We start from the raw sequence: 70929 nt of genomic DNA on the forward strand, positions 1-70929 counted from the left end.
CTGCCTGCCACCACCCTGAGCTAGCAAGCGACCCGCCCTGCCAACAGCCTGTTAATTACGCTATAAACAATTTGCTAATAAGTCTCCTCACAGACGTAAATTTGGCTGTCACCACCGACTAGTTAGCCTACAGTCTGAAGTAGCCTACCATCATCCTGCTTGGGCTACCAACAGGCTCTTAATTAGCAGACCAGCAGTCAGATTATTAGGCCATCCACTGTCAGGAGTATCCTGCAAACGGTTAGGAAATTAACCAACCGTAAAACAAGTGAAATGGCCCTCAAACAGGCTTCTCTATTAGTCTACATGCAGTATACGTAGCCTACCGACAGTCAGATAATTAGGCAGTCAAGTAAGGCCTCAGGTCTGCCAAATAAGCCTGTTAATCAGCCTATAAACAACTTGCAAGTTTGTCTCAAAATTCATCTTTAACTCGCCTACCACTGTCTAGTTTACCAGGTTAGCAGTCTTGTTAGCAAAACACAGATCCACCTGTTAACTGTTAAATTTTAGCCAACCAGCAGTCAGGATTATCCAACAAACGGTCAGGGAAGTAACCTAAAAAGTGTCGCTAATTAGCCCATGAGCTATTTTTACTAAACTTTTAAAGTAGCCGGCCATCAATCCACGTGGGTTACAAACAGCCTGCCAATCAGCCCAACAGCAGGCTGCTAACAATTCAGCAAATAACGTAAGTAACTTAACAGCGATAGTGACCATCTTAACCTACTAACAGCCGACTTATTAGTCTTCCAGGAGTCTGTAAATTAGCATGCTAGCGTCCTAAAGCAACCCGCGACTTGTCAATTAGCCGCAGCAGTCAGGTGCTAATATTGCAAGAAGTGAAACCAGAACACTCCAGATGACATGAACTTTTTCTGTCCTTTCTTCTCATGATGTTGCTGTGTTTTTGTTACAGATGTGAGCTGATGTTCATCTCTCGAAGGAGTGTCCTCAATGTTTTTAATGTGTGTTATTGTCCTGATGGCTGCAGGGAAGGTCAGAGGTCAGTAGACGGTCAAATACCTTCTATATTTTCTTGCGGTCCACACTTTGTGACTTGGATTCAGTTACTTGTGATGTTCTGTGTAGGTGAAATAGTTAAAGGTGGTTGGTGTCAGGTGTTTGTCACCTGGCCTTGAAGTCGCAAATGGATCTTGTCAGACCGGTTCTCGCTCCGTCGTCCAGTCATTTTCCGTCAAAACTGTCGAGTCAGCGTGGCGGCAGCAGCAGATGAGCTTCTGACACCAACAGCCTCTCTACCCACTCCTCCTCCTCCTCCTCCTATTTGTTTATGAAACGCTCTCTGAGCATTTTGAGATTTGGTGAACAGAACAGACTTCCAACACTTTGAAGATACAAGAAGGTTGTTGTAGATTTCAGTCCAGACAGACACGACAGCAGGTCATTTCACTGCGTAGCTCCTCCGGTCCTATTGAAGTGTGTTTTTCCAGATATAAAACCTGCCTCTTTTGATGAGGTTGGCAGCATCTGAGGGAGCTTTTCAACCAACATTTCAGGTCCAGAGTAATGTTTAATAAGGAAAATTCTTGTACTTCAAGGTTTTTGTCTGTTTTCTTTACCTCCAGGATCCTACTGGATCAGTTTCATATCAACATGTGGGATGAAGTTCACAGTAAAGCCACTGTTGGGCAGATTAAGGAGGGGAGATGTATTAAAAGACTTCATTTCGTCAGGAATATGAGCTAAAACCCAATGAAACATAATAATCATAATCCTGGCTAAATAAAGGCTCTTAATACAGCTCCTCTTCTTCCTCTGCCCAAGAGTGTCTGAAGAGTGTTTTCTTTACTGTGATCGGTTTTTCATCTTCGAGAGCGACTGGAAGCCTCCCGGTTTAACTGCAGGTGTAGTGAGCACTAGGCCACTCTGCAGAAAGACGAGTTCAGATGAGTCAATTTTAATCATGCGGTACAAAGGGAAAAAGAGAGGCCCACTGCACACACTGCGTATTCCAAGCTCACAAAAATGTAACGAGGCAACATATCTACCTTCAGCGTCCTCGCCAGGTAAAAATGTTGTCGGCCTGTTGTTTGCCTGACAGTCAGAGCACTGCAGACAGTGTCTCTTTACCTTTTGTTTGATGCTCTTGTCCTGCTTCTTACTGGATTTGGATGAGGACACTGTGGCCTTCTTGGATTTTCATGCAAAACAAATCCAGAGAAAAATGTAAAAAAAAAAAAGAACAACAGACAAATTACAGACCCAGTGTTAAACTCTTCCCCTTCAGTCAGTAAAATCAGCTGCTGTCATGTTTGTGTGGACTGAAAACTTGTGTCGGCAGATGGACAGACACCCGGTCCCTCCATTGACCCCATATGAAAAGAAAACGGCACTAAAGGGGCACTTAACCTCACAGCTGTCCACCTTCTGCACCACCACACCTCCGCCGGTCACTCCCGCATGAGTCCTGATTCCATGTCTGGAGTTTAGCCCCATGTTTAAAAAAGACAGCACTTGAGCGTGAAGTTCATTCTAAACCTTGGAAATTTAGGAAGAAAATATCCAAACACGAGGTCCATTCACTTTCAGCTTTCGGCCATTTCTCATGGTCTCTCTCAGCGGGATTGACGTTTGCCCTGTTGTAATCACATGACCTAAGGGTCAAAAGATCAACCGTACATGACCAGAGTTGCATACTTGGGTCACGTGATGACAACTGAGCAAACTTCATCTGCCGATGAAAACCGAGATGAGGTTGGAAGTCTGTAAAAAGCTAGTAAGTGGACCTTGAGTTAAGACGAAACAGAAACTCACAGTTAAAAGACACTTTAAAGTTGAATCATGAGGATTTTCATCACATCAGATCATTTTCTGATGCTGTTTATGGCTGACGTTTGCTCTGCTCTACTCATTGACACTCGAGTGATGTTTTTTATATTTATGCACATACACACACTTCGAATGCAAAAAAATTTGCATTTGAAGTTGAATGTAATTTTCTACGTGTGTGTCACATAATCAGAGTATAACAGCTGGTCCAGGGCATTTTTTGACAAAGCTTTAACGTTTCATATAATCAAATTGGAAAAAATAACGGGCAAATATATCAATAACGAAGACGCTTGAGTTCGAGCCCTTGTCAGTACCGAATTCCTGCGTCTCCACCAGCGACCACAGGAGTCGTCAGAATCAACCACAACTTAAATCTTTAAGGTTACAGCTTGGACTGGTATTTCTGTCGTCATCTGCTGCCGCTGCCTGATGAATTGCTGCTGACGCGACCTCGTCGTCGGGCTGAGGAATGGCTTCCAGTCCCGCCTAAAAACTCCCGTTTAGTCAGGGGAGGCCGGAAAGCCAAAGAGGGTGAGGATTTGTTGTTTTCCTGTTGCAGCAGAATCTGAGACTTTGCTCCGTTTGTCCGTCCGTCCGACATTTTGTCTTCAGCGAGACATCTCAACAACTACTGGTAACATTTCAAGTCCCCGTATCTGGCCTTCATAATCGGTGTATGAACGTGTAATAAATGGTTTATAACAAAGCTAATTAATGTATTCAAAGACTCCTCCTGGGGACACAGAAGTGCTCCAATGATTAGACGGTCGACAGGAAGTTAATGTGAAACTACTTTGCTATTCGATCGATTATTCACTGAGGTGATTTTTTTTTTTTTTTAAATTAAAATCATCTTCTCATTCCAACTTCTTTCTTTTACTCAAATGATTAATCTTTTTGGATTTTTAACTTTTTAATGGACAAATCAAACTATTTGGAGACACCGGCTTTGGCTTTTATAGACCAAACAATAAATCAATTTACTTGATAAAGTAATTGACAGGTTAATCAATAATGTCAGTATTTTGTAAGTTACAGTCCTGGTATAAACAGATAATGAATGACAATAGTAAAACACAGCTGTAAAGATATAAAATGTCTTAAAAGGAGAGTTCAAATAATTTACAAATACTGTTCATTTTCAAAAACCACCTGAGAGCTGCTTACAACTACATTATATTCTGTTCTAAACCATTCATTGCACGTTTGTGAGCTGCTTATAAACGCTAAATTGAGATGGTGACTTTGTTGACCTCCTGACCTTTCCTCTAGCTCCACCATCAGGACAAAATTCCCACTCTTCAGTTTTTGTATAAACACATGAGAAACTATTCCATGAACTTTGCCTGAAAAGGTGTCAACTTGGGTTCAAAATCCTAAACTGTGTTTTGTTTGTTCATTGTGAAAACTTCTAAGGATCATAATGATGAAGACAACTAGATGATCACATGCTGTCAGAGTTTTACTCCTGTGTGACTGAGAGAGGATGTTCTGGCGTCGTTCGAGAGACTTCAGACCTCAAAAAATCTGAAATAAAACTGGTTTGTGTGTGGAGAAGAAAAGTAACTGCATTAGTCTGGTCTTGTATCCATGAAATGACTGTTGATGTGTCCGTTTTTGTCATTTCTGTATCAGACTTTGGTTTTTCATTCACTAAACGCCTGCTGTCAAAGGTGGTCTTTCTACTTTCTGTCGATACAAGTCAGGTCGTGATTGGCAGGTTGACTAGTAAAAGGTGGGCGCGGAGAAAGCCGGAGCTGATGAGTTTTAAGAGTTTGTACTTCGGGCTGTCGGTTCGGTGAGTTCAGATTTGGGGCCTCGAGTTGAACCGGAGGTCCCCGCTTCCATGTCAAGGTGACCTTTATTTAACCCCCCTCCCCCCCAAGAGTAAACAAACGCTTCACTAGTTAAGTTTTGGCTGTAAACTCTGTTGCTTTTTAGTGTCTTTTTTTTAATTTTGTCCTCTGCTGTAAATCCAGTGTTTTGGGTTTTAGGATGAACCACCTGCATCAGCGGTGGCAGCACCATTACATTCCCATGGAGAACTTATGTGTCAGCCGTACCCTTCATCTTCTGCCCCTCTTCCCTTAGTCTCTGATTCTTTGTTTTCTCTGGTTGTGTCCGGCTCAAGCTGCCTATAGCTCACAGACTGTAGACTGAACACTGTATCCGCTGGTGAGATTTTACATGACTCTGTAACTATTAACTTTTTATTTTGTTGACTTCGTGTTAAACTAATTGGTCGGCGCAGCCCGTTTCTGATGTACACACTATGTAGAGAGATGGACCTGCTGACGCACCACAGGAAGGTCCAGCTTTGAATAGAAATACTGTGACGATGGAGCCTGATGTGTGAGTGTGGACATGCGGCCAACATTTGTTTTGATGAATAAAAAGGCCAAATGGAACCTGAACAAGAAATGCAGTGTTTTTATTATCAATGTGTCTTTGCAGGTAAGGCTTATACAGACTGACGTGCTTTCATCTTGAGTTGATGTGTTTTGTTAGTGGACTGTCCTACTGTTTTGCACCGATTACAGAACAACCTGATCATTTTTGGGAGGTCACAAACTTACACAAGTGTTGTTCAGTGGTGGGAAAGTGAGATGGGAACCTCCAAACGTCAGAAATAAATGTGAGATGATTTGGCTTCGGAACAGACGTCTGAACAGCAGCTCCCTGCAAAGATCTTTAACTAGGACGTTTTAACACGGGCACTCCTGGATTAGAGAGGTGAAATCTTTATTTTGTACGGTTGGTTCATTTTTCAAAACAGACTACAGTGTAATATTCACGATGCTCAGCACAAACGGCTCCTGATGCACAAAGAGAGGTGCTCTGTGGATGTCTGGTACAAGCCTGAGTCGAGAACATATCGTCCGATGAACAACGGCTCCAGCGTAGAGCCTGATGGGAAGCAGAAGCGACCACAAGTCAAAGATGTCTGTTTTCAGTTACATTCAGATACATTACTGTTAGCTGTGGAAACAGGCGAGTGACCTGACGCCCTGAAGACAAAAGACTTGGTTACGTGATTCAGCTGAGACTGAAGATGAAGTCCATTTCATGTTTCATTGCCCAGTATATGAAGATTAAAGGGCAACATTATTTAGTAAAATGTCCCTAATTCCTGATGAATTCTTCAGGAAGAATGATGATTTAAAAAAAAAAAAAAAAAAAGTGTGTGTGTGTCTTTTACAAGCATGGCTGGATTAACCTCCTGAGGGGCCGTGGGGCATAAATATGTTCTTGGGCCCCGACTGACCCCCACTGTAACTGTCAGTTTCATTTTTTCCTCAGATGCACAGAAAATAACCGGGACTCTAGAGCCGGAGTGAATAGTTGATTAAATGATTAGTTCATCGACAGGAAATTCATTAGCAACAATTTTATGAATTGTTTCTCATTTTTTAAGCAAAAGGCCAAAAATTCTCCGGCACCAGTTTCTCAGATGTATTTTTTCCAGTCTCTTAGTTTCCTGTGGCAGTAAACTCAACATTTTTTGAGATTTGGACTGTTCCGGGATCAATGACGGACCCTTTTCACTATTATCTGACATTTTACACACTGAACAATCAATCAATTGTTAAAGAAAATAGTTTTTCTGATGCATTGAAAGTGAGGCCACAAGATGCAGGATGAAGGGGCCTGACAAATGAGTGATTAGCCAAGATTATGCAGACCAAAATGGTATTTAGTAAACCTGGGGCTCTTGAGGATCCTGGGGAAGTTACCTGCTTCGGCCAGTTGGAAATCCACCCTGGGCAAACCCGCTCTGAAAACAGATGCCCCTTACAACTGCCCAACCCGCCTGAGAATCATCAGGTTTTAAGATTTCTTCAGTGTCAGAGTATTGGATTGATAGTTGTCAGTACATCTACAGGCGCAGAGCAAACGTGAACCGCCGATAGTGAACTCGAGATACTTCATTTTCCGAAATGTAAACAAATGTCGGCTTAAAAGAACAGGGCTCAAGTTGTCGCCCACAGCGTAACCCACTGAATCCATGGCAACCTTATACTTTGTTCCCTGTGAATGTTTACATCTGTTCATACACGTGAAGACTTTTAATGTTTAATGTAACATCATCCGAAAGACTTTGTAGGAAAAAAAAACTTAATTATGCTGATATTTAATTGAAAATTATAAATCGGGCTACTTTTATGACGTTAGGGCGGGTTCTAGGCTCTGATTGGGCTGCCTACTGTCTGTCAACGCTGCGGCTGCTCTCTCATTGGCTGTCTCCGCTGTGAATCATCGGTGAGGCGGGCGCAGGGACATTCCTCCTGTCGCTGATGGAAAAAAAGAGAAAGTTCCCAAGATGGCGGCATGGACCTGCTTGTCCGCTGGAAAACAATAGAAGCAGCACAGAGGGACCGAGTTCGCCCCTTTTAACTGACGACCCTCCGCTTCACAGTCGTACACATCCCGTCTCAGGCGCGGCCACGGGGAGGGTTATCCACGACGGCATCTCGGGAGGAATAAGTTTAAAGTATGATGCTTTATTTAAATGTTTCATGATAGCCCCCTAGCTAGCTAGCCAGCCAGCTAGTCGAGCTATCTTTACCCAAAACATAGCGCTAGCAGCTAGCGGCTAACGGTTACACGGAGGCGGAGGATCAGCTGTTAGACAGATGCTGTAGGAAGAGCGGACAGGAACACTTTCACAGTAAGTGAATTTAAAACCTAACTAAGCTCTAATTGTCTGGAAACCCCTGTCGTTTATTTTGTCGTGTGTGAAAGTGTGGTCTTAGATAAAATACTGTGTTTATTAGCGGAGCGATCGCTGGCAAGTTTGTGAAGAAGCCCAGAAGCGCTAGCCAGCTAGCTCCTGTTGGCTACCTACCCAAGCTAACTCTGAATACTTGAGCAAAATAAAGTTTCGGGCAAGTTGTGGAGGAAACGATGCTCCCACGTATTGTAACATCATCATTGATAAGTACATGGGGGTAAAGCCAGAGGCTGGTGCCAGCTAGCTCCAAAACGACCAGATCTTCACGGCAGTTCAGGCAGTTTTTGAGGAATTTTCGACGCTCCAACTTTGATTTGTGAGTGGAGGAATGTGCTAACTTAACTTAGCCCGACGTTAGTTAGTTTGATGGCGAGACAGCAACGACACTATTTCGTTTATGGAGATTTAAATGCGGTGTAAATGATTTGTAGGGTTTGTACAAGAAGTAGCGGGCTGTGATTTGTTTTCGTACCTCGGGGATAAATACATGAGAGGTGTGTGTTTTTGATTTGGGGTTAAACTCAGGCGGAATGTGGCTCTGTAGCAGGACTCCAGTAGCTCTGTTCTACACAGCAAGTTAAATGAGCTGTTCTCTGTGTATATAACGAGGTTCGTAGTGTACACTGGGGTTTAAGCGAGTAAACCAGGAGGCTGAATGGTATTGCACCCAAAAACCTTAATTTTCCTCTCCGGCAGTGAGTGCCGCTGTGACTGAAGGCCATTAGCAAGACAAAGGTCGCCTCCATGGAGCCAGCACAGGAGTCTTTGTAAAGGGCGAGGGGGGGTGTATAGACGCCCAGAGTGAAAAAGAGCCAAATTCAGCATTTTATGGACGAAACCTGAGCCGGGAGTTTACTACAAGTCTGTATTGATGATGGCGGATTTTGTTACACCGCGACACAGCGCGGTGATGGAGAGGCTCCGACGGAGGATCGAGCTCTTCCGGCAGCATCACAACAGCTGCGAGAGCCGCTACGAGAACGCGACGCTGGAGCGGCTGGAGCTGGAGAGGCAGCAGACCTTCGCCCTGCACCAGCGCTGCCTGCAGGCCAAAGCCAAGCGCTCCAACAAGCACCGGCAGCCCCAACCCAGCGGCGACCAGACCGGCCAGAGAGCGCCGGGCGGCGGCGGCAGCTCGGAGCTCGGGGAGAGCGGAGGGACGACTGCGGAGCAGAGCCGGAACAGCACCCTGATAGCGGTGAGTGAGCACTGAACACAGCTCGTACAGAGACTGACTGGATGTTAGAGCACAAGCAGACTGCGGGCTGGTGTAGCAGGAATAAACCACCCAGAGTGACAGCCGTATGTGCTTCTGTAAATCAGATGCCTGGCACGTTGGCGGCAGGCTGCTTTAACAAGTACCGGAGTAGTGGTGGAAATCACGAGGTGACTCGCAGTACTATGCTGTCACTACATGTGTCTTATGATAACGTTGGTGTGGTCGAGTGTGTAAATGTGGCGGGACATTAGTGGTGGTCCATGCTGGAGCTGAAGCAAACCGGACGTTTTACTCTGTTAGCGATCAAGTCACACTGACATCTGCCATGACAGAAAAAAACAAAATTGTAGCAGTTGCACGGCCACGCTGCTACTTACCGAGGGTTGTGATTTTCCTCTGTCGTGTCTGGCACTCGACTTTTTGGGTGGTTATCTTCGAATCTTTGGACGCTGTTCCACACGCATGACCTTTCCATCATCTTGCTGAGCTAGTTGTAACCTGTAGGCATGTCACGTGGTCGCGTGTCACTGTCCCAGTGTCTGTGCTGGTAAAGTTGGATGAGAGCCGTGAGGCACAAAACTACCACTGAGATTAAGTGTCCCCGTCTGAGAATAACTACTAGGAATTCATGTGGAAGTGTCATGAATGATGTGGGATTACTGTTAATTATTTCATGGGCAATTTGGAATTTTTATGGTAATTCGTAAATAGTAACACTTTTGCTCTTTTATAAAAACACAACACGGGTTGTTGTTTTTCAGAGTAACTCAAGAAAAGCCAAACAAATATGCTCACTGATGAAGCGATCGCTCTGTCCGGAAGTCATCCTCCACATTGTTGTGAATGGTCGCACTGTGCGCCAAACAACATAACCCTGCTAAAACGAGGCTTATGGTGAATGCATCCGGACTGCGATTTTCTCATCCTCCCGTAGCCATCTGACAACGTAACAGTGTTTAGCTGCTCACCAACATGTTTGTTTGGTTGGACGTCTGTAGACAGCTCGCTTTCCCAGTGGCCACTAGTCTGCTTACAGAGTTACTGTAGTGACTCGATTCGTTTCTCACTCTCATTCCTCTCGCATTATCACTTTCTGACAGTTTACATTTTTCAGATTTCGGTCTTTTTTGAGCTCATCATCTCTGACAGATGTGATTCTTGGCTGTTTGACAGATTTTCTCCCTGGGTCATTTCTGCAGTGAAGATGTCAGGAGATGCTAAGAACTCGTTTTCACCCGTCATGAATTTATTTCCTCTGTGGCAGCAGAGCATGTTACACCAGCCTTCAGCAACCCCTGCAGGTTAAACTGGCCTAACCAAACACTTTTAAGGCTGATCAACTCTGAGAGACCCACTATAGATGGACTCGAAAACGCTCACTAGCCTGGCAACACAATAATGCAACACTCTGTGAAAGACGGTAGTTACACTGGTACTCTCTCCATTCAAAAAGAATATCTGTTGTAATGAATGAACACAAAGGCTGTCTAGTCCTGAAACATAAGACAACCTCCACTTTTTTTAGACCTAAGTTTCACAAATAAATATTGTCTTACATTAGGGCCAGCACGGTGTCCTTTCTCTCAAGAGCGGTAGAGAAATCTCAGCATAGTTTTTTTTTTTCTGGAGAATCAACAGCAATTGTTATTGGATAAAATAGCAAGACAACAATGTCCGTATTTGGTAAATATTGCAGATGACCAAAAATACCTGACAAAATAAGTACGTCTTCACATCAGTTTGAGGCTGTCAGGTTGTGCGACGAATGCCTGGTGAGGCGTAGCGCTATGATGGAATTGGAAAAGAATACATGAGAGCAGAGACACGTCATCAGCTTGTGTCATCCATTGTATCATCCGTCTCTGCTGCTTTTATTTTCTATAAATGCAGCTCGGCAAGATTTTTCTTCTTTGCCAGATTCACAAAAGCTTTTTTTTTCCTTTCGCTTCCACCGTTGTGGCTTGTGTGTGTGTGTGTGTGTGTGCGAGCAAACGTAATTCAAAAATAACTTGTCGTGCTGGCCAGTGTATTCTGCATCATTCCACGTGATTGGGTTGTTTGTAGGTGTGTTATAGCAGCAGTCAAACTGAGAATTTGGTCCCGGGTCACCAAAGCTCCAAATCATCTGTCAGTGCGATCTAGGAGCAACGTTTTGGACAGACAAAGACAGATTTCACAACGTTTTTCTCACAACTGTCACTTTCCATCTCAGACAGAATTAAGTTGCAGTCTGAATGTCTCACGAATCTCAAACAGCCTGTGGGTTTGCTTATCAGAGCTCATCATACTGATTGCTCCATGCCTCTGTACTGAAGCTGAAGATCAGTGAAATCATGCAGGCTGTGTAGTCTGAATGACACGTGACTGAAAGATGTCAACTCAGGTGAGACCACTGCTCTGTCTGTGTGTGTGTGTGTGTGTGTGTGTGTGTGTGTGTGTGTGTGTGTGTGTGTGTGTGTGTGTGTGTGTGTGTGTGTGTGTGTGTGTGTGTGTGTGTGTGTGTGTGTGTGTGGGTGGACGTGGACGTGGACGTGCATCCTGAGTGACTGACAGTGGAGGTGTTGTTTTTGTGGCTGTGCTGTTTGGTCACATGATCTTTGTTTCCCCTCAGCCTGACTCGGAGTGGTTGCTTTAACAGATACAAACTGGCTGGGTTCGACCATTTCACCCAGCTTCAGTGTCCTTGAGCAAGACACCAAATCTCGACCTGCTCTAGACTCTGACCTTTGACCTCCCTCCCTTTTGTTGTAGTATTTATTGCAGTATTTTGGGTTCTGAATCAATTTCTGTTTTGAACAGATTCGCTGATCTACAGAAAATTAATCGTCAGTTGATAATTTAACTAACTTGTTAATTAAAAAGCCTTAACAGGTGTCATATTCTACAGTGTCATAGTCATGGCTCTTTTTCTATCGCATCATTTAAACTGTTTCACGTTGGAGTTTGTCCAGACCGTTGAAATGGCCTCTCAGAACTTGCAGTGGGCATTTGATCTTGTTCTGACATTTTACACACTCAGTCATTAATCAATTGAAAAAACAACTTATACATTAAATAGTAGCAAAAATATTCATTTTTTGTAGCCATTCATGTTTGCATAAGTATCTGCCTAAAGGTGCACTTGTTATTCAAGGCTAAACCAAACAGTGGCCTGGGTAAACCAAGGGTAAACCAAACAGTAGCCTGGCCAACCACCAAAATTCAAAACACAGGATTGAAAGCTGCCATTGCTCTCAAACTGCCGACAGGCCTCAATACAGGAACTCACAGTAGACTAGGGCTGCAACCAATGATTATTTCTATTATCGATTTATCTGTCGATTATTTTTATGTTTTTGATGGATTATGTAGTATATGAAGCGTCAAAAAATTGTCAGAAGCACCCATCAGGACTTCGCGGTGCCAAACGTGACGTCTTCAAATGTCTTTTGTTTGTCCAAAAGTCCAAGTACCTCAAAATCTCCATTTTCTAATGATATGACAAAGCATAAAATCCTCTCTGCAATCAGAGAATACTTGGCACTGTTTCACTATTTTTGCTTGAAAAATCACTCAAACAATTAATAGATTATTCAAATATTTGCCCCTTATTTATCTGTCAGTCGACTGATTATTGCACTATTCTTTTAAGCTCAACAGTAGACAAACACTTCATCTTAGTTATTAATATTTCCTTATGCTTGAATTTATACTATGCAGGATTTTCCTAGAAAACAACGTATGGACCCATACAAAAGTAATCCCTCTGTCATCAGTATGACTCCCCTAGAAGTGTACGGCGGTGTGTCTATCTGCAGAGACGCTGCCCTCTGCCTGTCCATTCTCATTCTCCTCTTCTTCTTTTGCTGCGTTCGGGACGTTTCCCAACGTCATCGGTTGGGCAGCGGGTGCGTAGCCCCTAGCCAATAACAGCACGCAGGTGAGGTCGGGACTCTATAAAAACATAGCGACCTGGTTACATCGCTGTCTCCGTCTCTCTCTCCTCTGTTCTCACTCTGTGTCCTGGATGTATAAAGAGCTGCAGGTCTGCGTGTCTGTTTGACCGAGGGCGGGACTGAGCTACAAACGCACACGGAGCAGAGACGCCACAGCGGACAGGAAGAAGCGTGCGCGTCGGCTGCAGTCACACAAAACAGGGACTGCGGCACCTTCCTGCAGGGTTGTGTGGCGGTGTGGGAGTGTTTATTTGTACTTTAGAACGTAACCACTGTGAAAAAATCCGAAAATAAATTTGTCTTTGTCTGATTCCCTGCTTTGTTCCTGTTAACGCCAATCCCTCCCTTCGGTCACTCTCTAGCTCGCTTGACCACCACTACTCTCTCTCTCTCTTTTTCTGTCTCGCTGAGAGAGGAGGGGCTAAGTTTGAATGGTGTGTTTACAAACAGAAACCGACAAATCCTGCATAGTATACCTTTAAAGTTTGTTTGCAACAGTCCAGTTCAGTGACACCTAGTTCTGTTTTTTTTTAAAGCTAGAAGTTAAAGCCATAAAGTTTTTATGCTCAAAACTGTAGCAAGGCATCATATTTAAAGAGCTGATCTCATGTTTTAAAGTAAAAAAATCTTAACGGATGGGCTCTGAGGAAGTTTTGGGGACCTGAGTGGTCGCTGAGGAGGCTTCAGGGTCCTTGTAGAGATTCTAGTGGTCACTTAGTGTTTTCTAGGGTTCCTTTAGGCTTTTAAAGAGAGCAACAAAATGAGGGAATATGTTTTGGAAGAGTGTCTTCATACCTCCAGAAGACTTGCAGGATCCTGTTCTGAATGTTTACAGTGAAACAAAACCTCACTTTAGACACTCTGTTGGATTTTACGTTGGTCTGTCATCCTTCTGTTGTGTGTGTGTGTGTGTGTGTGTGTGTGTGTGTGTGTGTGTGTGTGTGTGTGTGTGTGTGTGTGTGTATTAATATATGTAATTCAATGTAATACACACGTATTTTTGTATTTTTGTTTGGTGTTGAATATTGCTCTGGCTAGACACCCTGTGTATCTGCGTATCAGGCAGATGTTCAGTGTCAGCTAGTTCTTCAGTGTGAAGTTGCACTCAGCAGGGACAGACTGACGAACACTCACTGGAGTCCTGAGAGGTGACTCAGTGTGAACAGAAACCCCCCACCGCCCCCTCGCAGCTGACTCATCACCATGTTGGTCTTGAATACTAACACAGTCAGGAAACGCCTCGCTCTCACTCTGCTCAACGTCGACAACAGCCTCTGTGTTGCTGCTTTAGGAGGCGTGGCTAAATCACCTTGACGCTGCTGTGATTGGCCTTTTTCAGTAGTGATGTCACTGACTGAGGTAAAGAAATAACACCGCAGATGCTGCTAACAATACTAAAGGTTTTCACAACAAACATTACTAGAGCCCAGCTGATATGAGAGTTTAGTACTGAATACATGAGAGTAAAAGAACATTTCATACTGTTTATAGTGTTGGGAATCGTAACAATATATAAAGTGAGATGATAAGAAATTGTCATCAATCTGAGATTTTGTCTTAGCTTTTATCAGGTGGTATCTTAAACTGCAACGATTAGTCATTCAGTCAATTAGTTGATGAACTCCAGGGCTCCAGACTTAACTTTCTCCAGTAGCAGCACTGGTGCTCCCAGCTGAAAATTTTAGGAGCACCACCTAAATCAACATGAAATGCAGCACATTCGTATTTTTTCCATATTAACTGATACATTTTTTACTGATATAACGAGAATAAAAATATATAGGGGTACCTCATTTTAACATGCATCTCAAACCTTCACACAAACTTAGTTGAAAGAAAAGTATTTCCACTTTCGTTGAGAGTTTATCAGTCAGACATTGGATGGATGGATTTCATGTTAGCTAGCTAACTAGCTAGGTAGTTAATTCACTTAAGTGAAATTAACTAATGGGTGCAATCTGGAACCCTGAACTCTTGTGAAGATTTGATGCTTTTCTTTACCGTGTATTAGGGTAAACTGTGTTTTTTTTTTTTTTTTGGTGGTTAGATAAAAAAAAAAACATTTTAAGATGTCTCCTTGGACTATGGGTAATTGTAACAGCTTAATTAAAGTAATGATATTATACAATAAAAGTAAAAACGTGTGTTTATAGCTGATATTTACAAGAGAATGCAGAGGTATCTGTGTGGATTGTGAGCTGAAATTCATTCCAGTTTAGGAGCTAAAACAGTAAAAACATATCACAATATACTGATATTGTGACATAACGTTACATGTACTGTGATAGAGGATTTTGTCAGTATCAGTATCACCGACCTCACCGACCCTTTGGCTCATGTTCACTTTGTGCACAAATGTTTCACATAAATTAACATTTTTGACAATAATTCACTTAAATTTAGTTAATAAACAGCTGTGACAAAAATATATAATGAGGCTGGATATGTGATCATTACCAAATGAAACTTTGCCCAAAAAGATGACAGTAAAGATTTAACTGTAAAAATGAATTCTAGACATTTAAAAATAAGAACGTAAATACAATAAAAAAATATATTAAACTTGCATTAAAATGCAGGTCAGATAAAAAAAAAAGTAACTCAAAAAAACATGTACTGTATCTATTGTCATATCTACTAACACATATACTGACACCTGTGATATCGGCCGGTAAGATCAGCCTGCTGACATATCAGTCTGGTTTAGAGGTTATTGAGTGCTACCAAGTACATAAAGGAATAGACATAACAAAGGAAAACACCGCTAAAAGTCAAGTAAAGAAAATGTTTAAAAATACCATTACTGCAAAGTAATAATCTCTGCGATAGAAACACAACCGTCATGAAGAAGGCATGTAATCAACCTTCGATAAGATGAGGTAACACACAAGATATTTTTGGATTATTGTGGCAAAGCCAGTGCCAAAAAATTCCAGGATGAGTAACTGAAGATATTCAGAAGTCTTTACTTGTTTGACTGTTTAACTGTAATGTTAAATATGCAGAGTAAGGCTTTCAGTATCTTCTGAATAACCTCACCTTGGTTTTATTTCTATGTCATTCTGCCAAAAAGTTTCCTTTTTTCAAGTTTCAATGAGTGCCTGTTTTTCCATTTTCTAAGACAAAGAAACATGGAGTAGCTGACTGGTCTCAATGGTCGGCTGAGGTCAGAGGTGAAATTACCAATAACTGCACCTGCCATTTACTATCTATTGCACAGGATAAGTAATGCAATTTATGCAACTAATCAAATCTTTGACTGTAAATCCCACAAACTCATCACAGCTGAACCTGACCATTATTGTCATCATTGATTAAGCGTTTCAAAAGACCCGTTAAAATTAATGAGACACCTGACTCCGCCTTGGTCTGAATCAGTGGTCATATCGAGAAATGAAGTACAAAAAAATATACTGGTATACAGTATATCTGTCATAATTTCCCAGAGTGCAAAATGATGTCTTAAAATGCTTAGTTTGTCTGACCAAGTTAGAAACCTGATGGAATGAAATTTAGAAGAGAAGACGTCCTTATAGTTGTACCAGAAGCAGTAGAAGTAGCAGTAGTATGAACTTAGTAGGAACAGTAGTGGTTTTTTAGTAGTTTTTAGTAGTTATGGTGGTAGTCGTATGAGTTATAGTAGCAACAGACGTAGGAGTACAAGCAGGAGTACTATGGCTTGTGGTAGTAATAGTAGTAGAGTGGGTTTAGTAGTAACAGGTGGCAGGAGTAGTCAGACTAATAGTGATAACAGTTGTTGTAGTAGTGGTGGTGCGAGTTCAGTAGTAATGGTGGTCCTAGTCTAAGTTATAGTAGCAACAGTAGGAGTGGTATGGCTTGTAGTAGTACTGTCAGTAGCAGCTGTAGTATCAGTCAGTACACCGACTACAGTCCGGTGCTACCTGACAGGTGACGATTGCTGGAGACTCCAAGGACTTAAATATCCAGAATCCCACTGATGTTCTTGGTTCAGAGGCTTTGTGGCTGTGGCAAGAACGCCAACCTCCTCCAACCTCCCCCCATCTTTTGTTGAACTACCACTCCCACCCCAGGTCTATAACCAGGGTAATCAGTAGGAGGAGTCAGACCAGTATTTCAGGTTTAAGGAGTTCAGTGAGTCACCAGAGTTTCCTTTTTCCTTCAGGGTAAACACACTGCCCTCTCCTTCTGTCCATCTGTGTCTCTTCATCATGAATCCCCCTACATTATTTGCATGAGGGTTGCTTCAGCACATACTACTTATCTTTTCAATTAACCAATTAAACATTTAGTGCAATAATGTCAGCAAAAAGTTACTTACTAGCCACTACTTTTTGCCATATTGGTTTATAAAAAAAAAAAAAAAATTAAATACTTAGATTATTAATGGATTGATGGATGGATGAATGAATGAATGTTGTTGCTGATGAATTTTCTTTCGATTGACTAATAGATTAATTGATGAATCACTGCAACTCTAGATCCAGGGACCAGAGTCAGCCTTGTGGCCGTTATTAGACTTAACACATTGTTTTGGACTGAGCATGTCGAACACACGAAACCACATTTCTTGTTCAGGGAGTTACAGCTGGTCGAACAAGGGAATGTTTTGTTTCTGTAGTCATTAGCCTGGTGAACTGTTGAAACTTTTAGCTGGACCATTGTTCTCTTCATTTTATTGTCCCCTCAAGGGAAACTGGCCTGGCTCACCTTAATCTCAAAACAGCAAAAAGTCAGTAACTAACAAACCCAAAACCTTGGAGGCACTGTTACTATCACTGTCAGGTCGTGAATGCTGCTTCTTACAGTAGGAATTTTGAAAAATTAAAAGTCATAAGGCCACATAGCAGCATTAAATATATTAAACAGTGTGCCCCTTCTGTTGATGTGTTGTTGGTGTACACTACTGCTCTGCAGTGCAATGCTAAAGGAAATGGAGGAGCTGCTCGCTAAGATCTCAGAAACCAAAAAATTAAATATTAAAATTAATTCAAATAGACTGCAACTAACATTTATTTTCATTATCGATTAATCTGTCGATAATTTTCTGGATTAATCGATTAACTGTTTGGTCTATAAGGCGCCCAAAAACAGTGAAAATGCCCATCACAATATCCTAGAGCACAAGGTGATGTCATTAAATGTCCTTTTTGGCCAACTGACATACCAAAAACCCCAAAATATTCAATTTACTGTGACATACGACCAAAAACAGCAGCAAGTTCCTCATTTAAGAAGTGGAACCAGAGGATGTTTGGCATTTTTGTCTGAGAAATTACTTCAGTGATTAATCAGTTATCAAAATAATCATTGATTAATTTTCTCCTGATTGACTAATAGATTAATTGATGAATCACTGCAACTCTAGATCCAGGGACCAGAGTCAGCCTTGTGGCCGTTATTAGACTTAACACATTGTTTTGGACTGAGCATGTCGAACACACGAAACCACATTTCTTGTTCAGGGAGTTACAGCTGGTCGAACAAGGGAATGTTTTGTTTCTGTAGTCATTAGCCTGGTGAACTGTTGAAACTTTTAGCTGGACCATTGTTCTCTTCATTTTATTGTCCCCTCAAGGGAAACTGGCCTGGCTCACCTTAATCTCAAAACAGCAAAAAGTCAGTAACTAACAAACCCAAAACCTTGGAGGCACTGTTACTATCACTGTCAGGTCGTGAATGCTGCTTCTTACAGTAGGAATTTTGAAAAATTTAAAAGTCATAAGGCCACATAGCAGCATTAAATATATTAAACAGTGTGCCCCTTCTGTTGATGTGTTGTTGGTGTACACTACTGCTCTGCAGTGCAATGCTAAAGGAAACGGAGGAGCTGCTCGCTAAGATCTCAGAAACCAAAAAATTAAATATTAAAATTAATTCAAATAGACTGCAACTAACATTTATTTTCATTATCGATTAATCTGTCGATAATTTTCTGGATTAATCGATTAACTGTTTGGTCTATAAGACGCCCAAAAACAGTGAAAAATGCCCATCACAATATCCTAGAGCACAAGGTGATGTCATTAAATGTCCTTTTTTGGCCAACTGACATACCAAAAACCCCAAAATATTCAATTTACTGTGACATACGACCAAAAACAGCAGCAAGTTCCCTCATTTAAGAAGTGGAACCAGAGGATGTTTGGCATTTTTGTCTGAGAAATTACTTCAGTGATTAATCAGTTATCAAAATAATCATTGATTAATTTTCTCCTGATTGACTAATCGTTGCAGCAGTATAATTCTGAAGTTGCAGTTTGATTTATGTCCAACGCTGCATTGTATTGTATGATTTCCTGTTGGTATAAATTTGTGAGTGGATTTTATTTTACAAGACATTATACTATGAAGATGAGTATATAGGAAGCTATCTCTACTGACTCTGTAGTGTGAAATGGGGACACAGCAAAGGTTATCTCTGAATCAACGTCAGGTTACTGAATCCATTATCCATTTTCCAAACACAAAATTTACACCTTAATGCTGGAAAATTGGCCACACTCCAATGGAGCTGGAGGTATGGGATATTTTCATAACTGATTAATCTGAAGATTATATTCTCTGTAACTGATTGGTCTATGAAACAGTGGAAAAATAGCACTCACAGTTTCATAGAGTCCAAGGTGACGTCTTCAAATGTCTTGGGTTGTCCGACCAACAGAACGAACCAAAAGATACTGCATTAACTGTAATGTTGACACAAGGACACACATTTCATCTCATTTTAAGAAGCTGGAGTCGTCAAATGTTGGGCATTTTTGCTTAAAAATTACTTAAACGCAGAGTGTTTTTCCATTTTTCCTAAAGTGAAAGTAGAAAATACCACCGTAGTGTAGTAATACTCTATAAGAAGTAAAATTCCTTCATTCAAAATGTTACTTAGGTAAAGGTACATACGTGTGAATATCTAATTATAGTTAAAATATAGTTAAAAAATAAAAGCACTCATCTTGCAGAAATCCAATCCCAGAATACTGTATATTATTGGATTATAATGATAGATGTATTACATTGCTGTAGTGTTGCAACTGGTAAAGGTGGGGCTACATTCAGCACTTTATATGCTGCTGCATAGCTTCATCAATACTAGTATGTCATCACTTATTAGTTGATTTTGCGTAATTTATTATACTTTGTATTAATAAATCTGCCAAGTATGTAGTTACTAAAACTGTCAGATAAATGCAGTGGAGTAAAAAAGAGTACAAGTATAAAGTAGCATAGAATGGAAGTACTCTAGTACAAATATCTCAAAACTGTACTGAAGAAGTGTTTGAGTAAATATAATTAGATTCCAACACTGGTGCACATGCTTGTTCAGAAATCGCGTATGCTTCTGTTCAGGCCTTATCTCAAGCTCTGTTACCAAACACAGAAATAGTCCTGGATGTCTTGTTGAACCTAGTGATGAAAACATTGTATTAAAATTGAGACTGTTACAGAGAGCGCTCAAGAGACAGACATAGTAGGTTTATGAGTCACCAGCAGAAACTGAAACTGACCGATTTGAATCTGTGACTTTTTTTTTTTTTTTTTTTTTTAATCTCTGGTAGGATTTTTTCCTCTGACTTTGAGAATACGAGGCTGACCTGTGAGACAATTTCAGAAACTCCCATGATGACACTGACCCATCCCTCTGTTTTCGCCCACACAGACTGACTTGACTAGAGCTCTGCTGTAGTCAGTCAGAGAAAATAGGAGGGTGAAACTTTGTTTGGAAATAACACAAGGTCACTAAAGTCAGCAGGCTGGCAAGATGATAAAAGTTTAAGAAAGGCTCCAACTCAGTGGTTCCCAAACTTGTGGTGAGGGCTCTTTAAGGGACCCCAAGATGATAAAAGGGATAAAGAACAAATAAAGAATATATTTGAATTTAGAAGCTACTGGCCAATGAGTCTGACCAAATGTGTTGATGCTGCCATTTTGGCACCAGTCAGGCTAATCAGGAAATTCCCTGCATATTTTGGGGAAGACATCACCTTTCTCCACACTTTGACGCCGCTCTGCTCAGTCAGGCTGAAACTCTTGCAAACTTTTTATCTTTGATGCCTTTCTCTGAGGAGGAGAGGTTGTTTTCATTCATAAACATTTACTGTCAGGTTTATCTGATCAGGTCTTCACACCAGATACTGATAGCAATTTTAAAGTTTGATCTTTTATTCATTAACTTTTAATCATAGGGATGGTTATCTGATGACACACACTCTTTTATAGTAACAACCTTTCACAGCGACAGAAGGTTAGTTCCTATTTTATTCTATCATTTGAATTCTATTACTTAAATTACTTAGGTATAATAACTTCAGAATCTGCTAGTCTGTTACGGATCATCCTTTTATTTCCAGTTGTGAAACATTTTTACATTAATCCTCCCATAGATTACTCCACAAGCCACAACTTTGCAACCAAACTTTGACACATCCAAAAATAATTCTCTGAAAATAACCTAAAAAAAACAGGCACCCAATGATAAAGACACTCCACCAGCCCAATGATGCTCTCTGGCTTTAATGAACAATTATTATCGTTATCGATTTAATCTGCTATTTTTTTTCATGATTAACTGACTTTTTGTTTGTCAGATGATAGTGAAATATGCCCATCCTGATTTAAACTTATCTGACCAACAGTTAAAAACTCAAAAGATATTAAGTTTATCATCACATTGGATAAAAGTGGCAGATTCATTTTCTGTTGAGTCAGTAATTTGTTCATTACTTCCGCTGAAGACAGTATCATGTCTGTCTGTTCTGGGAATTTGGGGGTTTTAGAAAACTGGGGGAAGTTTATATTCTGCACATAAAAACTTATTACTTATTATTTTTAGACTCATTCCAGTATATTTCTAGACTCAGTGTATTTAATTTTGACTACTTTTAGGCCAAAATAAATAATCTACTTTAGAATTTTATTTTAATTGTAAAATAAAATGGTAACATTTAGGGTCTGTAATAACCAGACAGTTTTAAAAAAGTTTCCTCAAAAGAACAATGTAATCTGTTATCGTTAAAGGGAAAGTAGAGACAAAGATCTGAGACTATGATTTAGACCTAGTTTATAAGCAGCTTGTGGTTTTTCAGATGAATTTTAATTTATAAAACTGTTGCATTGAAATAAAACTTGCAAAACACAGATTTGAACAAATCAAAAAAATGAAAATAATTTGATCATCTTTTTGGTGTTGGGGTAATTTGCCTCATGACCTCAGTATTTCTAAAATGGTGGCTAAGGCCTCGCCTATATTCACCTGTTGGGTATTCTTCGTGGAGACTGCAGGTGTTGAGAGTATTTGATAACCACACACTGAAACCGTGTGAGGATCAGCTGACGTGGTTTGAGTCGGGCAGTGGAGGAAGTTCTGAGTGTTCCCATCGGATCCGGTGGGTCGTGCTGCCTGCAGAGTGGGCAGATCTGATCTGCTGACTGCTCTGAGGAAGCTCTTTGTTATCTGCGTTATGTAAGCCAGCCTGCAGCTGATTCTATTAACAGCAGCAGCTCAGAAGCCGGGCAGCTTTTTACCCCAACAACTGCTGGCTTCAACTCTCATAACTCTGGCCAGTCACCCGCAGTGCCCCCTGCAGCTGAAAACCCACCTCTACAAATACTGAAATAGAAATCCTTTCATAATTCAACAGCTGACTTTGTTACTCAGCACACCCAAATCACCTCATTTCATGATGCAAATATCTAAATGAAAACACAGTGAACTACGACTGGGATTAATGCGTGAATAGTTACCAGTAGAACTGAAATGGTCAGTCAATTAATTATTTGGCAGACAATCAATCTGCCTCTATTTTGATAATCCATTCATTCTTTTAAGCAAAAAATGCCAAACAGCCACTTGTTTGAGCTTCTCAAATATGAAGATTTGCTGCTGCTGTCTGTTTTATATCATTGTAAACTGAATATCTTTGGGGTTGGGGCTGTTGATTGGACAAAACAAGATATTTGATTCAGTTTGTTGCTGAAGGACACTTCAGCAGGGTTGTGGTTTGAACCCTTGTTGTCCCACAGTGTTTGTTACGGTGGTGATGTGGTATTATTGGTTTTTCTAAATTCTCGATGGTTGTGTTTGTTCGTCCAGCTACAGGAGACGGTGAAGAGGAAACTGGAGAGCGCTGGTTCTCCGCTGGGCAGAGATCAAGTCAACGGTTTCAGCGAAGGTTTCCCCCCCAACAAGAAGGCCTGTCTGGACAATGGCACCACCAATGGCTCACCGCTGGACTCCAAGCTTGGGATCAGCGACTCTCTGAACTCTAATGGAACCCACGGGCCAACGGGGGAGTCAACGGATAGCGGGGGGGAGCCAGGTTTGGACTTCCATCGGAAGGAGATGAAGCAGGAGCCGGATGACATCCTGCCCATCATGCCGCCGTCGGGAGGAGGTAACAACAGCTTGTTCCCCGACCTCAACCTGAACGAGCAGGAGTGGACGGAGCTGATGGAGGAGCTGAACTGTTCTGTGGCCTACGAGGACATCCAGGACATTCTCAATGATGGCTTTGAGGACCGCAAAGATCCTCTGGAGCTGGCACCGACTCCAGGTGGTGGGGCGACAGTGGGAGGAGGAGTAGGAAGTGGTGGGGGAGGCCAGTCGTCCCAGGGACTACTTCCTCCAGATCTGGCGAGCGTTAAAGCAGAGTACTCCCCAGCCTCGGCCGCTTTCGAGCAGGACTCTCGCACTGGCTCCCCCCATGTCAGGTCCACCTCCTCTGGGCCTCCTCCTCACCCCACCAGCTCCCCTGCTGCCTCATCCTCCGCCTCTTCTCCGGCTCTGCCCCCATCCCAGCCAGCTCCTGCCCCCAGGCAGCTTCAGCCTCCCCCCAACCACCTCCTCCCTCCAGGGCCCCCGGTGCCCAAAGACCTGTCCCCCGCCCAGCAGCTCCAGCAGCTGGCTGCCCAGCAGCAGAGAACCCAGCACCTCCATGGCCAGATGCAGCACAAACAGCCACAGCCGGGGTCCAAGTTCCACAACCCGGGGCCCCATGCCCATCCCCCACCTTGGCCTCAGATGGCCAACACCTCTCAGAGCCCACTAGGGGGCGCCTTTGGAATGGACAAGCCGACCAGCCCCTCCCTGTACCCACAGGACTTCAACCCCAATGCCCAGAAGCAGCTGCTGATGCCCAACAAGGGCTCTCCCAAGGCGGGGGCTGGCAGCTACATGCCGGGACCCGGTGGGCATCCAAACATGCTGGGTCACCCAACTTCAGGGCCTCCTCTCAGCCACCCGCCAGCTCCAGGAGCTCAGGCCCAGGCCGCTATGCTGAACTACAACAACACCAAACCCCTGTCGCACTTTGAGGCGGGGCCCGGACCGCCACGGCCCCCGAACACCCAGAGCCAGAACAAGGCGGCCTTGCTGACACTGCTCAGACATCAGCAGCAGATCAAACAGAAGAACAGCATGAACTTCCGCCAGCACATACCACACACACAGGTAAGAAACACACACTGAAACACGCAAAACACCACAAATAATCTACCTTACCTCTGCCTCAGGGTTAGCTGCTACAACAGGTGCTTATATTAGAACAGAACAAGACTCCGTAGAATAATAGTGTAATGGTTTAAAAAAAATAAATTAATTAAAAAAAAAAAAAAATCACATTTATGGTTTTGGAAAACGACATTTTGCATCTGAAGTGGCTATGTAGTGTCATTGCCAATGCTATTGATCTGGACAGTGTTAAATTCATTATGTGTTAGAGCTGCAATAATTAGTCTAACAACAGACTGCCAAGTATTTTGTCAATTGAGTTGCTTGCTTCTATTTTCAAGCAAAAATGTCAAATATTCACTGGGTCCAGCATCTAAAATGTGAGGATTTGATGCTTCTCTAGTCGTATATGAGAGTAAACTGGAAATCTTAAGGTTTCAGACTGGGGGGTAAATAAAACAAGTTATTTCAATTCATCATCTTCGGCTGTTTAAAATGATAACTGGCATTTTCTCACCTTTTATAGACAGATAATAGATAATAATCAGATTAATCAGTAGTGAAAGAAATTATAGGACTGCAATTAAGTATTATTTTAAAGTGTGAAAGAGAAGGCACTTTTCTGTAAAATTAAGGAGTTTAAGGTGTGTAAATGATTATGAAAAAGAACTTGATGTTGAAGCAAAATGAATGGTAAGTTGAACTGATTTTACTTTATTTCACCAGGATAATCTACACAGTGTCAGCTGTTTATTGTCATGTAAGACAAACACACACAGCACTGTTATATCTGTGTGGTCTAAGAATATATTTCATGACATTTCTCAGATTTTATAATAATGCAATGTTGACATAACATGCAAAGTGATCTCAAATTATAATGACCAGTAGCTGAGTATATTATCTGGTAAATTGACAAGGATTACTCAGTAATAAATACAACACGTTTGTCTGTATTCGTGATGATTAGATAACATGACGACAGTTTTTTAGGGCGCTTTGACAAAGTTAGTGTTGTCGCTGAACCAGGTTTACAATCGGTGTTAATCTGTGGAACCAAGAGTATGAAAGTGTAATGCCACTAAAGGCTTTAAATTGACTTTTCTTCTGGTGGAGAGCTTTGGGAGTTCACTTTCTGAGTGTCTCCTCCTCAGTTTGTACCGAGTCATGTTGTTCCGCTGAACTTTAGCATCTGTGCTAACATCACAACGCTACAACAATAACAAGTGTACAGACTGATCAGTGTGTTCCTGCTCTGCTTTCATGACCAGGCCAGCAGCACATTCCTGGACTGTAACACACACCCACACGCTTTCATACTGTTTCATTCCCTTCAGCTTTATGAAGGAGAGCAGGTCTGCAGCTTGTCTTGTCAGACTGTTTTATACTGAAATCTTACTATATAGTACAGACGCCCTGGCGTATTTCTGGGGGGGTCAACATTAGTATTAAATTTGATTTATAGTGGGCTTCAGAAGGTATCCGATAAATAAACCCAGAGTCAGCTCCACACTCCCACACAGCTGTAGTGGGGTGATGTATGGTGGAGTTGAACTGTGGAACAATGAACGTCTGTTGCAGCAGCAGAGTCTCCTGCTGGCTGATCCAGGCTGGACATAGCGACTCCTTTAGAAATGCTCTGCACCAAAAGAAAGGAACAAAGGCCTGACATTCAGTTTTTCTCAGATTTTAGGTACAGTGTTTACAGAGCGGACATCTAGAGGACGGTCTGTTGAGCTTTTTGACTGAGTCATGAAGATTATTTTTTGCTGCTGGTTGGAGCAGAAGTGTGCGAGAGTGTTTCCACCGTTATCCAAGTTGTTCTGATCTCACCGTTTTCAGTTACTTGAAGACACTGGTCAGAACAGAAGTGAGAAAAAAGAAAGAAAGAAAAGTGGCTGCTTGGGCAGATTTCCTCATAGTGTTAAACTCAAGGCTGAACAAAGAGAGAAATTTAAAGGTATGAGATCTGACATTTAACAAAACATAAACTACGGCATCCACAATATAAACGTGTTGAACAAACAATGTACTGATAATGTAGCTGCTCTTAGAGCCTCACCATGGAAAGGCTTTGGTTCTGATAGCCGGTATCAAAACTCGTTTCTCTCTTCGCTCTGTTTATTAGCAAAGAGCAATGTAGGCAACATTTAGGATGCAGGTTTTTTCATTTCTTCATCAGCACTGACCATCGCTTCACTGGTTGAAATTAAAAATATCACAGACTGTAGTTTACGTCAGCTAAATGCATAATGGAACAGTTAAACTTGCTTTATATTAAAGTGTATACAGCAACAAGTGGCATTAGAGTATATTCAAAACTCTGTTGTATTTCATTTGGCCAACGGACGGGTGAGTCTTCACTGGTAAAACCATCGGCTGATCAAATCACATTATTTTCAGGAGATTCTTGTTCAACTTTTATGAATATTATGTCAATATTTTTAGTAGATGAACTTCTGAAAAGGAACCTAAGTATTAGAGCAAGTAGTTAATGAAAAAAAGCCAAAAAGGAGATTTTCAGGTATTTATAATATTAGTTATTTTCAGATGTTGACAGCTGAACCTAATTGGCGTGGTTAAGGAATTCAAAGGAGTTCAGATTCAATTAAAAAAAAAGCTCAAATCAAATCCTAACCCCAGTAATGGAGTAAAAATGTAAAGTAAACATGTAAAGTATGTCCTGAAAGTGGCACTAGAGGAAAAGTTATGGGTTTAAAGATATGGAAAGGGTCCATCCTCTGGAGACCGTGAATCAGATCAGTGCATCTCATGACAATCTGCCAATCAGACTTTGATATTTCTGTGTAAAAGGGGAATTTTTGTCCAGGTGGTGGTGCTAGAAGAAAGGCCAGGGAGTGAGTAAAATCATCAGGGATTCATCTTCTGTGTGGCGTGGATAGCCACAGGGAATTTCATGTCAGACTGGCCTGTGGTTGTGCTGGTTTTAGTCCAACAGGTGCAGATGAAGACCAGTACAGAGTAGTTTAGTTCTGTGTGGTGTTGAGTGGAGATGAAGTCAGGCTGCAGCAGGGAGGCCTTTTGTTCAGCTGCTCTGCTTCAGACCGGACTGGGCCCCACGCTTTAACATCCACAGAGCGTGTGTGAGTGTGGGAGTGAGTGTGTGTGAGTGTGTGAGTGTGTGAGTGTGTGAGTGAGTGTGTGAGTGAGTGTGTGAGTGTGTGAGTGAGTGTGTGAGTGTGTGTGTGAGTGTGAGTGAGTGTGTATGTGAGTGTGTGTGTGAGTGTACGACTGCAAGTGTGTTTGTGTTTGCGTGTTTGCGTGTGTCTGGGTCAAGCAGCTGGTTGCTAAGGCTCACACAGGGGGGTGAAGGGAGGCGATGACAAAGCAGCCTTTCATATTCTCTGTCTCTCTCTCTGTATTTAAATATAGCTGCTCCTGCTTGTATTTTTCCTCTCAGCAGACGGGACGCTCTGTTCCTGCTGCACTTAACACTTTATTATCACAACTGTTGATCTCTGACGCTGTTACTGAAAGTTTCTACAAACTTTAGTTTCTGTCAACAGCACAACTACGGACAGCAGTGTCAAGTCTTTCAGCAAGTTATATACTTAGAAACTGCTGGATAGACTGCCCTCATATTTGAAACTCATGCTGTTCAGTGGGTGGTTCCCGATACTTTCAAAGCCGTCTCTCTACTGCCACCACTAGGACAAAACCGTAATGATATCAGCCACTATATTATCTTACTTAATTTATCTGTCTAGCTGTAATGACATGTAGTGCAGAATAAAAAGATTTGATATGCATATTAGTTAGTGGACAAGTTTATTACCAGAAAACATGGATAACTGGTTAATCATTTAAGTCATTTATGGAGGGTAAATATTAAACATTTACTTTTTATACCCCGGTAGATGTGAAGATTTGGCTCTGCTAACTTTTGATGGGCATTTGTCATTATTTTTGACATTTTATAGACTAAACGATTAATTGAAAAATTAACTTAACTTAATAAAAGTAATCGATATTCCCTTTTTACACCAAAATTAGTGCGTATGCGCTTTTTTTTTTTTTTTTTTTTTTAAATGTGGGTAAACCCGCTAAGACAGGCGATTGATTCCTTTCCCATTGCCAGTAGAGGACTTGGCCTTTCTGTTTTGTTTTAGTTTTTTTCTTTTCTTTTTTCTGGTGTGTCACGCACCGGAAAGCAAGGTTAGTAAAAAGTAGAAAGCAGCATGGAAGCCATTGACTGTGTTACGGCTTTTTTACATCTTTTACTTCAGTCCCTTCAAACTCGACGCATGCAGCGTTGCATTTGAAGAGCAAAGTTGCTGTTGCACGTTGTTCCCATTGACCGTCAAGAACAATAAATGTTCCTGGCTATTCACGCAGCAAACTTCAGAGCTTCGACACGTGTCATAGCATCGCACCGGAAAAGGGGCGAATATTTGCGCGTCCGCCCGGGTGTCACGTTTCCATCACTGCCGATCGGGGCTGGAGCCGATTAATACCAGAGACTACTGCAGAGTAATTTGACCGGGAATGAATGCCCATTTTCACCCTTCCCGATGAAGACAAAAGCCAGATGTTAGTGGGTGTTAGTGGGATTTTTGTCCAGTGCGAAAGGGGCTTTAGTGTCTGATTTGCTGGGTGTCAGTTCATATATTTTATTATACTCCAGCATCTAACTTCCAAATTCAGCCTGAGACATGCCTTAAGTGACGGGTTTCTTATTTAGATACAGTGTACTGTATTGCAAAGTACGAAGATTTCTTCTCCTGGAATTTTTCTTCTTCTCCTAAAGGTTCTAAATACCTTTTCCAGTTACATTTGTATGTAAAAGTTGGGCCAAACGTCACTGACAATCTCTGGGTAGATCCTAAATGTGCAGGACGGCCTAAAAATAGCTCACAACTTGAAGTGATCTGCAGGAAGAGTGGCTGGAAATTCATCAATCAACAGTCTACATAAGTTGCAATGCAGGCATTTTAAAGCATTAAAAAAGCAGCAACAAGGAACAGCTTTAGGTCCAGCACTGATGTGGTTATGGAAAATCCTGAATCAATGTTGTGGTGCAACCATGGTCTTCGGGTTAAATAAGGTCTGGTCTGTCACAAACCTTCGGGTATTTTTGCTTCAGTACTTACAAAATTTCTGTCATCTGTAAATAATATTTCCACTATCATCTTTAAATTAATAATCTCTCCAAAACTGAACCACCTCCCCTCCAGCTCCCCCTGGTGGAAACATTAAGGTCCACATCATCTTTATTTCCCTCTCCAACAGGACCAGAATAATTACCCTGCTCCTCCACACGGCCCGGGCCCCACCAACACCATGGCGTCTGCACCCGGGAACAACGGCATGGCACCCCAGCCTGGGGCAAACGCCATGGCCACTAACCATGGTAACGCAGCTTACCTGAACAGCCAGGCGGCGGTGGCAGCAGCGCTGAAACAGCAGCATCAGCAGCATCAGCAACATCAGCAGCATCAGCAGCATCAGCAACATCAGCAGCATCAGCAGCAGCATCAGCAGCAGATCCTGGAGCAGCAGAAACAGCAGCAGCAGTACATGCAGAGACAGCAGCTCATTGCTGAACAGGTGCGTTACACCTGTCCTTCCAACCGGTGTTTAATTTCTCAGTGACCTCTTTCTCCTCAGGTGCAATGAAACAATCATGCTCACTGCACCTGGCCTTTATAGCAGTCCAGATACACTTTGCCATTTGTTTTTTGTTTGTTTTTCCCCCCGGTATCCATTCACTCTTAAAATGTCTCTAAATTATCTTAATGCCGCATAAAACGAACAAGAAAAATGAGATTCAGGTGTTGTGTAAAAAAGAAGAGGTTTGTTACTTCTAGAGCGGCAACGATTAGTCAATCAGTTAGCTGATTGACAAAAATATTAATCGGCAACTGTTTTAGTAATTGAATGATCATTTTCGTTGTTTTTTTTTTTTTTAAGCAAAAATGCCAAAGTTTTGGTTCCAGCTTCTTAAATGGGAAGATTTGATGCTCTTCTACTTTTGTACATGATAGTAAACTTAATGTCTTTGGGTTTTTGACCGTTAGACAAAAATAGACAAAGAAGACATTCAAAAACATCACCCTGGGCTGTGGGAATTTATAAAGGCTTTAACAGATAAATGAAACTAATCATTGGTTGCAGCTCTAGTTACCATAGTTTTCTTATTTGTAAGATGGATGTGTAATGTAATCGATGGATGTGGATGACATTAGGCCATGCAGCAGTTTCAGCTTCTGTTCTGTCCAAGTTTGAACCTGTGAGAGCAGTGCTTAAACCACTGGTCGACAAACTTTGTAACAGCTGACTGATTGTTCTACATCTGTTTTATTTATCTGTGTTTAAATCATTCGTCAGACCCAAAATTCCAAACATTCTTTGTGGCAGCTTCGCCTGTTGAAGAATTTTCTGTTTCTCTCTATTTTTAACACAGTAAACTGATTATGAAGACAGTCACTAAGTAGGATAGAGAAGCTGTGATGGACATTTCCAGTATACTTGAACATTTTAAAAACCAAACAGTTGTGGAAATAATGGAAACGAAATCAGCAGCCCTAAGTGGTCGATAGTGAAGTTAAAACTACGGTAGAACTGAGAGCGGGAACTTGGGACTGTGGAGAAAACATCAGAGTTTAGATTTTTCATGGCCTGAAGTGGAGACAGCTGAGAAGTTAAAATGCAGTTAACACAGAGACATCATCCAGAGTCCTCCGTCTCTGCCTGGACAGACAGTTGAACTCCTCTCCAGCCTTGCCCCTCATTTTATAAACTGACCTGCCTGTAAACTCTTCTTCTCTGAGACACTAGAGGGAGCTGTTTGCTTATAGTAGGAGGTGATGTCACAGCTGCTTGTTGACTGGTGTGTCGTATTCCCAGTATCAGACTGCCTGGGCTTTTATTTGACAGTCCACTGGTTTATGTGATGTCTCCTACCATCCATGATAATGATGACGGCTCGCAGCATCACTGTCCTTAACAAGATTTCCCACAGGAGACTCATAAGCTGAGGTGGTGAAATTTGGCATGTTGGTTAATATCTCATTTTAAACTAGATACTTGACTGTCCAGCCTGAGATCATCTTTTTTTTTCTTTTTTCTTTTTTGATCCTAACTCATCTTGATTCATGGCCGGTTTAGTTACCAGCCCACATGACATTCCAAACAGTTGCTTCAGTGGTTCAGTGTCTTGAAGTGTGATTTTTGAATCCCAGAGTTTAATTTTATTTCATAACGCTGTTTAAAAAAATCTGACAGCCCATCTGTCTTATAAAACACAGCTTTACTATCGAGTAGTTGTGACGACGTTTCGGTTTTACGCAGACCTGTGGTTTCCGGGGAAACGTTCTGGACTGTTTACCAGATGAAAGGTCTGATGAGTATCTGACCGTGTCTGTGCAGGAGAAGCAGCGGCAGCAGGACCAGCAGCTTCAGAGACGCCTGACCCGACCTCCACCACAGTACCAGGACCAGCCGGGACAACCGGCGAATCAGAACCCTTTCCCACAGCAGCCAGTCAACCAGTTTACAGGTACGACTACAGGAAGTCACACCTGTCTGTCTGAGCCAGAGGCGCTCACACACACACTTGGATCAGCACCTGAACAACAGACCTGCCCTAACATCTGTCTGTGGATGTGTGAAATCATCTGTTTATGGCCGAGGTCATAGTTACAGGTGGTGTTGTGCTGGACTACATTATACTGAGAAGTGTTTCCGTTTTCTGGTCCTACCATTTACAAACTCGCAGGGGTCAGAATATTAGAAACACCTCTGAATGTCATCCAGTCCTGTACAACAACGTCACTATCTACGGCCTGAGAGTTAAAACACAAAATGGCATGAACGCTTCTATGAAAGCGTCAACAAAAACGGAACTGTATTTGATTGTACGGGTGAATCTAATAAAGAGGCCAATTGAAAAAGCAATTGGTTGATTGATTTTAATTTAAAATAAAACATTTAGACTGTGTTTTGCCTTTTTTGATTGTAGGAAAATATTTTTATAGATAGGGAATTACAACAAAACCTGAAATTAATCTGTAAAGCCATAAAATCAACATATTTCCCCCTTGGAAATAGAAATATTTTTAATAATTAAAATTTTAATGTATGGCTTCACAGCCAAAGTTTTTTTAAGATTCGAGATCCATTTATTTGTATTAAACTTAATAAAATTAGATTGAAATTAATGAAACTAAAGTATGTAAACTACAACTATGTGTAATAGAAAAAAAAAGTATACATTTTAGAATACGTAATATTTGCATAAACATTTCTGAACTCTCGCAGCAGGTAGCTTTTCTATTATTGCATAGCACAACAAATTTATGCAATAAAATTCAAGGTTGTCCAGACGTTTCTAAACGCTGTAAAGGCGCATTACACGTGGAGCCTGACGCTTGTCGGGGCTGAGTTTCATCACATCCCATCTGATCATTAGAATACTGGTGGACCAGGTTTCTGCGGCTGTTGTTGTGACGTTCAGGACAAATATTTCTGTCAGCGAATGTGTAAATGATGCTCACCACTGATTTGAATGAAAAATAGCTGTAGCTGTGCAGTTCTGATGAACTGTCGGGTCTGATATCCTCAGCTGGCTCGACTCAGAGCAGCTCAGACGTCTCCTGGTCTAATATTATATTTACACCTGCCACATTAAACTGTCGTCTGCGTGTGGTCATGACAGAGTGGTAAAATAATAATTTACAGCTTCCCCTGCTGCTGCATAAATAGCAACTTCTCTGTTACTTGGTTGAAAGCAGTGTTAACAAAGCACTTAACAGGAAGACTTCAAGGAAACAATAGAATATTTTATTATTTTTTCTTTGAGACATTTGAGCATAATAAACACAACAAAGTAAAAAAGAGACCAAGAACACAGCCTGAGTACCCAACCAACTCCTTCCCAGCCCTGTGAGAGAGATACACGCTGCACTGAGTAACCGTAATAAAGTTGGTTTATATGGCACCTTTCTTACAAAACGTTGTAATACAGGGTGCTTCGCAAAAATGAAAAATATACATATAAAGACAGATGCAAGAACGTGGAAATGGGAGGATTATGAAGAGGCGACAGTAAACTAACAATCTAGAGTGTGTTTATAGTGTTAGTAAAAGCTTCCAGGTAACAGTAAATAGGAAAGTTAACTTTATTTTGAATGTAAAATCACAGTGTCTCAGTACAGTTAACAAAAAAGAAAGAAGACAATTGCAGAAACTGAAGACAGTACAGAATATATTTATTAGTGCTTATTTAGAAAACAGTTTTAAATGAGTCAATAATTAACTGCTGTTGAGTTTTTTAGTCACTGTTTTGTCCAATTGCTTGTGTTTCTTCACAGCTTCCTCTCAGCCAATGGGCAGCGTCGGCTCCATGGGAGGTCCCGCCCCCGGGTCCCAGCGTATGTTTCCTCAGAACCAAGGCATGATGGGTATGAACATGGGTCAGGGCGGCGGACCGGCAGGCGGTGTAGCTCCGCCTCCGGCGGCGAGTCAGGCTGACATCAGTCTGCCGTCCTGCGGGGGCGGAGGGGGCGGGGCCGGCGTGGACGTCCAGCAGGTCCTCTACAACAACATGAACCTTCACCCCAGCCACCCGGCCCACCCACCCCAGCAGGCCGGCCTGCAGCGCCAGCCTATGGGCCCCATGAGTGCCCCCTATAGGCAGAACCTTCTGGCTCAGCAGCAGCACCTGAAGACGCAGCCCAACGCTGCCATGCTGAAGCAGCAGCAGCTGGCCGCCGCCGCCGCCGCCGCCCGCATGCCGGGCTCCATGCAGAACAGTATGGGGGCCAACCTGCCCGGCTCAATGCCCGGCAGCATACAGGGCACACAGAGCGCCGCCTGGCAGCAGCAGCTCGCCAGCCAGCCGCCCTCCGGCAACGCCGGCCTGCCCCCTAACGCCTTCAGCAACACCCCCAACGCCTTCCACATGCAGCAGCAGCAGCCTCGCATTCCCAAGATGCCACCGGGCGCCGCACCCTTCGGCGCAAACCCCGGAGGACGCCCGATGGGAGGCCTGACCCCTGGGCAGCAGATGATGCAGACAAACATGGCTGCTTCCCAGCAGAGGGCGCCTCCCAACCCTCAAAGCCTGGGCCAGCCGATGGCCAATCAACAGCAGACTCAACAGCAACAGGCCAATCAGAACCAGGCCGTTCTCCCCGACCTGGCGGCCTTCGGGCAGCCGCAGGGCAACGGCCGCCAGGGACTGCAATGTAACCAGGGATACCAGGTGAGCAGGACTGCTAGTCAGCAGCAGCAGGTGTCGTTTGGATACAACGTGGCGTCGGGGAGCTTTGCTGCAGAGAGCGAGCTGGTGGACTCCCTGCTGAAGGGTCAGAGCCCCCAGGAGTGGATGGCCGACCTGGATGAACTGCTCGCCAGCCATCATTAGTTGCATACACCTGTCTGCACCTGGAGCACCTGAACCCTGCTGAGCCGAGAGGCTGCACTGCTCAACCTGAACGGCGGAGACATGGAAGACGAGCCGCTGACAACCGCGTTGAAAAGACCGAATTCTTTTGTCAGACCAACAGCAACACTGTTCTGATCTGTTGAAAAAGAGTCAGACGCGAGGTCTGCGCGTTAGTATCAGCCAACCAGCTAATGAGAAATGACCAGCAGTCAGCTGATGGTGTACGTCGGTGTGCAGATTTCCATTTACTGTCTTTGAGTTCTGCTCTGAACATCTCGCCGGCTGGTAAACTCGTGAAGCTCGTTTTTAAATTTGGGATTCTTGTTTGTTTTTTGTTTTTTTTTCAGACACTGATCTGTGGGCGAGATGTTTCCTTCCCTGATGTGTTGGGTAGAATATATCCCACCCACAGATGTATAAGCCAGCTGCCAAATCCATTGCAATGCAATGCAGAAACATGAAGTCTGGTGTTCCAGCTGGTTAGAGAGACATAAGAGAGCAGTTAAATTCCCTCAGCAGTCAGTACGCGTGTGTCGGCAGCCACGGTCCCTGATATTCATGTCAGTGGTCATTCAGCTCTGTTTGCGTCTTGCTCAAAGACACCTTGGTTCAGCAGACGGCGTCCGAGTCTAAACCGCTCCGTCACCTGAGGGTTAAAACAGACGAAATTTATCAGCTGGCTCACTGGTAAGAAATGAAACCAGTTCGGTCGCAGATGAACTGAGCCCCGATGTGTTTCCTCGTCTTGTCTGAGGAGAATGACACCAGGTCCGGTTCAAAAATCCGGCAATTCCACAATGAATTGCTCATTGCAAAACTACACACCTGGTAGAACAGGACTTAAAACCTTTTCAAATTCATCTCGGTCTACTGGTGAATTCTGCATCTGTATGATGCGCTGAGTGGGATTCTTCCTCTTAAATGGCAGTTGTAAGAACCACGCGCTGCCGTCCATCAGCCTGAGTTTTTGGTAGACGAAGATTGCAGGAGTAAAAAGGAAACCAGTTCAGTCTGTGTGCACATTTCATTCGCTGACGAATTCTGTTAGTGAATGATGTTTACTTGTGTTCGGTTAAATGTTTGCGCGTACATCCTGTACTCCTACACTATAAAGTAAACACTTCATATTCATCTTGGTAGGGCACTATTTTAGAAGACTGGATAAATGGTTGAAACGATAACAGAAGTTAGGTGTGGGTGATATAAATGATATCGTTGTGAAGTTTTTTTGAAAGTTCAGCTGAGCAGCAGTTTGTAGATTACAATGACCAGAGGGGGGGGTAGCTGTTCTGGGTTAATGCAGTGAATTAATTCCTTTGCAACATGGAGCACAACATCCTAGAAAGCCACCCCCGGATATAAACGGTGTAGAAACACGTCATGGTGTGTGTAGTCGTATCATCCAGCCCTGACAGATGTCAGTCACATTCCTACTACAGAATACGATCACCAGCAAAAAGTCAAGTCCAAGAATTTATCAGTTGTTTTTTTTCTTTGTTTAAATTTTCTATATTGATCTTTTAGTATTGCTCTGTGGGGCAACACTATCAGCAACACTACACTCAGAAATCCTGTGATTTTAGTCTGCAGGCGAACTTTTTAACTATGCTCAGTCGTTTATTTTTCACTGTGTGGACGACGCAGACTTTAATATGTCAGAAAATGGACGTCAGCCCGTAGATCCGTTCGTGGGTTGTTTGACTTCTGGTTATTCACACTCACTCACCTAAAATGTCGCCCAGTTTTAGAAAGTTAACAGAGGTACGGTGACCTGCTGTAACACACGTTGAACTGGTTTCTAACGTTTCAGTTCTGTTCTATCTCGTGTGTGAGTTTGTAAATGAGCAACACATCTGAGCTGCTGAGCTCTGACTTCAGACTGAAGTTGTGTGTCTGCGTGTATGTGGAGATGAACAGTGTGTATGAATTCTGTTACACACTGCAGCGTTTATCGATGACTGGAGACTGAACGGAGGAGTTGAACTAAGACTACTACTGAACCTATGGCTCAGTGCTAAACCACTGTACCTTTCTCCACGGCGCCACCTAGAGACCATCAGCACTACTCTGAGCGTCAGACACCGTTTCACAAACCTTTAAAAGTTGATCCTTTTACGCGGCTAGAACTTAAATTTCTTTTCTAATATCTTCAGCAGAGACGAGGTGAAAATTAAAGCATTAAATGAGTCATTTTAAAGGACCATTCCAGAGTTTTTTGCCTATTTTACACCATTTACTACAAGTCATAGGTAGTGTGTATATATATATATATATATATATATAAAAAACTGGTGGCCATGTTCCTAAGATTTGAGTATGTTTTAGTTCGTGTCAGAACGTGTAGAGACTCAAAACTTAATCCATCACATCATGTTTGCGTTTGCTTTTTCTTCTCATCCATATTTCTGTGGTATTTCTTTACCACAAGATGCTGAAGTTACTGCAACGAAATCAGAAGCTAACGTGATGGGTTAGCAAACGCAAACAAGCTACAAGCTGATTTTCATACTGCAGGGAAATATGCGGGAACATGCGCTGCTGGGAAGACGGAGGCAGATATTTAAATATCTTAAACAATACAGCTCGCTTTGTTTAGGGAAATGATCTGCACTAATGTAAAGTGATTATTTTTTTAGTAGCCTGGTCGTCTCTGAATGGCCTGACTAGTTTGTTTCGGGTCAAGGTCGGCTGATAAAACTGCCCAGTTGGTGCTTGTTCCAATCTCCTTATGAGGAGTCAGTGCTGGAAGATGTCGTCGTTTCCTACGTCGTCATAATAACCAGAAACATTTTATTTTTCTTTGTTGAGCTCTACAGTTTTAGCGATCCCTCTGCGTGACTGTAACCATCTGCAGAGATACGATCTTCTGGAGGATCATTTGGGCAGAAACTCTGCTCTGGGTCAGTGTGAAACTTTCTGGTATTTATTTAAATAAACATTTTATGCAAGTGGAAGAAGGTGCAGAATATCTCCGTGTGGTGCCGGCGAGTTCGCAAAACACTCTACTTTTTTCCACTTGCAGTAACTCTCTGTGTAAATGAATAACGGGAGAGTTACCTTCAGTTAACAAATCAATTATTCAGAGAAGTTTTTTGATTTATTCATCACCAAATAATTTCTTTAGTTACTACATGGAGCCGTTATCACCCTAAGTAGTTACTGTAAAACATGCAAAAACAGTGATGTGGTCCTTTACATATGGATTTAAAGTTTTAGTGCCCATTTGAACAAAAAAACAAACAAAAAAAATTCCAATCGTGATAAAAGATACGGCAGGTGAAATGTTGTGCTGACCAGCAGAGATACAGGACGCACCGTAGATCCCATTCACACCTTTCTGTTTCCTTGCGAGGTTCTTTCGGTCTAAAATGTTCTCACTCCTGGTTGGAGCTCCACTTCCTCCTGCGGCGCTGACCCGAGGCCACACAAGCACACAGCCGACCAGTCACCTGTGCGCGCAGATAGTTTACTGGAGCCGAGTCCAGTAAACTATACTTCAACTCAATGAACACGTTAAATACAGTTTTACAAATGCGGTTATAAAACCTGAAAAAACCCACGTACGCTGAACGTCGATGTCTTTACCTGTAAATCACTGAAATGGAGTTTCATTGGGAAGTTTTTCCGCGGCAGGATAACTCTGCGTGCGCACAAACGGCACACGAAGTCAGGAAGCATTGACCCCCTCTGGTCTCCCCCTCGGGTCAGCCGACAAGGTCGGGGTGACGGCTCGGATCCAGTCACAACCTCAGCATTTCATACCGACCCGTGACCTTTTCCAGAGCTCGACATCCTCCTGTAGACCAGATTTAAACACAAACCAGCCGAGTTCGTTTTGGTTCTGTGTTGCGGCCTGAAGTTGTAATGCTGCGTTCAAGTCTAATTGGAAAAGCGCCTTTTCCAGCTGGCTGCTGTGACACCCACAGATGGCGAAAAGTATTTTACCGAAGCCTCACAGCTTTCAGCAGGTTAATCCAGAGTGTATCTGGACCCTTTTTCTCGGGATTCCCGGGCACATTTATTAAAACAAACGATAAAACACATGGGACAGTCTGGGCTGTGGAGGGTCGGTCTGCCTGGGAGTCGAGTTCCAGGGCAAAACTGTATCCAACACGTGAAACCAGGTGTAAAACTGTGCTTTTGCCACTGCTGTTCTCGATGCAGGGACTCACTGAAAGTCAGCGATATTTAGCGGGTTACCTGTTACAGGCGGTCCCTTCACCGTGCAGGTGTTTTATTCTGAACCATCCGTTTCCTGATGCATTTAAAAGATTTTACGGCTTTCAACAGTTGAACTGGCAGTTTAAACCTTCACTGTGCGGGTGTTTAATTTTACACCCTGGGATGCTACAGATTGGTTCACGCGAGATAAAAAACGTCTTTTACCAGATAAAAGGAAAACACTCCCGGAGCGGATCTCTGAAACCCTGCTGTGAGGGGAAGGTTCCTGCTTGAATCTCTGACTTTCTGTCCTTTTTCACAGTTAGAACTTGTTCTGAACGCAGCACTGCAGCTCATGAAATGTGTGCTTACCTAACTCAAAACATCGCCCTGCGCTTCCTAACGCGACAGCAGACGAAAGGAGTCAGACATCCGAGCGTCAAATCCTCATTCTGTCGGATCAGACCGCAGACGGCGAATTTAACGTTGAATACGGACGCGGTTTAGAGTCCTGTCCTCATGGTTCTCGTCGTATAAAGTAGTCAGACCTTCGCGTTACGTCCATATTCGTCGTTATCGTTCTGCGGTCGATTCTTCGTCACCTGCTCTCGGATCGTCTCTGACCCGTAACTCTACGCGACGTCTCCTCTGGTTACAGTCTGTCTGTCGTCCGGTTTAAGGTGGAACTGTGACCCGGTCATTCTATCTACTGTACTGTTTTTGACTTCTTCAAAGAAACGTATGCATTTTGTTTTTTGCAGACATGTGGTGTATTTTATTTGTAATGTTATTATTATTGCTAAACAGTAGCTTGGGGCTGGTTTCGTGTTTTCATCCAAATCGCTGCCGATCCTCCTGCCGAATCTCCAGCTTCCAGCCTCGCTCCGCCTCCCGGGGTTTTCTGGGTTCAAATGTTGTGAACGGGCTCTGTGTAAATGTCTATAAATATATTTTTTGTATGTATGCCTTTCCTAATGATCTGGAGAAGATAGATGTTATTTTTATATATTGACTCGGATTTTTTGTAAGTATTTTATACTTTTGATATGGTTCTCTGTAAAACAAGAGTATTATGTAAATATAGTTCTTTAGAAACAAGTTTGTTATCTGTGTGTTTCTGTGTGTGTGTGTGTGTTGTGTGTTTGAATCAGGAAGACAGAGCTGACAGAGGAGCAGTAAACGCGTATGTCAGTTTTTATACACACTGGTCCTTTCAGCCAAGGTGGACCCGGCGTCGCCTCGAACAACCACCTCCGTTGACATCGTGGATATTTTTACATTTCTGTGCTTCAGGAAATAAGAGCAGAGGTGAAAAGATCCGTAACGAAGGAGTCAGGATGTTGTTCAAACCAAAACCACATTTATCCCAAGATAAGATCACTTTACTTTTCAGATTTTTAGGAAATCTTTGCCTCTTCCTTGTTAAATTAGGTTTAATGGACAGCAGGTCACTCATTAACCCGGCTAATTGAGAGTCAGTGTGATTTGGCCCCGCCCCCCGCAGGTTTGCCCTCCCTCTGTGTCACCTGGCCGCTGGTTGCCGTGTGCTCTGGTGTGTGTTTCGGTCTCACCTGCGGCTCTGACTGGTCGTCTCTCTGCAGAGATGTTGGAGGACGCGGTCGGCCTCGCTGCCGTCACCGTGCTGGCCGTCCTGGAGCAAGGTAAGAGAGCATGCTGGGAAATATGAGGGGAGACTGACTGAGCTTCTTTCAAATTCGCAGAAGAGTTGGTATTTCAGCGTTCGCTTTGATACTTTAGTTTCCTCTTAGTAAAGTTAGATCAGATCTGAAACTCTCAGATACAGTTTGTGTCGTCGTCATTTTTTACTTCAGGTTTTACGAATGAATGGATGAATGAGTGACGTGTTTATTAATGTGTCGTGTTCAGTCTGCATCTGCTCACCAGAACCAGCCAGAACCAGACCCCTGACGACAACATTTCAAATGCAGATACAATAATTGGATTTTATTCTTACCTCACTGCTGTTATTTTTAGTACTGAGTTCATCCTGTGAATCAGCTTTGCATTTTTGTGCAAACACAATATGAACTTTGATCTGTGTGACAGCTGATCTCAGCTCTGAGAGACGTCCGGCGAACACAGGCTGAAATTCTGTGTTTTAACTTTTGAAGGATCATCTAAAAATGTTTTCCTCCCTTTTATTGTTTTGAACTATTGATATGAATAAAAATCCATAGGCAATTGGACTGAGCCGTTTGATTGACCAGTCCTGCCTCTGCTCCCCACACACACTTCTGTGTTGTAAATAAAGGTGTTTGGTTTGTGCGTGTGTGTGTGTGTGTGTGTCCAGCTTATTTCTCTCTCCAGGTGATTTACGCCAGGAGGAAGTACTCCGTGTCTCCGCCCGCCACGACCGGACCGCCGGAGTTTGAGAGAGTCTTCAGAGCTCAGTCAGTCCGCACTTAAAACTAAAGCTGCAACAAATCGCCTTGTTCTCTACTGATACACTCGTTGATTTTGGCGTTTAAAGCGTGTGTTGCAATGTTTTGACCCACTTAGAGCCTGACCTTCCTTTCACTAGTGATACCACCCCCCCAGACCCAGACCCAGACCCCGTCCTGCCAGGCCAACAGAACTCTGTCAATACAAAATGGTCTGTGGCTCACCAGAGGTTTAGACACGTTAGAAAATAAGAAGAAATCTGTTGGTTTTTAAGGTTTATTTAGAAGCCCAGAATAAGATGAGATGGAGGAAAGCTGCAAGTCCTGGCTCCGGAGGAATAGTGACCTATAAACTAGTCTGATTAGTTGATCATTAAAATACTTTTAAAATACTTCTAATTATTGATTTGTTGTCAGTTCTTTGACTCATCATTTCATCGGTGCTGTATCGTGAATGATTACATTAACTCCAGACCTGTCCTGTGCTCAGAGCAAACTGTTCAGAGTACTTCCCGGTCTTCATCACTGTCCTGTGGACGGCCGGAGTCTTCTTCAGCCAAGGTGATCAGACCGAAAAACAGTCACGTGTTTAACTAAGGCCCGTGACTTCCAGGCAGTGAATGAGTGTTTGTGTGTTTCAGGTCTGTCCTCGGTCTGTGGTTTGCTTTATCTATACGGACGCCTCTGTTACTTCCGTGGATATTCACAGTCGGCTCAGGGACGGTAGGAGACACCACCTGTCCATCTGTCTTTTAAATGGAGCTGTGATTGAATTAATACATAACATAGTTACAGAGCTGTAGGTTTGGTTTCAGACAAAATGCTCTGAAAACCTGTTTAATGCACTAATCCTACTTTCTGACAGATATTTTGTTTTTACTGCAAACAGGGATCTGCTTCACTGTCTTTGATTGATTTTAGGTCCTAGGTTTTTATTACTGTAGGCAATACCCTTTCAGCCCTGAGTAGTGTCTGCAGGTATTTCTTTCAGGCTACGTACAGCCCGAACAAGAAGGTAGGGCAGAGAACCGGTGCAACGGAGTCGGCAAAGCGCCTGCTGCTGCTCTAATTGATGTTTTTTATAATAAAAATCTATGAAATGAATATGAAGGGCGTCTCTGTTAGTGATGAAGCTACACAAAAAACGCATAAACCTTCTTCAGCCTTCCTCTAAACATGACTGATTTTCTGTCTCTCTTCCAGTCTGGCCCCTCTGTATTTCAGCGCTAAGATTCTCTGGGTTCTCGTCGGGTTCTCCTCCCTCGGGGTTTTCCTCTCGTTCTGCCGAGTTTACCTGAACGTGGACCTTCTGCAGGAGGTCTGCTTCGCTCTCGACCTGGTCTGAAGAAGTGGAGAAAAACAGGAGGGAAATGAGCAGAAAAAGAGGCGGAGAAGAAATGGAAGAAGCTGTGGTCAAAGGTCAGACGTCAGGAGAAGACAGGACATTTATTGTCATTTGTGATACTAAAGTACTCTTCTTATTCTCAGTCATATTTATAAAATGTGCATATATCTGCAGTTTGGTTTGTTTGTTTTTTTCAATACCTGAAATAAAGTCACTCATTCACTGGTCTCATGGTGTGATCATCAGGTGCTTCAGCAACCAGTAGAAAACCTCATTTCAGTCTGTGTCCGTTACAAATCAAAGAGTTTAGAGAATCAAGTCTCATTTCTAGAAAATCCTTCAAACCAGTGGATGTTTATTGGAAACAGGTTGAAATATTCTGACTTTTTAGAGAAAACAAAACTTTCAGGGCTCAGTCATGGACCAAAAAATACTAAATAAGATGCAGATTATTTTCCATATAGGTACAAAAAGAGTTATTTTATTTCAGATGACACTTTTCAATGTGCATCGTCAAATCAAACGACCTTTTTTAGTCACACACACATCTGCATTTCTTCAGAAAATATTGGGGTTTTTTTGAACGTGGTTGCGTGTTGATAAAGTTTCTCCAGCAGATGGCGCTCTAGCAGCAGGCAGCTAAGCCTTGGTGAAGATGTTCAGGGTCCAGGGCAAATTTTGGTCAAAGGTATAAAACCATCTCTAAGGCTCTGAAGGTTCTCAGGAGCCCAGTGAATCAATTACACTGACATGGACGAAGTCTGGAACCACAAGGACAAAACCTTGGTCAGGGAGGTGACCGAGAACCCAACGGTCCCTCCAACAGAGCTTCAGAAACCCCCCGCCGAGATGGAAGAACCTGCTGAAAGGACGACATCCCAGCAGCCCTCTGTCGATCAGACCCTCACGGTAGAGAGGCTGGAGGCCGGTTTGAGTAAAAGACAGATCACAGCCTGCTGGGGGTTTTTCAGAAAACATTTAAACGAGTCTGAGAGCGGGAGGAAAAAGATTGACTGGTCCGCTGACACAAAAACTGAACTCCCTGGGCAGGACTCCAAACACTACGTCTGGTGAACACCAGGTCCCGCTGGAGGCGGCATCATGCTGTGGGGGGAAGGATGAATGCAGCCAAGTACAGAGGTCCTTGAAGGAAACCTGCTCCAGAGCTGGGGGACGGTTCACCGTTCAGCGGGACAGTGACCTTAAGCAAACAGCCAAGACGACGCTGGACTGGCTTCAGGACAAGTCTCTGACTGTCCCTGAGTGGCTCAGCCAAAGACCAGACTTAAACCCCACAGAACATCTGTGGAGAGACCTGAAGATGGAAGTTCCCAGGCACTTCCCATCCAGTCTGACGGAGCCTGAGAGGATCTGCCAGGAAGACTGAGATGAGCTGTCCAAAATCCTGATGAGCAAAGCCCGAAGAGACTAAACCAAACGGGGGTTCTACAAAGTCCTGAAAGAAGGGTCTGAAAACATGCTTTCAGCTTGTCATTAAAGGTTACTGAGTGTAGACTGATGGGGAAAGGTTTTTATCCATTTAAAATAAAATGTACAACACAACAAAGTGAAGCGGCTCACAACAGTGCTCAGAAATACACACAGGTAGTGTGTTTTCACTGCGTGTGTGTGTGTGTGTGTGTGCGCGTTCTTCACCGCCACGGTGTCGACCTGTGTCCGAAGCAGCTCAGTGAGCCAAACGTAACATTTTAAAGGGTTAGTTCACCCAAAAAACACATTCGATCTCTTGTGCAGACATTTACACATTCATGCACTGAGGTAAAGTTGAGTTGGAAATGGCCGAGGTTCGGTCTGAACTTCATGACTGTATGTAGCTGCACCCACAGTGAAGGTACATGTAATTTCTTTACCACGTCTGAAACGTCCAATGAGTCAGTCTGGACTAAACGATTCAAAGGATCCTTATCAAAACTTTATGAACTTCTGTGTTCGGAGAAGACGACTCTCGGCCGATACGTCCAATTTAAACGTCTGAAATGTTGATGTTTGTGTCAAAGTCTCTGTGTTTGGCACACTGTTCACTGCAGAATAACGTTATGTCACGACTGTCCCTCTTTCGTCCACCGTCTGATCATCAGACCCCGAGGACGGCGGCTACAAACACCGAACGCTGGCGGTTCCTCTCAGTAAAGTGACCTGTTGAAAGAGCAGCGAGACTAGATCTGCTGCCTCCAGGTTGAACGGGGCTTTGACTAGACTTTCAGGATTTTTTTTTTCTTGGAAGTGCCTCCAAAAACATGAGATTCCCGCTCTCTGGGTCCAGCTGACAGCTCAGATCTTAGACAGGCTGAGTATCTGTTGCATGCGTTATAATGTTAGGATCAGAACAGTAACTGTAAAGGTGCAAAACTCTGAAACAGGGTTGAATTACAAGGTTGAGGGCTAAGATAAACGTAAGACCAAGCAGACAGAGTTCAGCACATATTTTCTTTATTTTCTTGAAGTGTGTGTCTGTTTTATTTATCCGTGTGTGACCTGTGAACGGTATTAAACAAAGCATTTAAACCATCGGTGTGTTAAACCACAGTTTCCTTTTAGCCAGACGTCTCCCTGCACGTGGACATCCGGTTCGATTGTATTTTTATTTTCCTTCGCTAACAAGCTTTATGAGCCTCCCGGTGACCGGTAGCCGCTGGCTTAGCTTCTCACCTGGCGGCAGCGATGTAGAGGTGTACCCCAGGGCGTGTCAGTACCGTGTGACATCACCGCCGGGCGTCGTCGTGGGTGAATGAAACTTTCGACACTGAGATTTTCAGACCCGTGTTCAGCTGCTCTTTATGGTTCCGGTTTCCTCGTGCAGCCCCTTTTACAGGTCGCAATGAAAACACAGATTCGACGAAGAGGGAATGTGGGGCTGAAAAACCCTGTAACTCTGGAAGGTCCCACCTTGATTTCTCTAACTTCTCTTTTTTTTAGCTGAACTTCTTCACGCAGATCGAGGACTGTGGGTTTAGTCCGTCTCCTAGAAGTAGTCTGAAGAGTTTATTTACAACTAAACCGCACCAGGGAATCTGGCTGGACACTAGATTCACTAGATTCATGACCCACCTGCGGCACGCCTGACGGGCCAACTGAAGGGCAGAATTGGCTGCCAGTGCAGAAACGCGTCGTGCTTCTCTTTCCCCAGCCTGAAGACCATCGTACAGGCTGCCATTAAATCAGAGGATAAATTCCACGATGGTCCTCTTTGTGTCTTATTCATCTGTTAAACTGTAAAAACTGCCTCGCTCCCTCTGGTCCCTCACAAACTACGCAACGTCACTAGTTCACTTTACTTAACTTAATGTAAAACTGCCATAGTTTGTGTGATGTTCTGTTTGTCATGTGTGAACTGTCTTTATGTTTATTCCTGTGCAGAGATCACAATGAGACTGTTTCAGTAAAGGACTAAAATGTTCACAGACAACTTCTTTGTTTTCCACCAAAACGTCTGATCCTGCAGCGCAACATCCACCTGTAGCGAATCCAGCGTCATCAAACTGGTTTATGGTTCTGGTTACAGTCTCGCAGCACCCGGTTCAGGTTCAGGTTCAGGAAAGATCCTGCTCTGGTTTAATACAGAGAAAGTTCACAGTGACTTTCAGACACGACCTGTTTATTTACACTGAACCAGAACCTCCATCTTTCCCGAACCTTAACCAAAGACGGGACTCTGGATGTGGACTCTGGTCTGCGGTCTTAACAGTCCTGAACTGAGGACTCTGGATGTGGACCTGGTCTCTGGTCTGACAGTCCTGCTGTTGCAGTTTAGCTGTATATAAATGGGATTTCTAGGAGACAGGGACAGTGTAGGAGGAGACAGCCGGTGTGAACAGGACCAATGATTACACACACTTTACGTGGACACGTGGACACGTGGACGTGAGAGTGTTAAGACATGTCAGGGGGCGAGTGGAGGCAAGTCGAGGTTGGTGTGTTTGGATTTTCTCACGCTGATCTGTAATCTGCTCCACAACGAACTGAAGACTATTTATAGAGCAGCTCGGCTCCGGTTTGTATTAACTACAGCACATGGACACACACACACACACACACGTCACTCAGGTATGTACTGCATGCTCACACACTCGTCCATGAACACGTACACACACCCTTTACATTATTACCACACACAGAAACAACCAGTCATTCTTATTATACATGTTCACAGAGGCTTGAACATACAGTCCTCCCCACACACACACACACACACACACACACACACAGCCAGACGTGTTGATGTATGTTGCATACACACACGCATCAGTTCATGCGTGGAATGTGGCTTTGTGTGTATTTTTAGCGGGCTCTCGACGCGCTGACGGCAGCAGTTGTTGTTTCCGGCGTCAGAATGAGTTTCCATCCGACAGCAGCTGCTTCGCTCTGCGTTTCTGCCCGAGACTCCACCCGAACGACGGAGGCCGCACCACCTGGATCTCTGAAGACCATCACAGTTTGCCAAAACCGGATTTTAGACATATTTGCAAATTTATTCAAAAGGAAAAAATATCACATTGACATAAGTATTCAGACCCAGGCCGAGGTTACAGCCTCCAGTCTTCTTGGGTCTTGACAAACACCTGGATTTAGGGATTTTCTGCCGTTCTTCTCCGCAGATCCTCTCAGTCTCTGTCAGGTTGGATTGGGACTTTGGTTTGACAGCCACTTCCAGGTCTCACCAGAGATGTTCGACTGGGCTTAAGTCAGGGCCGGTCAAGGACACTCAGAGTCGTCCCTAAGCCCCTCCTGCGTTGTCTAGGCTGTGTGCTTAGGGTCATCGTCCGGTTGGAAGGGGAACCTTCGGTCCAGTCTGAGGTCCTGGGCGCTCTGAACCAGGTTTTCATTAAGGATATCTGGGTACTTTGCTCCATTCAGTTTTCCCTCAACCCTGATCACTCTCCTTGTCCCTGCCGCTGAAAAACACCCCCACGGCACGATGCCGCCCCCACCATGCTCCACCGTTGGGATGGTACTGGGCAGGTGATGAGTGGTGCCTGGTTTCCTCCAGACATGATGCTGAGAACTGAAGCCAAACGGTTCAATCCTGGTTTCATCAGACCAGAGAATCTTATTTCTCACAGTCTGAGCATCCTTCAGTGCTTTTTTTTGCAAACTCCGAGCAGCTCTCATGTGTCTTTCACTGGGGAGAGGCTTCAGTCAGGCCTCTCTGCCATAAAGCCCAGATTGGTGGAGTGCTGCAGTGATGGTTTTCCTTCTGTCTAGTTTCTCCCGTCTTCATCCAGGATCTCTGGAGCTCAGCCAGAGTGACCATCAGGTCCTTGGTCACCTCTCCTACCAAGGAACTTCGCCAGGCCACCCAGTCTAGGAAGAGTCCTGGTTGTTCCACCCTTCTTCCATTGAAGAATAATGGAGGCCACTTTGCTCTTGGGAACCTTCAAAGCAGCAGAAATTCTTGAGAAATCCTGTCTCTGAGCTCTGCGGGCAGGTCCTCAGACCTCATGGCTTGGTTTTTGCTCTGACATGCGTTGTCAGCTGTGAGACCTTATACAGACGGGTGTGTCCCTTTCCACATCATGTCCAGTCGACTGAATTTACCACAGGTGGACTCCAGTCAGGGTGCGGAAACATCTCAAAGACGATCAAGAGAAATGAGGGGACCTGAATGTCATAGCCAAGGGTCTGAATACTTATGTCAATTTGATGTTTAATTTTTTCTAAAATACTGTTTGCTCTCTGTGATTATGGGGTATTGAGTGTAGACTGACGACAGAAAAAATTAGTTTAAAGGGGTCTGAATACTCTGAATTCACCGTACAAGAGAGCTGAAAGAAAACAATGAGGCCAACATCACAGTTTGCCAGCATAACATTAGTATCTAAATGTCTCTGCAGGTTTCACGTGAAGTCGGTGACAGTAATTAATTAATAATCCGCGTGAAATAAAGGCATTAAATTCATGCAGTCACTTTGTCAGGCAGAGTAGGCATCGTATAAATAGACGGTTGTACTGGACTGGATTAGATCGCCAAGGTGTTCCTAACAAAGTGGCCACTGAGTGTGTATATCCTCACCTGATCCAGTTAAGAGCCCGATGCTGATTGGCTGATCTACCTTAACACGGCTAACGTGCCAGTCTGAGTGGCTGTTAATCGGATCTTGTTTGTAAACGCAGATTAATCAGACACTGGTGGAACAGCAGAGATAGAGGTGGCTTCTGAGTGGAGTCCAGGACTCTGCACCACCAGGCCAGATCAGGGTTGTCATCCAGGTCTTTGGGCTTCGCTCAGGTTTTCCGGTGTCATGAAACCGGCTCGCTTTCAACCAGCTCCATCACCACGGTAACCTGTGCTACTCCGGAGCAGGTTAACAGCACTACTACAAACACTGAGTCTTCGTTCCTACAGGATCCCGACGGGGACAAAAGAGTTTACAGTAAAGCGACAGATCAGTCAAACTGTTCAGAACAAAAAAAGAAAAAATACTCTCACTACACTACAGACCGTTCTCATAATGATTCAGTCACAGTTTCTAGCGTCTCTGCAGCTCCTTGTGACTTAGTCTCATTTCAGCACCAGCAGCCAGATTGTGCCCGGAGAGCCGGACTAAGCCAGACTAAGCCGGACCCGCTTCGCGGTCCAGGCCCCAGGTGTCAACAGTCTCACTTACCTGGAGGACTTTGAGAAAATGGACAAAAAGAAATGAAGCTGATGAAAAGCACCAGCATCTAGTTTGAACGCCTTCATTTGATGCATCCAACCCGCTACATACATGTTGCCACGTCAGGTTATGTGATGTCGTTCTATGTCCTGTCCTATCGTGTAGCGTCATTTTTTGTTATGTCGCATTTTATCGTGTTGTGTTAAACTATCGATTCACTACTGGTGCTGTGTTATTTCACGTCGTGTTACGTTGTGTTATGATTCGTCCTCCTTTTATCTTATGTTGGAAAACTACAACTGATATTTAGCGGAGTGAATTATGGTGATGTAGAGTCTGGAGTGCCCGTGGAGGGTTTCTATGGCCATTCTTCTCTCCGTGTCCTAACTCGTACCTCACGAGACGCGGCAGGTGTTTGAGTTGGCAGAACAACCCGACGGGAAGAAAACACGTCTGGCGGAGGAGAGAAACGTTTATCGCCAGCAGTCGGGAAAGCGTTGGCGATAACGAAGCCCGCCTGTCGTTGGGAACCGAGGACGCCGGGAAACACAAGAGGAAGAAAAGCAAGAAGAAGGAGAGGAACGATGTTTTCCTCCGGCTGAGAGAGAAACAGTGAAAATGAAGAAAGATGTGGAGTCTTTGTTGTCTAAATACATTTCCCCTGAAATCTGTGGCTCCGGTTTAGACGATTAACACATTTACTTTGCTGGGGAGGTTTTTATTCAAGTTTTCTGATTGCTATTTAATCCGAGGTCCACGTTCCGGTTGGTGGTCGCATGAAAGCCCCCCCAGACTCCGTCAGGTGTGGGTCTGCACCAGGCGGGACCGAGGGAGGGAGGCAGCCCGTTTCTCCGTCCAGACCTAGAGACAGTCACCGTAGCCTGAAGGTGATGTTGTAGAGTTTGAATAGTTTGTCTCGTCTCACCTTCCTGAAAAGTCCAGGTGGTTTTGACCAGAGGGTCATTTTAAAGCCTTTTTGTGTCTGGAAATATCAAAAGAAAACCTTCTTGGACACGTCTGCAGAAACGGTGTCTAAAGCTGTGTCTGACATCACTTCCGATCTACTGCACTTTATTTCAAGTGTCCGAGCGTGTAAATGTGTCCCCTACGTAGAGCCCTCAAAAACAATCCCACGATGCAACGGGCAGCGATTTATAGCTGTACAAGTTATCCTGAGCTACGGTGAGTGATGACGCAAAATGACGACGGTTGGTGTCTGAAATCTCAGTTCACCGCTCACTAGTGGGGAAACTGTAGAGTTGGGGAGGGGTGAACGGGTGAACGGTGAACGAGTGAACGAGAGAACGGGCGAACAGGTGAACGAGTGAACGAGCGAATGAGGGCGTGATTTGGGACGCAGCCTTAGTTTCAGGCCTGTTGGTGGCTGTTTCCATGACAGTGTTGACTGACAGGTCCACATAAACCTGGACATCTTATCTCTTTAACATTCAACATTTGGGAGGATTTGACCTTTCTTCTTCTTTTTCTTGTGTCAAGGCAGCACTCAGCTTTGCTGCTCATGTGTCCCAGAGGCCAGTCGTGGTATTGCAGTGAACCCCCCCCCGTCTGATTATAAAAGAGACATTTTCAAAACTGTGGACAGGACACCTCCACCTGCAAACGCGGTTGACTACTACTCTTCCTAAAACTTTTTTATGTGCGAGACGTCCCAGCGTAGCGTCTACAGACCAGAGGGGAAAATGCGGTCTCTTTGAGTCCACAGTCCAGTTCTTATGATACATCCATGGTCCGGATGCGGTGACGGGAAAATAACCAGACTGTGGAAACTCACAGCAACGGGTCCTGCAACCTCCGTGCTCTGTCCGTCACTCCGCGATTCGGATCACGACCAGGTGGCGGGAGTCCAGGCGGAGTCGCAGAGAGTGGGACCAGTCAAACATCAGCACAGACACGGTCAGTGTGTCCTGAAACTCCACACCTGCTGGAGAACACTAATGTAGGAGCTGCTACATCCGCAGAGACGTTAATAAAACTTGCCGTCAACATGCTGTCTAAACTGACTTCTTTAAAAAGGAATTCTAGCTTCAGCCCGGCTCTGAAGCTGCTGGTTCATCGGTTAGATTTGGTCTGTGGTGGGAAACCCTCGCCTCGTTTGTGCGCGCTGCCTGGTTGCACCATGTGAATAACAACACTGGGTCGATGGGAAATGTAGTCTCCATTTAGAGAAACACTGAAACTCACGGTGCCCGTGGAGTAAACGAGGAGTTCAGTGGTTCACAGGACGGAAACCAGGTAACATCTCTGATGCTGTGAGGACGTGGAGCAGCTTCAATCTGAAGCGAGTCAGAGTCTAAACGCCGACGCTCGTCCAGGTCCACGAAGGTCTCACGCGCTGACTGGGACGTTCACACATCCTGATGATCAACTCTGTGTGTGTGTCTCATGGTCGTTGTGTATTTCTTTCTTTCTTTGTTGTGTGTTGTCTTGTCCCGCTCGTGTACTTTTATTTGTGCGTGTGTGTGTGTGTGTGTTTTATGATCTTTATGTTTGCTCGTGCAAACGTCGATAAAACAGAAGCAGGAGGAGAAAAACCCAGAAACCTGCAGAGCTCAACGGGCAGTAAACCATAAATCTGGTTTAAACCTGGTTTAAACCGACTCTCTATCGTGGCCGGATCAACCAACAGGCCCACCAGACGCCGACCCCGGGGCCCGAGGGGTCAGGGGGCCGCTGGGCCAGAGCCTCTGAGTCGGTTTAAACCTGGTTTAAACCGACTCTCTATCGTGGCCGGATCAACCAACAGGCCCACCAGACGCCGACCCCGGGGCCCGAGGGGTCAGGGGGCCGCTGGGCCAGAGCCTCTGTATGAAGCGACTGTTCTTACAGGGAGTCTTGTCTGAAAGTCCCAGAGTCTAAAAGACACAAAATAACCACAAACAAAGTGAGAAAAAGACACAAAACCACCAGAGACGACGCAACCGCGTTTCAGTCTGGGGGGGTCGTTTACCAGTCGGGGCCCAGGGGCCCATCGTCTCTTAATCTTTTCATGCTGTCACGATTTTATTATTAGTATTATTATTTTAATTACGTAGTTCCTACTAAACCTTGGAGAATGAATAAGAGTTATCGTCTTCACATATGACACACACACACACACACACACACACACACACACACACACACACACACACACACAGTGACATCAGCTGCGGACGTGGCTGAAGTGGAAACACTCCCACCTGAGAGTTCAGCTGCGGGTCAACGCGCTGATAACAACGGTGTTGGTGGCAACTTTCACCAGCACGAGTGGAAACGGGCTGGGGGGGGGGGGCACGTTAGCCCGCGGCCGACGGTAGCACCAGTACCCATCATGCTTTGTGCTCCGCGAGTCGCGGAACCAGAGATGCTCACTGAGAAATGGAGAACAGGAGAAGATTTTCAGCGTCGGGGTTGCTCCCTCCTCGTAAACGCAAACCAGCGCGACGTGGTGTTGAATCCACCGAAGAAGGTTGACGACCACCGACTGGCCACTGCCTCCGCCGGCCGCAGTGGCAGAAACCGACCAGGGGCGTTTACTCGAGTACTGCACCTCAGTACACTTCTGAGGGGCTCGTACTTCACTTTGGCATTTCCATTCTCCGCCACTTGCTTCTACGCCACTACAGCCGCTCGATACCTTCAGTTTCTTTGCACATTCAGACGAAGAAAACAAAATGTATCAGCAAAGAAGCGTCGATGCGTCGTATCGGATAAATGCGAGACTGGCGGCCCCACCTCTACCGGCTGCACCTTTAAGGTGACGTAGCTCATTCTGCACGGACAGTGGTGTCCCTTCTCTGATGCTTCTACTAACAATCTTTTACTTGCGTTGAATGTTTTAACGCAGGGCCTGGAGTATTCGTACGCCCTGGTATTCTGATAAAGTAAAGCCCCCCCCCACCTCGGCCTGACAGCATAGCCCGGCGGAGCTGCCGGGTTGGACGCCGGCGTCCTGTCCGGTTTTCCAGCTGCCGGGTTGGACGCCGGCGTCCTGTCCGGTTTTCCAGCCGCCGTCTTCAGAGCTGCTGGCGAGGACAAACGGCCGCGGGGAAGTTTTCGAACTTCACGGCTTCTCTCAACGTTACGGTAACCGTTTGAATCGGACAATAGACCCGCTACTGCGCATGTCACAGTTTGACGCGCTGCCGCCTTCACGCGTGCGGGAAATTACAGCTCTCAATCTTTGCAGCTGAGATTCTGGGGCAGGTGGGAGTTCTGGTGACAGTTCTTGGTAAAAACCCACAAGAGCATATTTTTATTTGCTGATAAATCATCAAAAATGTATATTTTATCATACAGTAAAAAATGTGTTGTTTTTTTTGTTGTTTTCTTTTGCTTTATTTTTACTTTTTGTCTCGGTTACGATGCTTCAGTGTTGCCAGACCAACCCTGGAAAACAAAAATGCAGTTCTCATTTTCAGCAGTCTCAGAATAAACTTGAGAAACTATAGACGTTGCTTACATGAAATGATTGTAAAGGTTATTGTTGCCAGTGCAGGTGTTTTCAGGTATAGTTTTCCAAAGAGGTGATTTTTAAAAAAATATAACATTTAATAATTTTTAATATATATAATAATGAACTCCTTGTTTTCAGGCATTCTTTAAGGAAAAATACCAACCACCATCTGCTTCCAGCTTCACAAATGGGAGGATTTGTGATAAACAAATCTTCCCGTTTTCGGTTTTGAACCTTGGACATCTCCACTGTTTTCTGCCGTTTTATACGTCGGTGCAATAACTGATATTCTGAAACAAAAACGACACAAAAAAATGATAAATTCTAAGGCAAACTGCAGAACTTAATATTATTTCAGTTCCTTACAGAATGTACAGTGTATCCAGTCTGACAAGAGCCCAAAACGTGTATTTATTTTCGGACTCATCTTAATCCTGTTCCTTGTTACCTCTCTGGTCAAATAAAATGTTTATTTTATGTTTTAAAATTCTCTCAATTAAAAAAAGGAAAGAAAAGAAAAGAAGTGTTGTGGTGACGAGCCCGCCGAGGGTCCCTGAACGCAGCACAAATAAGCCCCCGCCCCTGTTGCCGGCGGCCGTAGCGGTGCGTTCACGGACTTTTTTCCGGACTGTTTGAAAGTTGTCAACAGAGGGAAGAAGAAGAAGGAGAAGAAGGAGAAGAAGAAGAAGAAGAAGAAGAAGAAGAAGAAGAAGAAGAAGAAGTAGAAGTAGAAGAAGTAGTGGAGCGGAGAGTGTGAGCGGCTTCACACCGACAGCAGAGCTCGGACGAGGAGGAATGGGCTGCAGCCACAGCAAGGTGGGAAACACCGACAGTGAGGTGAACTAGAAAACAGTAGAGTCTCGGTAGAAGTTCGCGGAGTTTCGGGGGTGCTGGGTGTGGGGGGGGGGGGTTCATTAGCAGGCGGCCGGCGGCGGCCGCTGCTGCCCGGCAGGGAAACGTGCGGGGAATGAGCCCCGGATAATGGAGCGTGTGCTCCAGACTCGGCCGCTTTATTACGTCTTCAGGTTGTATCGGAAACGATGTCGCAGGTGTCAAAAGATAAAAGACAGAAAAGGCGTTAAAATCCCGCAAAACGTTATTTTTTTTCTTCTCTTCTCTGAACATCTGGTTCTAATCTGGCATCGTGTTTGAGTCTCGGGCGGTTTTCCCACGATGCTGCTCCCGGAGACTCGCTCATGGTCATTTTCAGTCTCTAACCTCCAACTTCGAGGAGAGAAAAGTGCATTTTTGTCCGTTTCTAGCGGCTTCGTGGAACTTCATGCTGCTTTTATCGCGTCAAACCTGGCCGCTGTTGTCACATAACATTCCTACGTTAGGTTCCTGGTGTGTGTGTGTGTGTGTGTGTGTGTGTGTGTGTGGGGACTTTAAAGCGACCCTTCTGTATCACATGGTGTCCTGTAATGTTTCTGACCAGGGGACTTGGAGCTGAGATTTCCATGTCCACATCCCAGCGTCCCACCCAGGCAACGTCAGGCACTTCTGGTTTTCCTTTAATCTCCGAAGACCTCGACACTTCAGCCTCGTGCGTCTCTCAGCTGTTACTGTGAAGAGACGTGACCTCCCAGGAAATCGCTGTAGTCTCGCAGTGCTTTTCCTGTGTCTGGCAGTGGTTTCGCCGTTTCTCTCTCTCCCACAGAAGTTTGACAGCTGCCGTCTTCCTCCAGTTGTTGATAGAAAGCGACGGAGCCGCCGAGGCCCCCCGACTCAGGGACTCGGAGCTCGGTGCTTCTTTCTCTAACGAGGCCACGGACGTTGACTTGTAGAAATGGCATCAGCCAGACAACGGCCAGGTTTCGTTTGGGCGTTCTGCGCGTTTCCTCCTCCTGATGGGAAACGGGTGCTTTAATTTGGATTAGTTTGCTTCCCTGGCCGCGCCTCAGAAGGTGTTCGAGCCGGGCTGTGAGCACTGCCAAAGCCCTTTCTAGCTGCTTTTCGCCTGCAGCAGGCGTAGACAAGGCGCTCGAAGGCCAACTAAGGTCAAACTGGCTGATAGCAGCTTTAACTTCTTGTCATTCGAACTGGCGAAAGCGACGTTCAGCATCGTCTTCAGATATGGCCTTTGAGTAATATTGTGACATTGCCAGTTACTTTCCGGTTATGATTCACGTGCATCTATCAAGTCATCTTCAAGGAAAAATGGAAAAACGCCTAAAACTTGGCCTCTTTTTTCTTGCATCTTCGTAAACTGGATGTTTCTGGGTTGTGGGCTGTTGGTTGGAGCAAAACAAGACATATGATGAAATCATGTCAACAAAGTGAGTTTCAACAGAACTATTAATCATAATCCTTCTGCTGAAAAATGAAGAGATCAGAACATCCAAGGAAGCGGATCATTCATTGACCCTGCATTTAAAAACCTCCTCAGACCGCGTTGTTACACCACAGAACCAGAACAGAAGCAGACCAGTTTCAGAGGCTGTTGCATAACTTGAAATCCAGTAAATCTTTGATTAGCTCAGAATAGAAACAGGAGAGGCTCAGGGTCTGAGCTGCAGCAGCTGGAAGAGATCAATGAGGTTGGCACCAGATACATACTGATGGTTTTAATCCTGTTTTGTTTCAACACAACATGCCACATGTGATTCACCTGTATGTATTCACCTGCTGGAGCTTTTGTTTGTGACAAAGGGAAGGAACAAACTTAGTTTTACAAGATGCCAGAACAACAAAACCGTCAGAGACTGACTTGCAGCAATATTTCAGGATAAATGAGGATTGGACCAGAATTTGACCCAGTTTTTCAGAGAAAAAGCAGAACACAAAAACGAGAATGGTCCACCTGTAAGAGGTTTTGTTTAATTGAGTTTTTAATTTTTTGTTTGCTATTTTTTTTCAAGACAAGACACTTAAAACAAATAACCAATCTATCTTTATTATACCTTAAAGTTGCTTTTACAAATTAAAACTTTGTGTTTTACAACATGTTTTTACAAGAAAACTTTTAAACAAAATTAAAACATGTCTTAGATTCCTCCCTATTTTGCTTATTTTCTTTGATTCTGATGTTTTTTTTTTCCTTAAAAGCACTTTGAAAAATTTTCTTAAGAATAACACTCTTTAAATACCCTTACGTTTATTATTCAAACAATAACATCAGAAGTCTCTAATCTTGTGGCCTTAAGCTTCTCTCTCTATCACATGTACGACACTGAGTAGTTTGTGTGTGTTGATAGCAAAACTTTGCAATGTAGGATGATTAGATGTTGTTCCGCGCGATTTTTAATGTAAAAATTGAAACTTCTAAAAATTCTTAGTGAAAATCAACGTCTGAAGCGTAAGCGTTGTAAATACTGCTGCTATCTTTATTATGTCGGAAGCGTTAAGTTCCGCTTAATGTCTCAGTGTTTAGTAGTGTGTAAGCGCTGCCGTCTGCGGCTCTGTAATCGTAACTAGTGTTTCTGTGTAGCGTCTCGTACGCAAAAGTGTGAAGCTCAAAAAACGAGTCACCGTGAAAACGTTAAACGTCGTGTGAGCGTTAAAAAAATGTGTTGAGCTGAGAGTCTAGAAAGTTTTTAACGTGCGTAGTGTGTACGTTATAAAGCGTCGGTGTGTAAAATTAATAGGATGATTTTCTTTGCCTTTTTTAATCTGTCTTTTTGTTTTTTCAGGCAACAGGGACCTCCTGAGTAAAAAAATTACAATATTCAATATTAAACAACCATAACCCTTTATGCTGTTTACAAAATTTTTTTTTTCTAATTTGTTTGTTAAACACATATTTTCATCAGTCACTCTTGTAAAAGGGATATTTCTTTTTATAATACTGCACAATCAAAACAAACCAAAAACAAACTTCTTAGAGAACGATCATTTTTATGTCTAACGACCGTCTGAGTTGTTCCTGCAATGTTAACAAAACATGTTGTCTCGGATTATGTGTTTACTAACTTCATTTCTTTTAATGGTGATTCCTAAAGTGTCAGTATTAGCAGATGTCTAAAAGTTAAGCGAAATGAATTACTGCTGCTGTGGTTATTATTAATCTCATGTCTTTTTTAAAGCGTCTCATATCTTCGTCAATCGTTCATGTTCGTGTGCGCGCGGCGCATCATTATGTTCAGCGGTAAATCGTTCGTGGTATCGTTAAAGCGCTTCGTGTAAAAATAAAACTTAAAAGTGAGCGCGTCGTGCGTTAAAGCGTCTAGCGTTAAAGCGAGCAAGCGTCGTTAAAAAAGTAAGTCGTCGTGTGTGTGTTGCTTCTCTCGTCTGTGTAAAGCGTTGTGTGTGTCTGCGTTAAAAGCGTCTTCGTGTGTGAGGCGTTAAAAAGCGTCTGTGTGTAAAAGCGTCACCGTGCGTTAAAGCGTCTCGGTGTGTAGACGTTAAAGCGTCTCGGTGTGTAGACGTTAGCGTCTCGGTGTGTAAGCGTTAAAAGCGTCTTTAAGCGTCACCGGTGTGTAGGTTAAGCGTCTCGGGGTGTGTGAGTAAAAGCGTCGTCGCGTGTAAACGTTAGTGTCTCGGTGTGTAGACGTTAAAGCGTCTCGGTGTGTAGACGTTAAAGTGCAGCTCGGTGTTTCGGTCGATCGGGGAAAGCTGAGACTTTACTAAACGAAGCTGTAGCGGCTCAGTGAGGGTCGGAGCTGTGCGACAGTGGAGCGAAGAAGACGACCTTCATTCTTCTCTAACCTTCTGTTATCCATCGGTTTAAACGTGGATCTGTCTGAGCGCAGCAGAGCTGCTGGCAGGAACCTGATGATAAAATCCAGATGTTATCAGCTGGCTGTCTGTCTCACTCCCCACCAGATGTTGCTGGGATGCAGTTTTGTTGTTTGTGACTGAAACGTGTCTGAAGAAGAGGAGATTTACGGTGCTCACGTTGTTCAGGAATCCCGCTGTGGACAGAGCTCTCTACTAAAACCACCTGGAAACGCCGGTGTGGATGTAAATCATTTTCACACATTCACATTTTAAAAGCTAGACGGCTCAATGCAGACGTGATGTGTGTCACAGACACTGGTGCAGATGCAGCTGTTAGCTGTGAGGTAAATGGAACAAACTGCAATGACTAACTTCCTATTGCCTGAATCCGTCCCTTTCACATCATGTCACTTCCTCCGTGTCCCCCTTTCAACTCCCTGGTGTCCCCCCTGGGGAGGGGCCTGACAGTTTGAAAACCTGCGATGAAACATGAATGGAAACGAAGTGATGGAACTGAGTTGTTTTACTGATCAATGACACTGTTATAATCCATATTGGATGAGTAATCAGAGGTCAGGAGTCTGTCGCGGAGGTTTCGACATGGAGCTGATCTGGTCTCTCGCTCCGTTCGTGACATCATTGCAACCTTTTATATTTCGGGCAAAGTTCACGATCTGGCAGCTGCACAATAAAGTCCAGTTGCAAAACAGACGAATGCAGTTTCCAAACCGCAGCTCGCTGCAGCTCTGTGGGAGGAAGAGGAGGGGAAAGTCGGGTTTCTCATGCTTTTGAGCAATGGTCTTCAGCAGGGGGGTTGGGACCCTGTGGGAGGTCACGAGGTGAATTCCTGTTGTGTTCCTGTCCGTCACAGGTCCTCTCTGTTCCGACTCTGTTGGGATTTGATAACGTTGGAGGATCCAACTCAGCGTCTCATTAAGAAAAACAAAACACACCGTAACTGTTTTTGCGCCCACTCCTTTCAGATCCGGTTTGGGTTGAGACCTTCTTGTCTTTCAGTCCATCGTTGTGTCTTGTTGGACTCGCCCAGACAGGCTGACCAGCGTCACGATGGTCGATTCGGGGCGGCATGGAATGTTTTCTTTTTGCTGCGGTATTTGGATAAATTCCTAATTTAGCTTTCAAATAAAAAGTCACATGAAGTTCTCGTGCGTCAGGATCTCTTCAGACCTGATCAGAAAACGTCTCTTCTGAGTCACATGAGGCTGTTTTCTGAAGCAGTAAAGCGTCTTTGAATTGAGGGACTCAACAGTTCCAGCGGCCTCATTTATCAACAGTATGTTAAACCAGCGTACGCTCCACGCGTAGTCAGATTCATCAACTTCTTCTTGTGCTTGAGAAAGTGTGTGTGTGTGTGTGTGTGTGTGTGTGTGTGTGTATTCAGAATCAAATGCAAAAAAATCCCCATACTATTAACAACCATAGCGGCATATTTGATATGTTGTCCAATAAAGATACGCTAAACATTGTTATCGTGGTTGCCGCAAAGTTCGACACGGGATAATCCATTGTTTGTAGGGGAGTTGGGTTTCAAACTAGCAACTTCCTACAAGATCATAACCACTTCCTTTTATTTATTCAGGCAAATTTCTCTTAAATGTGAGATTTAGTTGTTTTGTTTTTTTAAAGATGTCCTGAGCTGATCCTGAGGGTTGGTATCAGGCCCGATCCGGGCACACGTTAATTGACGGTATCAGCTAAAGTGAAGCAAATCGAAATCGGATCCTGTCTTCACCGTTCTCTGCTGTGTTTCAGTCTGTTGGTGTCGCAGCTCTGCTTTGCTTAGCGACGCTGGGCTCTACGCTGCAGCGTTTCACGGCGTACGACGGTGACGATTTCAGCGTGTGGATGTGAACAATGCAGGGGGCAGCGCCGAGTGACTCTTGAGTTCAGACGTCAAGGTTGACAGAGCACACGGACTCTCTCAACTCCAGCGCTAACACGTCTGCTGTCGCTCTCCTCTCTTTCTTCTCCAAGCCGAGTGTAGAAAGGCCTTCAGGCAGCAGCTTCTCATGTTTAGCTGGCGAGCTGATGACAGTTGCTGTTCAGTGCAGTGGGGTAAGCAACTTTCCTGTGTGTACGAGTCCTTGTGCACACATTCAGAAGATGTTCTAGACATGCTTTAATAAAAGAGGCCATCTTTCTTTGGGTTCCTTGGCCACAGTTTCCAATAAGTTCATAGGATGTAGGTTTTTTTCATCACTGCACAAGTTCTCAGCTGCCATTTTATCACTTTTAGTTCCTGAAAGTGTGAACTTGCTCTAAGAACTTCGGTAGTTCTCCTTTTTTTTTTTTTAAGTTCCTGCTCAGGACGGACTCTTTAAGTGGAAAATGACGTGAATTTTAAAAAACAGTAATGTTGCAGTTTTAGCTGCAGCCTGAACAGAGCGACAGACGGTTTTACTGCAAACATTAAAGGTCACAAAGTTCAGACTGAGAAGCAGAAGCGGTACGAGCAGGAGCCCATTGAATTAATTGGGTTTTTTACCTAAAGTCTGGCCAACTCCTATTTTCAAAACATTGTCCTCAGACCTAGGTTTTCTGTGAGGTTTTCATCTTTTAAACGGACCGTCGGCTCAGTGCCTTGACACCACACCACAGCTCAGACATAAGACGGAGTCAGGAGCTCAGCTCTGAGACAGCCGGCGGAAAACTGTAACCTCTGAGAGTCCGTCAGACCAGCAGACCATCTGTTGGCTCAGAGCAACAACTGGACAAGCGTGAATCAGAGAAACTGGACATGAGAAATTACCTGCAGAATACGGACAAAATGTCTCTGTAGTTCAGAGTTTTAACCTCCAAGTCCTGATGGATGAATGGGAGACTCATTCCTGTAGTTTAGAGCTGTAGCAGCTGAGTATTTTCACTATTGTGTTTTTTTTTTTTTATTAATCATTGGAGTCCAGGGTGACGTCTTCAAATGTCTTGTCTTGTCCAAAGTCCAAAACCCAAAGAGATTTGTTTTAGTTTGAAATAAAACAGGAAAATCATCCAGTAAAATTACTTTTTTTTGTTAAATAAATGCAGATTCAAGGTTTCCTGCAGTGTTTCACAGCAGAGACAGGCCACCTCGCCGGATTTTAAAGACCAGCTCTTCTAACACTGTAAAGATTAAAATGCTTTCATGAAGTAAAGACTATAAACTTAAGAGAAAAAAGATCAGAGGGGCATTTCCTGAGGCAGACAGGTAGTAGCTAACCTGAAAACGAGGCGAGATGTGTCAGGATCCGTGTGGTTTCTTCAGGGGAAAACCCAGAGACTAATTTCCTGTCGATTTTGACTATTCTATTAATCATCTAATGATTTCAGCAGTACGTCAGGCTACTTGAATGTTGACCGGACTGAACTGAAGCATGACAGAGTCGTTTTAATTTTGCAGGACTTCATTACTCACAAATCCTCAAATGTGACATCGGTGAGCTCATTATTTCAATCAAAGTGCGAGGTCAGGTCAATCTTGTTGCAGTATTTGCTCACTGCTACAAGTTAAACTGGTGAAAACTGTAGGGACCCGTGTGCGGCGGCACACGACGTCTTGATAACTGTTGGCAGCAGACAAGCTTTAAAAACTTCAGCGTGGCAGGAGCTGTGGCCGTTACTCAGCGCAGACTTTATTCCACAAGAGGATGTTTGGGTTCAAGCTTCATCAAAGGTGCTCTTTGTTTTAGGCTGGTGGTGTTTCCCCCCCGTGAGTCTGTGCTTGTGTGTCCGTGTGTGTCATCACGGCAAAATGTGGTCCTGGACACACCTGCTGTAGTGGGAACTAACACAGAGGTGGGTTTGAGTTCCCTTCACACTCTCACGATGGCGTAAACCGAGCGAAAGGTACAGTCAGAAACTTTACAGGCGCGTAGTTCGGATCAAAATGAAGGCCGAGTTGGAAGAGGGGTGCGGTCCGACCCGTGAGTACTGAGTACGAAGTTCAACATGTTGACGGGCGTCGTGGCGGGTTTGATCCCATCGCAAGATGCTCTCTAGTTTAATAGCTGTTCGAAAACACGATGCGTGAATTATAAATAAAATCCAAAAGAACGTAGTTCCCATCATGACTCGGTGCTGTTTCTAAGACTCAGTAATGACTCAGGACATGATTGAGCTCCGCATGTCGGCTGTATAAGTACAGATGAGGAACCGACTTTTTGGAGAGGAAGTGTTGGTTTGGCAGAGACTCGGGATGATCAGTTAATGGTCCAAACGCCATGTTTTCAACAACAGAGAGCCGAGCGTTGAATTCCATGAGTTTCTTCCTCATTAGCTTCGCGTGGTTGTTGTCTCTGAAGAGCTTCCTCATCGCCCGTGGCTTTGAAATGTTTGTCTCATGTCTGGAACTGTTTTATTACGTTTGTGGTATTGCAGCTGATTTTCTGCCCCTGAAACGCTCATGTGGCAGCTGCTGTAAACAGGAGTGGTTGCTGCTGTTGTCATTAAATCTCTTTGTGGCACAAAGTGTGTCACAGATATACAGTATCAGTGTCCATGTTTAGAGCTCCTACAAGTTTATTTTAACACCTCAAAATGTCCCGCTCACTACATCACAGACTTCTTAAAGAACAAACCAATGGGATCTTTAAAAAGTTTATGTAAAAAAATTAATATATCGTCCGATATATCGTCTTAGGGCTGCAACTAACGATTCTTTTCATCTTCCATTTAGTTTCTTGATTAATCAGTGATTTGTTTGGCGTATAAAATGTGTAAAAATGTGAGAAAATAAATTGTGAGAAACTCCAAAGGGACGTCTTCCAATGTCTTGATGTCAAAACCGCAAAATATTCGGTTTACTGTGATGATAAAACGGAGAAAAGCAGCAAATCCTCACATTTAAGGAGCTGGAACCAGCAATTCTTTTTGGCAATTTTGCTTGAAAAAGTAAATGAACAATAATTCAATGATCCAAATAGTTTTCTGGCAATCAACTAATCGACTAATCGTTTCAGGTCTCTATCTTTTTTTTAAAGCTCTCAAATGTCTGTGACAGTCGGGCTGTGGTAAAAAGCCCTGGAAACGTATGAATTATTGTAATTATGGATTAATTAGCGACGCTGTTACTAAAGGTGAAGAAATGAACTTACGATCAAAGTTCGTGGAGTTCTTAAAGTAGGAATCTGTTCCCTGTTGTTAGGGTTAAAGGTTATATTGTTTTGCATGATATGTCATATACAGATTTCCCTGTAATCGCTGACTCGCTCCTCTGGCTCTGACCTATTGTCTTTTTCTGAGAGCATCTTTTAGCTCCTTAATTGTGCTTCAACAGACTTAAAATCAGCTTGTAATTCTTCAAAGGAAGCGGGAATACAGCGAATCTGAAACCTCAGTGGCCGCTCGTATTTATAACGCCATCACAGCGTGTTTCTCTTGGCCATGTCAGTAGCTTTTCCCTCGTGAACATGGACGACGAGTTGTTTTTCCCACAGAGAGCGGTTGATGCCACGACTCTGAAATGTCTCCCGGTGTTTAACTAAACCACTCTTTGTGATGAATTTCCGCTCCTCGATGAGACACAGGTGTTGTTAAAGTGGTGAGTTAATCTGTTGGTTTTCTGCGGTTGTTTTTTTTTTTTTGTGTTAAAGACGGAGCAGACTGGTTGAATTCTCTGTGGCGAGACATTTGACATGTCAGAGGGAAATAAAGAGAGTTGGAGCTGCCGTTCGTCTCCGTGTGTGAGTTTAACCTCGTTCAGGAGATTCTTCACAGGACGTTAAATCTCACCTCAGCTCCAACATTTTGTCATGCAGCTGAGAATCCAGCTCGAGAGGAGTTTCCCCTGGAAAGAAAGAATCGACAGAGATGTGTTTGTCCTCCCTCAGAAATTGAACTGTTCTTAGAATTGAATTAGAATTAAAAAAAAAAAAGGGGGGCGAGTTTTGAGGTTAAGCTGAGAAACGTCCTCATAGGTTTAGAGAAACTGTTTGTGAGCCCTGGTTCCTGCTACAGCATTTGAAGCATTTGAAAGCTGCAGCATGTTGCATGCCACTTTACTTTGTTCTTTGGTGGTTTTTCAGAGGAGGAAAACAGTCATTACTGCCGCGCAGGAACCTGTTTGTTGCTAACGTGGTCGTACAGCATCTGACGTGCAGGACGACAGACTTTGGAAGCAGCTGCAGTAGTGATTTTTCTGCCAGATTTAATTCCTAAAATTAAACTTTGACCACCAAATGCTCTGACCTCGATTCTTCTCTAGCTCCGTCCGATCTGAACACAAGGACACTTCCTCAGGATCTCGCTAACGGTTATCTCCATCGTGAATCAACCTCCAGAAATTCGCTCAGAAATCTGAGAGAAAGAGGCAGCAGAACTTGGCTGAGAATCCTGCTTTTAAGTTCCCTTCAGTATCCCAGGGATCCAGTGACAGTTGTCTGCACATCCACGGCTACACTGAGAACAGGAGCTGATGCAGCAACTTTGAATGGGGACAGTTTGACTCAATGTAAACATATATAGGCTAAAAACATGCACATGACACTGTGAAGACTGTAAAACCAAAGAGATTTGTCTATCAGAGGTTCTGATTCACCGTTTTCTGTCCTTTCATTATCTCTGGTTCTGTTGCTCTACATTTGCACCAGTCTCTGCAAATGTTTGCACATTGTCGTCTCTTATTCTTGTCAGTGGAAGAATGTAGGGCCGAGGGGGTCAGAGGATGTTTTCTGTTCTCGGGGGAAAGACTCACAGGTCAGAGGTCAGTTCAGCGTAAACCGTGTGAACGTGCTGGTTGACCAACAGAAACGCTGAGGCACTGTCATCACATCTACTGTTGTGTCATCATCCTGTGTGGTACTTTATCACCGTGGCAGACGGCAGACTGCAGCATGATCTCACAACCTTCTGGTTTTTTTTAGGGCTGAGTGTGGTGCACGTTGATTGGACAGAAGGCCGAACGGCAGCTTTCTCTGGCCGGAAGCTTCGAGCCTGTTTCGCCTCTGACCATCTCTTCTGTTGCGCTTCGTCTTTCGCTCAAACCCTGGTTTGTAAGTTCTGGTGTAAAGCCCCGTTAATCACTGACTAATTCCCCATCCGGGCCGACACACTGACGGGGGTCTAACCAGCACCGGTGGTCTGTACGACTGGGTCACCACTCATCAGCCGACCCTCGGTCACGACCCCGCCCGGCTTTGTGGAACTGACACTTCTGGCCAAACTTAATTCAGCGATACCAACGTTTAAAATTCTTTTAACTAACTTCTGAAAGGAGAGAGACAAACAAACACAAATAGAAATCATGTTTAGACAGAAACGATTAGACAGAAGCTCAAGCGGCGGCTGTTTTGACAATCGATCCATCGTTTTATGTAGAAATTCTCTCTTGATCCAACTTCCTATGTGACAGTAAACTGAATACCTTTGGGTTTTTGGGCTGTTCAGACAAAACAAGACACTTTAAGACGTCACGTTGGACTTAAGGAAAGTGAGATTGTGAGAAATTTTAATTTTTCACTTATTTTACATTTAGGTTCTAGAAACCAAACAGTTCATTGATTAATTGTGAAAATAACTGGCAGGTTAATCGATAGTGAAACTAATCTCACACACTGCCGACGGGAGTCTCTGTCAGAGCTGGACTGATCGTAGACTGTGTACAGTGTCTCTGTGGATCAGTATCTGTCCAACAAATCCGAGGGATCCATGGAAACATTGTCTATTGTTTACTCTGTGTTTATATTAAAATTACTGTTGGTCAATACATCATCATCGTATCTTTTGAGTCGTCTAAGTTTCAGCGCTACTTGAATGGAAGCGTCCATTCAGTTCTCCAATGTCTCACTGTGTTGAACGTGAGCTTTTTACTTTATACTAAACAGTATTTGTTCTTAGTTGTTATGAAAAAAAATCTATGGTAATAAATAGAATATGAACTTAGCTCTTGTGGTTTTCTTCAAGTTTTATTCGATCATCGCTCAACCAGAAAACCTGTTGCTCTTCAGCTCCTCCCACCGAGGTTTAAATCGGCCAATGAGATGGTTTATATTCACCTGTGAAACACCTGCAGAAACTCGATCTCCGCTCTGAGAACTTTGTTCACGGCGAAATGTACGGTTTGGTGCAGTCGGGTTTTTCCTGAAGGTGAAGTGCTGTGCAAACAGAGGCCAGGACTCTCTGCTGTGATTTATTGCCTTTTTAAAAACGAGGCCCCCTGCGACGCCTGAAGGAACATATGCTTCTCCTCACCTCCTCCTCCTCATCCTCCGCCCCCTCACCTCCTCCCTGTCCTCCCCAGAACTGAGCTGGTAAACACACGACGACACGCTGCTGAGCTCCAGTCCACGTCTCCTCTTTAACCCGGAGACGTGTTTAAACCGGGGAGATTTATTGTTTTAGCTCAGAGTTTAAATAAAGTCAGTGTCCAGTTTGCAGAGCAGAGTTTAGAAGTGTTTATACAGTGGAAGGGTGTGTGTGTGTGTGTTGGTGTGTGTGTGTGTGTGTCTAAAGCAGTGTTTTAGGGTGTGATTGTTTGGCCTCACTGCTTGAGCAATGAGTGGTTGTGAGGCAATACAGTAAGCATTTCTGTGTGTGTGTGTGTGTGTGTGTGTGCATGTTTGGATACACGCCTTAGCTAGTGCATGTGTGGTAATTCAGTAGGTTTGAGTCTGTGTGTGTTTGCGTGTGTTAATACCAACCAGGTAACCGCAGGGCTGGATAAAAATGTAAATTGCCAATTAATCGCGGATTTTATTTGAACGATCCGCTATCGATTCTTAAAATCCAGATACAGATCTTTGCCTTTGTGTCTTTTCTCAGTAAACACGTACGTCGCTTTTCTTTTTTTTGGTGTGGGTGTATATAGAAACATCAGCACAGAAAAAAAACAGTCTCCTTTACAGAGTTCGTCCACCAGCAACATGTTTATCGTTGCACTGTAAAATGTCCTTCTTTTAAAAAAAACAAATCTAAGCCAGTTTATGTTTAAAAAAACAAATCTGCTGATCTTTGTCAGATTTTTCTTCAACTCCCAGTATCAGTCTTTTTTTCTCACAGGTCAGCACTAGATTGTGACTGATTGGTCTTTTCGTCCTAACTTGGAAAAAATTAAGCGGGTTTCTCTGTTTTCCCGACATCGCAGCCTGTTGCCTGAGTGAAATGCCATGGAGCAAACGTAGGACGCCCACTGAGCTGAGCCGGGAGAGAAACCACTTCTCGCTTGTTGCCGAGTCAACAACATCGAGCTGATGACAAGCTCGATTGCGAACAAACATGACTGTTGCCAACACTTTATACCTGAGGCTCATCTGAGAATCGGTGTCGTTAAAACAGTCTCCTCCCTCTTTGCGTTTGATGTCGTTTTCCCTGAAGCTCAATATTGTATTTCATAAAGGACTAATAATTTAGCAAACGTCAGCAGAGGTGCTTTTTACTTCAGATGTGGCAGCGCACCTTCACCTTCACCATCAGGCCAAAATGTCCCTTAGACCGACACCACAGATTTTAAAACCTGGATTTCCATGGATATAGCTGCGGTCAACTGTAAGACCACTTTGTGCACGAGAAACCAATCGATCGATCAAAACCTAGCTAACATGATTCCTTTAAATTTACCAAAGAGAATTCAGAGGATGAACTCTTTCTATTTTGGACAGTCCTGTGAGCTCCTTACTGATTTTTTTTCTCTTTTTTTCGATCACAGTAAACTGAATATATTTGTGATTTTGAGTGTTGGTGGGACCAAACAAGACGTCTTAGAGACGCCACCTTTTGACATGTTTGCTGTTTTCGGACATTTTATTGATTTTAAAACAAGCAGTGAGATGATCAGTGTGCGGATATGAGGAGGAGGAGCGTCCACTGGATCGGCAGCATAAACAAACAGTTGTTCTGTTGTCCTGAGTCAGAGTTGGAGCAGCAGCTGAAGTTATGTAAGGCAGAAAGAAAAGAGGGAAAGTTACAGCGTCAGTCATGTGGAGACTAATGAGAGGGAAGCTGGCAGGTCAGAGTCGGACCTCCATCTGCAGATTTCATAACAAACTCGCTGCTCCAGTTTAACAGCAGACCTGAACCAGGACTCAGCTGCCGAGGGGCCTCAGCGGGTCGAGCAACACCGCCGCATATGCAGGTTCACTTCCTCCCGAAAACGCCTGTTTTATGTTCCTCACAGACGGGATGTTATCGGGATTATTACGAGGGAGAGTCTCACTTCAGTCCGGAAGTGTGAGCTCAGAAAACAAATATTATTTGTCCTTAACCCTGATATGATTTCTAATAACAGAACCAACCTAACATGGTATGAAACAGTTGACTTGAAGGCAGGACATGGACCAGAGGCAGTTGAATTTTTTGGTGCGAACAAAATGTTTGAGAATTATGACGTCGGTGTAACGGACACGAAAGAAATGTAAAAACACGTTTTCTCAGTATTATTTTGATTTTCATCTCCAGAGGGATCCTCCGGAGCAAACTGACCATCTTTGCTGTAGACTTTAACTGTTGCGTTAGCATTCTTGGAGACCGTAAGGCTGATGTAGCTAATGTCCTCCACTGAAATAATTTGCGTCGCGTTCTAACTAATTAAGCGAAACGCTAATTGGATTTTTGCACGATGTGAAACACCAGATGGAAGAATATTTGCGGGTAATGATGATTTTTTTTTTTAGCGCGGTGGATTAGATCCTCGCCATTGCTCAGGTAACTGTAGAGAAACAAGAATAGTCTAGTTTTTGCTCGTTTTCAAAATATCGTTTCACCATTACAGGAGAGTTTTTTAAAATTTTTTTTATTGGCTCTTGAGTGATTACTGGACGTTTGAGGCAGATATCAATATCAAAATTTGAAAGTTTAAATAAATCCAATAAAGTTATAGTGGTCAGTTTTCTTTGTGTGTGTAAGTACATAACATACGTAATGTGTTTATGTGTGAGTTGTGACTAAGCGGGACATTTGGTGGTGTAAAGATATACTGGTGGACAAACTGTTTGTAAATGACCTCAAACACATCGTTGTCACTGATCAGCCAACACACACACACACACCAATACAGATGAACCTGTGCTAAGATAATATCAACAGTTTTATCAGTCTGTCATGCTCTAATGTCCATGACTTAAATAGACAAGGTACTACAAGGTACAGTTACACTTTGCCTTAACCCTACAAATTTCTAAGGAAAACCCGAATTTTAGAAGATGACGACAAGCGCTCTGTTTTGTCCCTTTTGTTACTGGCTCTTCCAGTAAGGTGGAGGAGGTCAAACAGTTTGTCCTCCCCCAGTTTGGAAAAACCCTGTCACTCCTCCTCATATCAGTCTGTTCTGAAACTTTCCCTTCCTTCTTCTCTTTCTCTTCCTGTCGTCATCAGAAGAAAAGCAAAGGCAAGAAGGGAGATAAGACGCAGAAAGACAAGAGCCGGCGAGATGAAGGAGGTGAGTGTTTTTATATATATATCTATATCTGTGATTCTGTGTTTGATGGAGCATGAGAGAGAGAGATTGTGGGTTTCCTTCTGACTGTTCTCAGCCACCTTAGTTTCTCACTTCCTGTTTTCTTGTCTTGCTTTCTGAACCAAATATTTCACTCTGGGCCAAAACATCGGATCCATGCAGCTGCAAAAAAGCCTGAAATGTGAATGTTGACCTGCTGCAAATAGTTTGTACTTTCTCTTTTTTACACAGGTGACCAAACTATTTAAGCAGTTTGACAACTTCATCGTCGTTTTTCTTTATGTTATGTAAAGCAGCAATGGCCCCCGACGTGGAGATGGGACCCAGATCTGAAGCATCACAAGATGATTAACAACATAGAAAATGAGGAGAAAAATATACATTTTAGTGTGAAATGGTGGAGAGTCTTATATCTTCAGACCTTTCCAAAGCAATCTGAGAAGTTAGCATCATTCTTTAAACTGCAGAGATATTAAAACACAGGTCTGCTTGCAGACATTAGTTTGCCGTAACCCTTTAAACCTCACTGATGCTATTAGCACCAAAAATCACACCCGGTCTTCCCCCTCAGAGCGTAATAATGTCACAGACTTACTGCTGAAATCAGCGCGCTTTGCTTTTTCCGGTGGTGACGTTCTCTCTGGTGTCCACAAACATCCAGAGATGAAAAACGATGCTCAGTAGACTCAGGTCTTCAAATCATACTGATCAGTTTTCTTCAGTATCAGCAGTAACCCAGGTGATTGTTGTCTGTCTCAGCGGTCACAGTGAAAACCGGACCTGCTACCAGCTGATGCACAACATCACTTTTCATGCTGCGGATTCACCCAAATGTAAATGAATAGAGAATAAAAGTGGTTTAGCCCGCAGCTAACTGAGTCTGACTCAACCCAAAGAAGGGCTGTCAACAAATGTTTCAGTATTTCAGTAAATAATATGCAGTACTGCAGTAAGTAGCCCAACTCATTCTGAACATTACAAAACACACAGTATGCGCTATATAATATATGGCCTAGCTAAGACATGCAGTAGCTCTGCCCGTTAGCCTGTAAACAAGTGAAAACAGCCCAAGGTTAAAAACAAAGTCCAGAAATATTTGGAACAGCTGACAGGGAAAATATGATAAAATGATTAAATGAAAAGAGTTACAGTAATTGTTAGCTGCAGCTCTAAAGTCAGATGTTCACGGGCTGCGGGAGTTTCCCAGAACAAAACTTGAAAATCACCGAACAAGGACCTCACCCAGCAACGACAAAACATAACCATAACATCATAAGAGCTCGGTTAGCAGAAAGAAATGAGAGGTAAAGACAGGTAGAAGATAAGGATAAGAATGTTCCCCTGAGTTCAGACTTCGTGTATCAGAGGTTTTTTACACAGCAGATGAACCATCT

General features: G+C 43.7%; 3 protein-coding genes and 1 long non-coding RNA gene across 9 annotated transcripts in view; 3 read left to right on the forward strand and 1 right to left on the reverse strand.

The window, feature by feature from the left end:
- The first annotated feature begins 7118 nt into the window (after positions 1-7118).
- maml1 (mastermind-like transcriptional coactivator 1) lies at positions 7119-38976 on the forward strand. 5 transcript variants are annotated; one of them, XM_040119583.1, is made up of 6 exons: positions 7119-7465; positions 8225-8726; positions 22752-24107; positions 29358-29675; positions 31497-31626; positions 33440-38976. In XM_040119583.1, the coding sequence occupies exons 2-6, from the start codon at positions 8400-8402 to the stop codon at positions 34492-34494; spliced, it is 3186 nt and encodes a 1061-aa protein (XP_039975517.1). In that variant the 5' UTR covers positions 7119-7465; positions 8225-8399; the 3' UTR covers positions 34495-38976. The 5 variants fall into 5 exon arrangements, with proteins under 5 accessions (XP_039975517.1, XP_039975520.1, XP_039975521.1 ...); XM_040119586.1 differs by having other exon boundaries at positions 22758-24107; XM_040119587.1 differs by having other exon boundaries at positions 8432-8726.
- Positions 38977-39872: 896 nt separating this feature from the next.
- On the reverse strand, positions 39873-40875 carry LOC120785157. Of its 2 annotated transcripts, none has more exons than XR_005706560.1 (3): positions 40652-40875; positions 40248-40350; positions 39873-39958 (listed from the first exon to the last, which is right to left on the reverse strand). It is a non-coding gene; the product is annotated as an uncharacterized LOC120785157 (long non-coding RNA). The 2 variants fall into 2 exon arrangements; XR_005706561.1 differs by having other exon boundaries at positions 39894-39963.
- On the forward strand, positions 39918-42635 carry ltc4s (leukotriene C4 synthase). The gene is made up of 5 exons (XM_040119589.1): positions 39918-40337; positions 40988-41087; positions 41569-41639; positions 41720-41801; positions 42282-42635. The coding sequence occupies exons 1-5, from the start codon at positions 40280-40282 to the stop codon at positions 42421-42423; spliced, it is 453 nt and encodes a 150-aa protein (XP_039975523.1). The 5' UTR covers positions 39918-40279; the 3' UTR covers positions 42424-42635.
- An 11454-nt stretch (positions 42636-54089) lies between these two features.
- The window catches only part of ccdc69 (coiled-coil domain containing 69), a 30140-nt gene continuing 13300 nt past the window's right edge, over positions 54090-70929 (forward strand). The window contains exons 1-2 of the mRNA XM_040119672.1: positions 54090-54312; positions 69454-69517. Coding sequence (XP_039975606.1) covers positions 54292-54312; positions 69454-69517 — 85 coding nt within the window. The 5' untranslated portion in view covers positions 54090-54291. The remainder of the gene's footprint in view (positions 54313-69453; positions 69518-70929) is intronic.

This window comes from Xiphias gladius, chromosome 23 (genome assembly GCF_016859285.1).
Source record: "Xiphias gladius isolate SHS-SW01 ecotype Sanya breed wild chromosome 23, ASM1685928v1, whole genome shotgun sequence".
Taxonomy (NCBI): domain Eukaryota; kingdom Metazoa; phylum Chordata; class Actinopteri; order Istiophoriformes; family Xiphiidae; genus Xiphias; species Xiphias gladius.

Coding starts and splice junctions, on each gene's coding strand:
- maml1 (XM_040119583.1), top strand. CDS start 8,400: ATGATGGCGGATTTTGTTACACCGCGACACAGCGCGGTGATGGAGAGG. Junction 8,727..22,751: donor GGAACAGCACCCTGATAGCG/GTGAGTGAGCAC, acceptor TTGTTCGTCCAG/CTACAGGAGACGGTGAAGAG. Junction 24,108..29,357: donor AGCACATACCACACACACAG/GTAAGAAACACA, acceptor CCTCTCCAACAG/GACCAGAATAATTACCCTGC.
- ltc4s (XM_040119589.1), top strand. CDS start 40,280: ATGTTGGAGGACGCGGTCGGCCTCGCTGCCGTCACCGTGCTGGCCGTC. Junction 40,338..40,987: donor GCTGGCCGTCCTGGAGCAAG/GTAAGAGAGCAT, acceptor GTGTGTGTCCAG/CTTATTTCTCTCTCCAGGTG. Junction 41,088..41,568: donor GAGAGAGTCTTCAGAGCTCA/GTCAGTCCGCAC, acceptor TCCTGTGCTCAG/AGCAAACTGTTCAGAGTACT.